We start from the raw sequence: 51,513 nt of genomic DNA on the forward strand, positions 1-51,513 counted from the left end.
GGCTCGCGGAGTCACTGCTGGGCCGTTTTCTGTATACCGTATGCGCGCGTTTGTACATTCTTCGTACTTGCTTCACTCCGGACCGTGCATGGGTGTGGCGACTAGCCTCTTCGTTCAACGCGGCGAAAACAAGCATTCTGCAAGCAACGCGCACTCTACGTCTCCGAGATGCTCTCGCGGCTATACACGACGATGCGCGGTGCACTTGAGTTGTCACCTAGTCAAACACGCAGTGTACGCTCGCTGTCAGTGCATCGACGTTTCTCGGTGCCCGCGCCGCTCAACAACAGAGAGCTACTTTCGTTTCTACAAAGCAACGCGCACTTTAAAGCAGTCTCGCACGACGCGGCGGCGGCGAACTTGCGAACGGCAGCATGGCGCGCTCGTACTGCCGTCAATCCGCAGTGTATGGCGTACGCTACACGTGCAGCCGAGCAGATACCTACAGATGACTGTGATAAGGTTGTCGGCTATAAGTCATAATGGCACGTTCATCGACGGCCACCACCTCGCCTTCGCTCTTTTCTGATGCTTATCCACGAAGGCATCACCGCAATCGCGCGGAAGTCGTAATCACCGATCGACCGGTCTCTGCCGTTACCGAAAAGACGGACGACCTTTCGCGGCACATTGTGACGTCGACGAGTTTAGGGACGCAGTGAACCTTTTTGCGATGTAAAGTTATCGCGGTTATCACTTCTTGCATTTGTGCCTTCTTGCGTTCCAAGGCATTGTTTGGTTCATCGTAGGCAGTCACAGCTGCAGAAAACGGCGTCTGGAAAGGTTACCGTGCGAAAGCTGACCGCAAGGCTTCATGCTGCCTCCCTTTTTTTTTTCCCTCACTGCCATTCTGCCACTGAAGAAAAGGCTTGAAAGTGAGCGACTTCGCTCGCAGCGTCCGAAATCTGCGTGCGGTGCTCGCCGATCTGGGATAGTCGCAAATAACCATGGAGCGGGGCGCGCGCGAGCGCGCGCCCCTGTCACGTTTTCGAAGGCATGTTTCAAGTTTATTTCGCTTCGTATGCGCCATATTTTTACCGCTACCGTGTCTGAAGTGTTCGTTGTAAAAGTAGGAGGCTTTGAAAAATGTTCGCTATATGTGGACGCAGCTTCAATGGTTAGCATAGGAAAATCGTAAGTGCACCCAAATATGGTCGTTATAACCGATAGATCGTTATATATGGGATCGTTATAAGTGGGTTCGACTGTATCAGCATTTCCTAAGTTTGACACTTACTCAGAGAAGTGTCTGTATACAGAAGATTTGCTCGGCGGAGTAAAGTCAGCTTAAAAAATTGGTGTCAGTATCCCTTTAAACTGTGTAATTGTATGTTTATTTTTGTCCACCGGACATACTTTTTCTCTCCCTTTCAGTGAGGAGGTGTTTGACTTCTCGAGCGGCCAAATGACGCAGGCCAAGGCAAAGCATCTCAAGGACACCATGTGCAACGAGTTTTCGCACATATTCCAGCTCTGCCAGTTTGTCATGGTCAGTTCAGTGCACTTCCTAGTTTAGTTTGCACATTGCGTGCTGTGGCCTTATTAATTTTTTTTTATCAATACTTGGTGTACAAAACCCACCAGCATGCTTCTCCATGGGCCCTGCTTGACCGAACCCATAGTGGTGGCTGTCATGTTTGAAGTACAATATTTTCTCACGTATTGCCGACACCTTCAACAACAATACGCGAAAAAATTTTCTAGAAACGAACCCCGTGTACTGCCGAGAAGCTAGCATAGCTGTGAAGCACTGCTGTGAAGCCACCTTTGAGCACTGTAACATTGTGTTTTTAACACAAAAGTGTTTTATGCCGAGGTCCACCAAGACTTCAGTGACGTTTTTTTGTCACGGAAATGACGTAGAAAAAATTTACACGATCAGATGGCGAAGAAAAAAGGTTCCCTCAACGGGCATCGAACCCACGACCGCTCGGTTCACAACATCAGATGCCGGGCACGCTATCCACTGCGCCATGGTCACACACTCTAGATGCTTTACAAACGCGCCTTTTATATCTACCACTCTCCCGGTTGGCGGGGTGGTGTTGCCCTCTGGGAGCGGTAAGGTAAAGTAACTTGTCATTACTGTGGCCTCCGCGATTAGCACCTGCAACGCATTATACGTCCGTCCCATTCGGCGCGTTTTCAATAGAAGTTCAATTTTGTCAATGCCTTAACACACCGCGAGGTGGCGACCTTAGCGCAAGCGTCGTAAAAGCGTCGGTCTTGCTCATAGCACCACACTAATCCAAACCAAAAATAGCTCTGCGGCGCACGCCTGCCTCATCGGGCTGTAACACCGTATTCCCCGCTCATGCGCTCGCCCCGAGAAAAATCTCGGCCGGGCTACCGGTGCGGCATGACACGCTTTGCGTTTCCCTCTAGTCTGGCCGTGGTGTTCAATCACATTTTAACATGCTGCGGGATGGCGACCAAGTTCTGCGTCCAATATGCGACGCTGTTCTGGCTATCACACCTCAATCTCTGATTACGCTTTCACCGTTAACTACTACAGCTACCACAAGGGTTTGTTTAACCATTTAGCATGGACTTTAGTCGTCGGGATGGAGATGTGCTAACAATCATCAATGTAGGTGCACACACATTAAACGGTGCCATTAGCTGCCAGTCATCAATACACATTGTACAAACTCTCATATATCAATGTACAGTAAACATTCAGTTACTTCTGTAAGGGCACGCTTTACTTTTGTGTTATTCCGATTCCTATGACGGAGGGGTCAACCATGCTTTTTTAATTTTGACTTTAGCTCAAAATTTGAACATTTTTTTGTGTGGGTTATATGCGAAAAAATACGGTAAGTTTGATGCAAGCAAGGCCTTTACAGTCAAACCCCGCTACAACGAAATTGACGGTGCTCGGAAAAATGTTTGTTGAAGCGAATATTTCGTTGTAGTGAAATCGAAAAAAATATTGCTGACCTGAGCTAGTAGAACAGTGAAACTTATTTCCAAAATTCAAAAAGTGTCTGCTGCTTCCTTTGTGTCCCCAGCAGCGTCACGACGCGATTTCCATATATGCATAGCGACGCCACGTTGAAAAGCACGCAGAAACGACGGCTTCCGCGAACGAATCAAACAGGCATGGACGCGCAACACGAACTGCACAGTTGCAGTAATACGCTAACACTAGCTATTCGCCAACAACGGCGACATGCAGGCGTGCTATCGCGGAGCGATGACTTACACCTTATTCTATGCTATTCTTATCCACCACTCGCGGCTGGCTGATCCCGTTGATAACGTGAACGAATTGTTGCTCCGACCACCGGTTGCACTGGCCAAGCGCGAAAAGCAGGAAAAGCATTGGCATTGGAAAAGGCATCGTTTCGCGACTGCACCCCAGGGCTGCTCGTGTTGATAACGCGGATGTGGCGGATGTACAGTCGCTCTGACCACTAGCGAAGCGTGAAGAGCACGAAAAGCATTCGAAAGGCATCGGAAAAGGAATCGTTCCGCGATTGCACCCCTGTCGACAACTGAGCTTTGGCTTCGGATTGTCTGCGACTAAGAAGCAACTCGAGCCAGTTGCGAAAGCAGGGCACTCTGATCGCCGTCGCTATCAAGCAATGGCGGCTCCCATGCTCAGTCAACAGCGGCGGTTTCTGGTGGTTCCAACACGCGATTTAGACTTTGAATTCGTATTTTTATGTTCTAAAATGCATCAAAATGTCCGAGATTGTGTTTATTGCACGGTAAATTAAATTTTTGAGCTTGGAATGGCATCGTCAAATTTCGTTGAAGCGGAACGGCAGCAGAAAAAGTGCTCGTTGTGGCGAGCATATTTATGCATCGACTCCTATGGACTGTTGACGGGGAACCGAGAATTTTTCGTTGTACCGGAAATTTCGATGAAGCGGAGTTAGACTGTATTTTCGAACGTCCTGTTTCATTGTTATGTGTTGCATCAAGTGTACAACTCTGTACTGATGGTGATGCAATACTTTACAAGCCACGTCCTTAAAAATAATCGTAAGAATGCCAAATGAAGTGGGTCGTTGGAGAATATGTCACTAGGGGTATGCAAAACTTTTCCTTTGCACTTCATTCCCGAGCTTGCTTTGATGTTTGACCGCTAAGCTTGAGGTGGGTTTGATTCCCGGCACAGAACAGCCGCATTTCTGTGCAGGTGTAGTGCGAAAACAGATTTAGGTGCACGTCGAGATTAATTTGTAGTTGTCTACGACAGCGTGCCTCGTAATCGTTTCGTTCTTTTATTGCGTAAAATTCCAGAATTTAAGGCGTTCTTTTCTTTAAAGCCTTTTTTTCTCACTTACCTCGCAGGAGAACTCTCAAAATGCTCTTCTCGTCCACGCCACGCTTGAAACACTTCTTCGGTTTCTCAACTGGATTCCGCTGGGTTACATCTTTGAAACGAAGCTCATCAGCACACTCATCTACAAGGTGAGTCCGAGCAAGCAACCGTTTTGACAGCGTAGCCAGTCGTCCACGACAAACGCTGAATTTCTCGAGCCTCGTCTCACCTTTGTCCTTCTTCCTTGCAGTTCCTGAATGTCCCGCTGTTCCGCAATGTGACGTTAAAGTGCTTGACGGAAATCAGCGGCGTCAACGCGTCGCACTATGACGAAATGTTTGTCCTGCTGTTCACTCAGACAATGGCACAATTGGAGCAGGTGAGTCCTTCGCGCTCTACATTCCATACCTGGGTGGTGGTCAAGGGTGGTCTCGGCTATTATTACAACATTTACAGGATTCTCACATGCCCCCAATTTTCATGAGCTTAAAAAATATGAAAACAAAGGATCCTTTATGCTTTTTGCCTTCGAGTCCTCCCAGAGGAACAATCAAGGCGATGATGATTATCATTATCATCTTAGCTGATAAGGATAGTTATTATTATAACATTTTTCTTTGATGATATGATGATGCTGATTAGATGATGGCCGCAATGAATGGCTCTTGCCTTCGAGTCCTCCCAGAGGAACAATCAAGATGATGATAATGATGAAAATGATGAAGATTTTTGGTGCCATTCGTGTTGACCACAATGCCAGCTACGCTGATGGTCATTTATACCATTTGACAAGGCTTGTAAGTAGGCTTGTGCGAATATTCGAGCACTTCGAATATTGGAACGAATATTACAGTATTCGAATTCGCTTCGAAACGAATTTAAATTCTAGGAAATATCGAAGTATTTGAAATGAACAAATAGACATATAAACGGCATGTAACCCCTTGTAAAGGTGGTCTCACTGCAGTGGAGGTGTACTATACCGTAAATACACCTTTCCAGGAGAAATCCGCACTGCCACGAAGCCTCACTTCAAGTTTAAATGAACATACAGTAAAACCTCGTTAATTCAGTCACTGGGACTGTAAAAAATCTAATTAAGCGGGTTTTCAAATTAAACAAACATACAAAAAGCGGGATGCAAGGAACTTTGAATTACTGGAAGTAATCAGAGGTGGTCGTTCGCTGTTCCTGCTAGTTTGCGGCTACAAGGGTTATGTTTTCCAGCAATACCTGGCCCTAATTTTGCCGCTAAACCGGGGAAATGGTGGGCCTCGCTGCTGCCAGCGAAAAAAAAAGAAAGAGGGGAAAAAAACGGTCTCGTGGTCTGCTGCAAAGACTTGCTTCGCTGCAACACAGTGGTGAAACACGGCAGCATGTCACCTGCTTCTCGCAGCGTCAGCGCGTCATGATGCGACCATTCGCCCATTCTTTCCGGTAAAATAAAGAATTTAATAATGACCAGTGTGACGGAATTCGCAATGTTTTCTGGGTGGAAAAGATAATCATTGAAGTTTTCGAACTGAGTTTTCGAAGTAGGCGTTGCAGGCAAGTACTCCGCCAGCAGTGCAAGTGCACAAATTGCCAGAACAACCGCCATTCGGAGGTTTCCCATACATTGCAAATTCAGTCAGACCGCCCTTTATTACTTTCTCTATTTTCCCAGAAAGCATGGGTAAATCATGACACGCCGTTGAGAGAAGCATGCGTCATACTGCCCGCTTGTCACTACTGTGTTGCAGTGAAGCTCGTCTTTTCCGCAGGCGCACATTTCAGCTGACCATGAGACCGCCTTTTGTTTAGTTTTTTTCTTGCGCTGGCAGCAGCGAGGCTGGGATGCTTCACTTGTCACTCATTAGTATCGCTACATTGCATTGCCTTGTGGCTCCTAAGGGCCATCGTTTCTGCAGATTCGCGGCTAAATCGGGATCGGGGAGTTGGCACATGGCACCCAAAGTTTTTTAATTAACCGGGCTGGTACTGACCACCACTTCAAATTATCCACTCAAATTTACATTGCAAAATACGGGGCCAAGGAAATTCTTCTAATTAAAATCCTTCTAATTATGCAGGATCTTGAATTACTGAGGTTTTACTGTATTGCCCTCACATCGATTCATCATTTTTTAAATTTAAAAGCTTGTTATGTCGGCTTATATGCTCCAAGTATAGTAAATCTTAAAACGTAACATGTTTTACAGGTTATCACTTGCATTCTACCAAAAGTCAAATACTGCTATTACTCAAAGTTGCTTCCACTTCCCTTTGAACCAAAAAGAATGACATATGCATATGCCTTGTTTCAACTTTAAAAATATCGCGCTGGTTAGTTGGGTCATGGCAAATACCGTATTTACTCGCATAATTTGCGCACTTTTTTTCGCGAATTTGGAGCTCCGAAAAGGGGGTGCGCAAATTACGCGGAGATTTCGCGAGCACATCTGAAATAACGCACAATATATAGTCCTAACACGCGCGATATAATACATTGAAGAAGAAAATAAATTATAGTGCAAACGAACGGTTTTTAACAGAATTAGCACGTACTTTAACCAGCCAGATTCGGTCATGCACGGTCTAGTCAGAATCGCTGTTTGAGAAGTCCGACTGAGAATCATCGCCGCGGCCGCTGTCGCCGCTTTTCCAAAGCGCGTCGTCCTTGGTTCCGTCGAGTGCGTTGAGGCGTCTTCTTGAAGCTCTTCGCGACAATGCTGGGAGTAACGAGGTGCCACGGCACGGCGATACCGGTGGGCCTAAGCTCTCGCACATATTTGAAAAGGTACTCTTCAACGGCAGGAAACTTTCCATGCTTCGGTCCTCGGAACGGTCTCCTTCTCGGTCTTGTATTAAAAAGCGAACTCTTCTGCGGCACGGTTCCCGTTTCCGTAGGCAAATTCTATAACAGTTAGCTTGAATTTTGCAGAGTAGTTATTGTAGCCCAGCGCAAGAGAACAGTGAAAACGCAACTGGCTGATCGCGAAACCTAAACTGCCTAAACTTCCGAAATCAACGAAGGCCGCGTCGCAGTGCGGACGCAGAGGAGGAGGGTCAGCGCGGGAAAATGTTGGCGCGACTGGCCCTCGCACGCCTCCGATGCAGAAAGTAGTCCGTGCCGTGTCGCGTGCATGCATTCTCACGGCGGGAGAACGTTCGAATAGTTCCGACAACCGGTGAACAGATTTAGGTGTTCGGGTACGGTTGGTACGGTCTCGGCGGTTTCCGGAGAATAGAACGAAGTAATCAGAAGAAGGGACTTCGCACTCGCAGCCTGTCTTGTGTATGACTGCGCTCGCCTGCTCGGTGAGGGCCGCGGCCGTCCAAAGTTTCCCTGTGCGCGCGCGCCGGCGAGCTGGCTCGAGCGGGGCGGGGAGCGCAAAATATGCGAGTAAATATTTTTTTTTTAGCAAAGCTGGTTAAATATTAGGGGTGCGCAAATTATGCGAGGGCGCAAATTATGCGGGTAAATACGGTATACCCATTTTTCTTTATAATATATAATATAAACTATTCGAATTCGCTTCGAAATTCGCTTCGGACCTAAAATTTACTATTCGCACTAGCCTACTCGTAAGGCTTTTGCCTTAAGAAAAGTGCACGGGAATGTAATACTTACGTATTAAAGCATGGGGAAGATCAAGTCTTGAATAAGTCTAAGACCGCAAAAGGTTAACATACCTACCACATGCGTTGGCACCTTACGAAGACCATGTGCTCAGGGGGAGCTTCTACAAAAACTGCGTGCGATTTCACACTACCCCTTTTGGCATATTCGCTTTAAAATTGTTGCTGATAATAATGTCCACAGATTGGCGAGTATGCACACCTGACTTGCATTGCATAGCCGTTGAGAGTGCAGCAACTCTTGTCCTTGGCAGATGTTGCCCCCGACGACGGTCATCAAGGAGGCCTACTCCAACGGCCAGGATGACGAGCAGAAGTTCATCCAGAACTTGAGCTTGTTCCTGTGCACCTATCTCAAGGAACACGGTGCGCTCATCGAGAAGCGGGCCGACCTTCTTGAAGTTCTACACGCTGTATGTTGGCATTTTCTTTTCGCAAGCATTGAAATTTAGGCAAGTTAAACTTCTTTAGGGGTCGACCAGAGCAACAGGTACACAGTGACAAGAAGTCTCAAACACAGCACCCATGTTAACTGTGGCTGTTGTTTTGCTTAAACATAGAAGTGTCTCGGCATTGCATTGAGAATGATGAACTTATTGACTTGTTTTTAGGTGACTACATATTCTTAACCAGTTGTCATGTGCTAACCCTTATCTGGTACGTGTGCTTGTCTATTTTTGCTTGACCTGGTATCCTGGTCAAATATTCATACAGTCGAATCCCGCTATAACGAATGCCGCTACAACGAAATTTTCGCCACAACGAATAATTTTCGATTCCCCATCAGCCGCCCATAAAAAACAATGCGAAAAATGTTTCGTCACAAGGAATACTTTTTCTCTGGGTATTTCTACTTGAACGAAGTTTTCGTCAGTGTCGCCACGTAAGGAAAAGGAGCTTGCCTAGGATTGCCGCGAAATTCCGCTAGAAACTCGACCATTTCTCGTTGCCAGAGCCGTGCGGCCGCATTGCAAGACCTGTGTCTTCTTCGGAGACATGCTTTCTGCCACCACACGCACATCGCGGTAAATTTTTCACCATTTAGATGCTCCGCGACAGACTGTCTATCAGCCATGATGCTGCCGGCGGGTTTGATGCGCGTGTGGGCCGCGGAAGAATTGTTCAAGAACTCCCGCCATGTTTTTGAAGGAGCACTCAAAACAAAACTACTGCTCCTCGTCACAAGCCCTGCAATCGTGAATGACATCCACGCCGTTTTGAAGGCACACAAGCGGCCACCTAGTCCAAGCGTAACTACATTCTGCTGCAACCGCTGCGAACACAAATGCAGCCGTGTCGCCGCGATGATGGGCGACCACTAAAGTACGTGCGCCTCCAACGTACGCGCACCGACTCAAAGCAGTGCTGCGTTCAAAACCGCGATAGACGTGATCACAGATAGCAACGGCACAGTTCTGAAGGCACGCGCACGATCAGCCACACAGATTGAAAACGGAACTACCGTTTGCCGCAACCGCTGCGCAGAAAACCGTGGTCGCTATCGTCGCGATCATCGATAGCGAATACGCTCAAGTACGCAGCTAACACATTGGAAGAAAGATTAAAGGCAATCAAGTCTTAAAACGGCACGAAGCATTTCGGTTTTCCTTTCTCTCGCTTATGACTGTAGTAGTGCGGAGCTTCGGCACTTCGTTTTCAGTTAGCGAATTAGCCTCTAGCGAACATTGGCACGCTCCTTCGTGGCGCTATGTGCTCGGCACGCTTCAAGGGTAGCCTGCATATTGTATTTGCTTGTGTATAACTCACGTGTATAACTCGCGTATTGACGCAAAGTCGCCTTCCTTGCATTGCCGTAAAGCCAACTTGCGCACCGAAATATGCGTATAACCCGCACCCCGAGTTTAGCACTAAATTTTCTGTATATTTTCTGCGTGTTATACGCGAGAAAATACATTCACACGACGTGCGGCCAAGTACGTGCGAATTAGCGAGAATTCAATGCAAAAGACAATGCATGCGCTTGCCGGGACCAAAGGACGAGTCATAATCATCAGATCTTCCTAACTTTTGTGGTCTATAGATGAAATTTCACTGCAACGAAATTCCGCGACTACGAACTTTTTCGCGCGTCCTGCCAATTTCGTTGTAGTGGGATTTGACTGTATACTCAAACCTCAATATAATGAACACAGATATAACGAATTATTCATTGTAATGAAAGTAAGTGAAGAATAGTCTTGTCATAGATATAGTGTTACAAATATACATTTATAACGGATTTTTGGATATTAACGAAGTTATTTTTGTGTCAGATGAGACTTTGTTACCATGAGGTTTGAGTGTAGGTGCCAGATGTGTGCCATTCTCTGTTGATCAGATATGCCGACCCTGCAAAGTAATTAATCATAAGAGAATAGGTGACTTGTGAAGCTGCAGCTAATGGAACATTAGCAGTCAATCATTGCTGCCTGTGGCTCATCCTCAGCAGCAGCTAGGCGTGCCTGCGATTCAGTCTGCGCGTTGCATGCACTGCAGGCGTTACATTACCTGCTGCTCATCTCCGAAGTGGAGGAAGTGGAAATCTTCAAAATCTGCCTGGAGTATTGGAATGCGTTGGCCTCGGACCTCTACCGGGAGATCCCTTACGGCCTCGGGACGGGTGCCCCGCTGTACGTGGGTGGGGAGCCAGCCCGGAGGAGCCCCGGCTCTCCGCAGTCTGCGAGGCGCCTTCTCTACGGACCCGTCCTCACCAAGGTACGTAAGCAATAACTTGTCCGAATCTTGCGTTAAAGGGATAACTGAACGAAACCTATGCCGGCGAGATTTTCAGCCAGGGAAGAGCAGGATGTAGAGGACAACTGAAGAAAGGGAACTCGGAACAGTGTGGGCGTAGGCCAGTTGGTGATTCGTGATTGGCAGAGGTAACCGCAGAAGCACGCGGTTCGCAGAAAGAGACAACACGAAGCGGTACTGACAACTAATCATGGACTTTTGCAATTACCTTTGCCAATCAAGAAAGGGAAGTAGCTGGACAGGAAAGCACGCTTGACATCACGGCTGCCACGCACTCACTCTCCAAAAAGTACAGCCAACTGTTGAAAAATATGTGAAATAAACTCCGTTCAGTGGAACAGTCGTGTTTTTCGAGTGAAGTTTCGATGCTTTTGTCATTTTTTAACATTTTTGCTCAGTATCACGTTTAGGAATTCAGGCTCATTCTTGCAATACTTCTTGGAAGTTCTTCAAAACAGAAATCCTGCAGCTGAAAAAGTTGCACTCCTTTGTATCTGCACGTACTATTGCAAATCTGGCGTGAAAAGGTGTTTTTTGTTTTCTCTTTTTGCAGAGTTTGTAAAAAAAAAAGTCCTTAATTGGTAAAACTGCCATATTCAAGTCTCGTAAAGCCCCTGAGTGTCGTAGAGTGCACTTAACTTGAGCTTTGCTTTGAGTTACTCTTAGTAGATTTGAGTTGCACATTCTATAATGAGGTTTGTGCCAGCCAAGAGTTGAGCCAGTCCATTTCACTTAGCATCTTTGTGGTAGGGAACCATCTTGTTGAGTCTAATATATAGTTGCGCTAAGCGAAGGCACGAAGGACTAATGACAAGGAGAACAAGACAGCTAAATTAGAATGTCGTACCAACTAGCCCAAGTTGAAGCTTTGCTGTGCGTCTTGTTTATGCTGACTGGTGGTGGTTTATTTCATGTTTCATGTGCGGTCAACAATACGTTTGCTTGGTTTGGCAGCATTTTATTTTCAAGTTGTTAGGCTTCATGGTTCCGTAATCTTGAAAGATTATTGGTAGCCCTTGGATATATTTTTTTCCCAACAAAAGCTGCTGTCGGTACTGTTCGAGTCGGGGGCTTTCAAGTTTCGCTCTGATGCCGATAATGAAGTTTCTTTTTTTTTAATTCCTCTTACCCCTTTCTTCAGTTGCGGTACATAATGATTGGCCGTATGGCAAAGCCCGAAGAGGTGATCGTCGTCGAGAACGAGCAGGGTGAAGTGGTGCGGGAATTCATGAAGGACACGGATGCCATCCAGTTGTACAAAAACATGCGGGAAACACTTGGTGAGCACTACTTTAGCCTCTCTTATATACTGCATGCTTATTTCGTGTTTGTGTGAAAGTTTCGTGAAAGTATTTTTGACCATTCTAAAGTGCTTTAGCATTGTGCTTGAGACACTGCAGCTAACCATCAGATCGCTTGATAGTCGGTGCATTGTCTTGTCTGTTTCAACAATCTGCACAGTTTTTGTCATAGTGAACATAAACCAATTATGCCCATTGTTAGTTAGTTAACCCTTTCAATGCTAGCTATGAAGAACTGTCTGTAAATGCGTAAAATTTACACATTATTTCGAGGTGCTCAATTATCTATTGCAACAAAAATAGGTCATAATATGTTGATTAATGTGTTTTGTGGTGGTTAACCTTAATTAAATTGTAATTATCTATTTATCCTGATGACATTCATGTGTAACTGTACACTGCAAAATTAGGTTAAATGAAGACACGGTTATTACACAGAAGGTTCAATTCATGCAAACCTCAGTGTATCTTGCTCTTTCTTAGCCACTAGTCGACACATCTAGCAAAAAGAAATTTTGTACACAAATCTGTACAAAGCTTCTCAGAGGGTTAACGAGGTTCCACTGTAAGCATCTTTGTTTTGGTGACGTGTTAATACCTCTGCTTGGGCAAGTTTGTGGAACTTATCACGTGTTAAGCAACATGAGAAGACAAATGCTGTGCTAAGAAAATGACTGGGGTCATCGTAACATCGAGTTCCAAGGTGACACTGGAGGAAACAACTGAAAATATTCTGCCGTGCATGTTCTTTAAAAACACTAACATGGATACAATGAGCAGACTTATGATATGGAACTGCACACTGAAGCGAATGCTTCGAACTTGTATTAAGTACCGTATTTACTTGAATCTAAGCTGCCTTTGATTGCAGGCCGACGCCTGCAATTCGCAAGGCCAGAAAAAAAAAAACTGAACTTACCTTGAATGCAGGCCAAATTAAATAAACACCGTTTTATCGGCAGAAAACCCAGCATTTTTACTGCACAAGCGCACGCTCTATAGGCGCGTACTACGTAGAACGTTTTATTCGTCGTCGTCCGCAACGTTGCTGTTGTCTTTGTCGCTAACTTCATCCCAGAGGGCATTGTCCTCGCTTCCGTCCATCGCATTGAATATAATTCAGGCGAAGGCCAGGGAAGTTGCCTTCGTGAAGGGTGTCACACGAGCCAATTTTAAAGCAAGCAGGGGGTGGGCAACGCGCTTCACGAAACGGTTCGGGTTCAGCCTGAGACGACGGACCTCTGTGTGTCAGAAGCTGCCCACTGACTTCGAGGAGAAGCTTGTCAAGTTTCAGCGATACATGATGGACAAATGGCGGGAAAAGCACTACCAACTGGGGCAAATTTCAAATGCCGACCAGACCCCGAAGTGCGACATGCCAATGGCATACATCGTGAACAAAAAGGGTGCGAAGGAAGGCAAGCTTAGGACGGCGGGCTAAGTAAAGCATTGAACAACAGTAATGTTGTGCTGCAGTGCCGATAGACGAAAGCTTTCCTCATCCATAATTTTTCAAGCACAGGACTGTACCTGATCATGTAGCGCAAAATTTGACACTGGACAAATAAAGCTTCCAAAGCCTTAATTTTATGCAGAAGGTCACTGGAAAGAATGACCTCCGGTACACATCTATTGTGTATGATGGAGACCGTGATACCTTCCTCACTCTTTCTGAAGAAAAAACATATGGATTTACACTCAAACCTCGTTATAACGAAGTTGAAGGGGAGCCGCAATTATTTCGTTATATCCATTATTTCGTTATATCAATTATAACAGTTTATGGCAATGTATGCTCAGATGGGCGCACACCTATAGACCGTTTTCACGGAGAGGAGGAGCGTAGCCTCGAACCGGTATATTTTCACCGCTTTCTCTCTCTCCACCTCGGCCGACCGCTGCCGCTGGTGTGTGCGGATTCCGAGTTTTGCACTGCGTGGTGCGTGAGAGGTCAGCGTGTTTCCATTTTTCGACGCGCTGAAGCAATTGTGCTGCCGCAAATCGAAAAGATGGACGAGGACAGGTTACCCAGCTACCATTGCGCTGTGTTTGGCTGCGGCAACAGCAACGGAAGTCTGAAGGACTGGCAGCCAAGGCATGCGAAGTGCACAATGCTTTTAAATGACTTCGCTTCTCTCAGCTCGCACGCCTTCTCCCGCAAATGGTATATTATATGTGGTGTCTTCACTTATGGCCACATTTTCAAGTCATCAAACCAGCTTGTGATTGTGCTTGGGTGCTGGTACACTTTATCATCTGCACCAAAGAGAACCAATGTCAAGGCTGACGATTAATACACAAAATGTTTGGCCAAGAGTTGTTCTCTCATAACATCAACCTCTCTGATTTCTATGCTACGGCACGTGATTTACAATGCCTGCGGCTAGAAAATGTTCCATCTTTCTGCGTGCAATTTCGAGGTTATCGAATTAGCACTTTCCAATCTACATGACAGAAAGGCCTGCATGACATGTGTGCTTTGGCGCAGGTACGCGTCTCGAACGTTTTGTCGAGAGCATGTTCTTTCCCGACTTGACAATTTGTGACGATAACTAAGGTAGCGTTATGACAACCGCACCTTTTTTTTTTTTTTTTCGCGCGACAACCTGGGTATCGTGAATAATCGGCCCAGGTTCGTTAAAGCCAGGTCGTTACTTGGACACGTGCGCTTGTCGTAATGCTTCTCAAATACTCGCCAGAAAACAAATTGACAATAATGTTACCAAAAGCAGGCGCCCTTTCGGCCTATCGCTAGTGGCGGCGGCTCGCGCCGAAGCGAACTTACGCCATGTCATGCTTCCAGATGTGCAACAGGCTTATTTTCATTTTATCATCGTGTTGTTTCTACGCCGAATTTTGAGCTCACCCGTCGTACATTTGTTTCTTATCTTGTGCAACGATCAGAGGCCACAAGCTTTTAACTACGACGGCGACACGAATGAACACAGGGATCGGTGTTTGTGCTCCTGTCGTTCCATGAACATTGTATTACGACGTGCTAAGCGGAACCAAATGGTCTGTTAGGGATTATAGTTACTTTTAACTTGCATAATCACGGCTCGGAAACCCGAGAGTCATCTTAAACATTAATGCGCGCACCTAGCGCGCAGCCGGACAATGGCCTACATGTTCGCTCGTCTCCATTTACGTTTCTCCGATTACTTCGAGAGTTGTCCTAAATTTAACGCTCTCTTATAGCGCATATTCCAAGAACCACACCGAGGTCAGCTATAACAAAACATACAAAGCAATTGCCAGTTTACAGATGCTGCTTAAGAACTGCATTGGCATTCTACTCATCGTGGGCACTGCTGCGGGTACGTCGCGTGGGCCGCCGCTGCTTGCTGTTTCAGCCATTTGAAGCTGACAGCTTAGCGATTATTTACCAGCGCCTTTACACCCGCGAAGCATTGCTCTGTTTTGCCCGTGTACCGCGAAGAACAGCGATACCTTGTGAACCGAGCGTATACGCTGCATACACCGCCGCGGAACCCCACACACCGGAAGGGCGGCGAAACATCGCAGACGCTAGACGGCGCTGCGGCGGTGGCGAGCTTTAAAAATGGCAGCCTCCTTGTGAAATTGGTGTATAAGCATGCAAAGATGGAAACCGCCTCGCGGCCCGATGTACCGCTACGCGACCACGCATGCGACGGAAAATAAACAGAAGACAAATATTTTGCTTTCTCAAAACGCACACTGGCTATTTTATTGTACGCTAGACCTAACCGAAAAAAAGTCCGTGATGCTTCTTTGTTTCAGACATCACAAGCGATGGATTTCCTTTTCAGCGGTGGCCACCGCGTTCATGCCATTCTCGCCGTCGTCATGGGCGCCGAAGAAACTACGTAGGAGGTCGACTGCATCGAGCGCCTGCGATGACGTTGGCACATCGAACGTGTGTGCATGGGAAACCACGGCGTCTTCGTCGTCGCTTGCGTCGGTTCGTCCGGTGACATCTGCGACGATAGCATCGTCGGTCGGCTCCTCCGTAGTGACCGCGTCGGCATCAGCGTTAACATAATCGTAGAAAGAGTCATCTGCCGCAACAACACCGGCGTCACTGAGTGCCTTCCACGACGCTTCAACCATATTTTCACCCACAGCAGTCCCGTCACCTTCGGCACTACTGGAGTCGCACGTGGCCACTTCGCGCAAGGCATGCCTGAAACAGTTGCCTATTGTGCTAGCGGAAACGCTTGTCCACGCGGCTTGCAGCATTTCGATAGCCATGTACAAGTCCACTTTTGTTTCTCGCCGCAAACTCATGTTGAGGAGCACGCGATCAACCAAACGTTTGCGGTAGCCTGCCTTAAAAGACATAATTATCCCTTGATCAAGCGGCTGGATGAGGGAAGTACAGTTGGGCGGCAAAAACAAAAGTTCAATATTGCGAAGTGCAACAGTTGTGTGGTGGGCTGTGCAATTGTCCAGTATTAAGCACACCTTGCGGTTCTGCTTACGCAGTTCCTCGTCCCAATTCTGCAGCCATTCCACAAAGATGTCTCGTGTCATCCACGCTTTGCGATTTGAGACATATCGGACCTTCAGATTTTGCTTCCCTTTGAAGCATCGAGGTGATGCGCTTTTGCCGATCACGAACGCCGGCATCTTCTCCGATCCATCCATGTTCGCGCAAAGCAGCACAGTAATTCTTTGCTTGCTGTGCTTGCCGCCGTGGCATAGCTCACCTCTGAGTGATGGAGTTTTGTTCGGGAGCATTTGAAAAAAGAGCCCAGTCTCATCGGCATTAAAAATGTCCTTACAGGCGTATTTTTCTTCCAAAGGTTGAAAACTTTCTTTCACCCACGCCGCTGCAGACTCGGCATCAACAGAACGAGACTCGCCCACTACTGTTCTGCCAACGATGTCATGTCTTTCCTTAAAGCGCTGTAGCCAGCCAGCACTGGCAACGAAATTATCGTGGCCCATTATGCAGGCAAAATCCCTTGCCTTCCTCTGCAAAATTTCGCCACTTACTGTCACATTCGCAGCTCTAGCATTTAAGAACCATTTGTAGACAGCATCTTCGACAGGCTTGCACGCCGCAGTTCGCAGCTTCTTGCGGCTGCCTTTCACACCGTGGGTAACGGCATTTGTAATTGCCTCACGGCTGGCGAGAATGGTAGACAAGGTGCTCACCGCAATGCCGAAGGCTTGGGCCACCCGAGATTTCTTCGTCCCCGACTCGACAGCCTTTACAATGGCTACCTTTTGCTCTAACGATATAGTTTTTCGTTTGCGCTTTCCAGAGCCTTCATCCATGGCGACGTGACCGTACACAGGCGACCGCACTTAGCAGAGGTCCGTCGTCGAAAAGCATGTGTACTGTGGCACTGTACAAACACGCTGACAACACTCGAGCGACAAACCACGACTGCGCAGGAGGGAGCCAGGCCTGGCGCGAACCGGTTCTTGAAAGAGAGGGAAACTGGGGAAACCACCTTGCCCCGCTTCTCTCAGTCACGTGGCCCGCCCGAGTGCTCGCTCCCGCTGGCTGGGCGAGGAGGATAGCGTTCACAGCCGCGCATGGCGTGGCTGGTCGACGCGGGAGTTTTGAAAGAGCCGCGCTGAACGAGTGTCAAACTCCGCAGAAAACGATATACTTAACGCATTGTGGTCGGGTTTTTTTCATTTTGATAGATTAATATAGTTCGTTATATCCATTTACCGGTCAATTTTACTTCGTTACAACGAGGTTTAATATGCATGGTTCTCAATGGAGTTTTCAAGGGGAATTTCATTTACTTCGTTATATCCATTATTTCGTTATATCCCGTTACGTTATAACGAGGTTTGAGTGTATTCCATTGGCTAAAGAAGACTGTATAAATCATGTCAAAAAGAGGATGGGTAAACACTCTGCCAACACCTGTATCAAGAAGCAAAGAAGATCAACCACTTGGAGGATGGGGTGGCCTGACTCAAGACCTTATTAATAGACTGACTAATTATTATGGTATGGCTATACGTGACAACATTGACGTTGATGACACGCAAAAGACCATAATGGCAACATTCTATCATGTCGCCTCGAGAGATGAAGAGCTGCACCACGAATTCTGCCCAGTTGGGTCCCTGAGCCGGTGCAAGTACCATGCTGCAGAAGCTGAAGGCAAGGCTCCACCACCACACTAGTATAAATTGGCAGCACTGCACTGCTGCCAGTCTACCAAAACCTGACCACCCTCAGCTGCTTGGCTGTTGCCAAAACAAAAAAAACTCGAAATGCAGCCGAGAGTTTTCATTCAATAGTTTGGTCAATTCTACCAGAAGAGCTAAACGCTTCACTGATTGCCGCCGGAACAGCTGTCAATGAGGCAGTCTGCAAGTATAATACTGGCACTCTCCATGCTTATAGAGAGTTTTGTGCATCACTTGGCTCGACGCCTGGAAAGCACTCCATTCAAAGAGCTGCAGAGAAGGATGCAATACGGGAAAAAATGGCATCAAAAGTGCACCAAAGCAAGCACCAAATGCTGAAGAGACCTCGCATCATAAGGACACTAAAAACTGTGGTCCTGGTGCATTCTAGGTCATTGGACGCAAGGTGAAACTTCGAGAGCCGTTTGTAGTGTGCACGTACCTCACAGGAGTACGGCCACTAGCGTGGGTTCGGACTTAGCGAGCCACAGGGCCGCGTCTGCCGTCGCCTCGCGTGAACTAGCGCACCGCTGCACACGCACGTTCGAGCGCAAACAAGGCGCCGAGCGTAACGCGGCAAGTACACAGTACTGCTCTCGAAATCCGCAACACTTTATTGCCTGCGGCAGCTCCACAAAACGCAGTACAACGCCCGCTCCCAAAGGCGGCGGGAGAAGCAAAACAGGCTTAACCACGCCACGGGCGAAAGTACAACACAATGGGTGCCGCTAGCACGTCTCCGCGGGCAAAAGGGCTCACGGCGACACGCCGCTGAGAGAAACGTTCCCTCGCGACTATGCTGCGTGCTCTCACGATCAGCGACCAAACAGGGCCCGATCGCTCGAGCAAGGGCAAACTCCGCTCGCGTTGGCTTCGATAGATACGGTTTCGGCGTAGTAAGACCACGCGCGAATGCACCGCACCGCTCTTCAGCCTAGCGTTCGGAAAGGACAACGTAAGGTAAGCGCTCGCCGCTGGCGCAAGGCACCGTTGGCGAACTCCGTCCGAGCGAGCCCAAACAAAGGAGCCGACGGACAGGAAAGAAAAGACGTGCTCACCTTACGAGGTCCAGAGAGGGTCTGACTTCCCCGCCGCGCGCAACGTCTCGCGAAACTCGAACGTGGCGCCACCGTCGCGATCCGGCGCCGGGGTGAGGGGGTTAACGTCACCCCCGCTCGCCCAGCGCCGTAGGACGGCGGAGGAGGGGAGCGACATGATCGGACATGAGGATGGCAGAAACAGGCGAAAAACCCGCGCAATGGCGACGGGCAAGCCTCAATCCCCACACGTTTTCTCAAAAGTGCCTTTTCGCCAGCCTGCCGAGTTCGCGCAGCCATTTTCTTCGTAAACGTTTGGCCTATTTTCGCTCAGTTTCTTTCATCATGTTTTTTAGACTACAATGCATGTCATGACATTCTTTCTCATTTTGACGCTTTGTAATTTGATGATGTGACTAGTCGTTCACCCCAAAAGTGTACCTGATTTGAAGGTAGCAAAAAGAATCGCAATGCAAGAATATTGTGTTGCAAAAAAAAATAAAGCAAGAATGTCACGACACTCAGCGTGCATTTAACTATGCAACAAATATTCACCTAGCCTTCTAGTGCATTTTTTAAACTCTCCAGTCATTGCGCAAAGTGCAAAGGAATGCAAGAAATAAAAATTTAATTGAATAAAAAGTGGTGAAGATATCACTCTGAAACTTTTTTGGAAGCATCAGGGAGACATGCTGAATATTTGTGCCAATTTTCATTCAGAAAGTTGGTTTTCCAAAACCACGTCCCCCCTTAAAGGCCGTGCTGTAGTGGCACCGCTTGGTTGGTGCCATCGCTTCTAAAGCACAGTTGGTGCAGGCGTTTCACGAGCACGTGTGTAAGGCACGACTACACTGCACGATCGCTTCCAGAAAACTGACCAACTCCGCGCTCGCGCCTCTGCAACCCCCACGTCACACGACAGGAGGAGAGAGGGTGCCAAAGTGCATGGCATTCGCCGGCGCTGTAATCACGTGACCCGATCCACCTTTGCCGGTGTGAAATCTCCCGGCTCGATGACCCTCGCTGCATGAACGTGGGACTGCGAGATTTCGGAACAATAGACAGTGCGAAGCAGACGGCGCGGTCGGCCCGAGTTGTCATGGAGACCACTACTCGGCCGCTGAGCCTGAGCGACCTCGTCGCCATGTAGCTACCGTAGGATGTCGTGAAAATGAGCCTCGGACGCGCGTGCAGAGCAGTCTGCATACGGTAGCCTGAGATCGGCGCATGGTGAGCCGCCATGCCGCTAGCGCGGCCGAGCCTTTAGGTAGGTGGTGGCTGCGGTCAAATCATGGTACTCGAATCTAAGCCTACCCCCCCACTTTTGCACATTGTTTTTTCGGAAAAAAATCGGCTTAGATTCGAGTAAATACGGTACACAACACCCCTCCCTACAGTTGGATGGAGAAGGGTTGGCAGTTCAATACTGACTGTGTGTGCATTCTCCCTTTCCTTTTGCACTGTCTTGCTGATGTGCTTTGCTTTTGTTCTTTCTTTGCAGTGTATCTGACTCATTTGGACTATCTTGACACGGAGCGAATCATGACGGAGAAGCTACACTTTCAGGTCAACGGCACGGAGTGGTCTTGGAAGAACCTCAACACTGTACGTAGCACTGAGACTTTTACGGGGACATAGGGCACGCCGATGTGTTTTCGAATCTGTAGAAATTCGATTCTACACTGCTTGGGTGTATAGGGCACGCAGTTATCTAATGTGAAAGTGAAACCTATACCAACTTGCCCGATTTTTTTGTCCTTTTAAATTGTCACCACAGAGTTTTCTGCAATGTTTACTAGAGGTAACTGTGGCACTGCAATTGTTCAGCCACCATAGGAATGATGGGTAGCACACGGATCTGCTTAGTATTTGTGCTTGCGGCTTCGAGTGCACTTGTGGCTCTGTTTATTGTTTTGTTTTGGCTTTTGTTTTGGATAAAAGGATGGCTTGTTGTGAAGATCCTGAGCTGGTTTGAGTTGGTGAGCCTAAAAGGGTCAAGGTGGGGAAGTGGGGCTGCGGAACTTTAATAATTACCAGTTTTAAATGTCAAAAAAAGCCACATGGAGCAGAATGAACGTACTGGCTTAGGCAAATCCATGTACTGCCCATCATTCCCATGCTGGCTGAAGCGCCTTGCGTTGCTGCTCCCTTAGACACTAGTGCCAGATTTTCCTCTAGTGTAATATTATGGTATTAATTCCTGACACGCAGTCTTCTACACATTCTGTGACAGAACGTAACACATCACAAGAGACTGAGAGGGAGCAAACGGCCAATAGGCATAGTGGAAGTGCCCCGGAAGAATGCGTTGCGTTTTGATTGTCTGCTGGGGGATCGTATAATGAATTCAGAAACGTTTTCGACGTATCAAGAAATACAGGATTCTTATAACGTAATACCAATATTTGGGGGCATTGTTTTTCAAAGCCTGAAATTTAAGGGCGCGATGACTTTAACAACTTTTTGGGTTAATGTCTTGATTGGGCGTAGGTGGCGTCGCAGTTTCGCGAGACGTTTGGTCGGGGCACTGGTAGCCATTTTTACACACTGTCGGCATGGGATTGGATTAAGCCAGACACAAAGCAAGCTAATACACTTCTCCGGTCCAAGTCATCTAGAGACCGTACTATATCCGTTCTATCAAATGGAACGGTGACTCCGTCCGTTAGGTGCCTGTTCATTGCCCAGCAGACAACACAGTGATAAACGGGACTGCCTCTTACGGTTGCTGTTCTTGCGTTTGACCGTTGGACGAGCCTGAACCAATCCCGTGCGACGCGATAGAACATTTTGTCGCAGAACGTGTGCAAAGATTGGGCCTCAGTCTGTTGCAAGTTGTTGCATGTATCCCAAACCTGACGGCGACCCCTGACCCTCGTGCGCAGCTGTGCTGGGCCATCGGCTCCATCAGTGGGGCAATGCACGAAGAGGACGAGAAGCGGTTCCTGGTGACGGTCATCAAGGACCTGCTCGGGCTGTGCGAGCAGAAGCGCGGCAAGGACAACAAGGCCATCATCGCCTCCAACATCATGTACGTAGTGGGGCAGTACCCACGCTTCCTTCGCGCCCACTGGAAGTTCCTCAAGACTGTCGTCAACAAGCTCTTCGAGTTCATGCACGGTGAGTCGGCACAACGTTTTTCCTCCCCCTCTTGCTGCCGTGCTCGTACCTGCTAACTCTCGCAATTTGCCCGGGAGACCCCCGATTTCGAAAATTTCGAAAAAAAAAAAAAATCTACAGTACTGCTATGCTCGCGAGTAATCACGAGACCACTGCCGCGGCACCCCGTCGCGCCCGCTGTAACTATGCAGCGCACAAGCACTTCTGGCACGATTGCGCCATGGTTGGTACTAAAGTATGGCCAAGCTCTGCGAGTAGCAGGTGCTCACCGGTGTTGTACTGCGTCAGGTTGACTGACGGATAGTAGCGAAACCCAGATAGCGCATTTTGAAGCAGTTTCAATTAGCTAAGCACCAAGCAGTGTCTGCCAAGGCGTCTAGCTTGCGAGGCACCTATTAGAGAAAGTGCGCACTGGCCAGCGTGCCAGTGGATTTGGAACTGACAGTATGAATCGGTAAGTACTGTGGTAGAAAGTTCAGTGCAAGGCAAGCAACCCACTCAGGTCCGTAGATTTCGAAATAGCGCGGGCTTCACCAAACCGTGTGCCGCCTCATATGAACATGGGAAGAAATAAAATATGCAGATGACCACTGATCGAGACAGGAAGTACTAAGAGGGCTTACTTAGGTGTTTCCGAAGTGAGATAAATTTATATCTGTTGTTTATTGAGCTCGAAATTAACAATATAAACATTACCGAGGATGCATTCGGGATCACAAAATCAGCCATTAGCCGTGCCCATTTAAGTTTGCTGAGAGGAGAGCGAACCATTTTCAGCTGTCCGTGAAATGAAAGTGCAAACTCCGTGCACTGTGCACTGCTATATTTGACTCGCATGTTCACAAGAGCCCCGACTACCGATCTGCAGTGAATCCCGAGTATGTTCAAAAAGTGTCGCAGGGCCCCTTTGAAGTGACCATTTGGGATAAAAACGATATCTTTTTGTATGTTCAAAAAGTGTTGCAGGGACCCTTTGAAGTGACCATTTAAGATAAGGACAGTTTTGTTGAGTGATCGCAGGCGTTGGCCGAAACAATTTTTTTCTGACCCCACTAATTATGCTCAAAGATTGCCAAAAGCTTTATTTTCAATCACTTTTAGTCACAGGGCCACTTCCTCATCCCCACATACACTGTCAATTTCAGACACTGCTGTCAGTGCTGCCTTACTTACTAGCATTTCCGTGATGCTACCTTGCACACCGTAATTGACATGTAACTTGCACCCCAACCCTAACTCCGAATTTTCTGTGTTTTTTGTGTCGGTTATACGCGAGGAAATATGGCATAATGAAGAGGCTTATGTGCTAAATGTGGCTTGATATACTGTAGAATCTTGGAACCTCAACGGGCCGGGAAAATTTGGTCTTATTAGGGAGTTCGGTTTACCGAGAACGATGCGTAGAGGTGTAGTGCCATCTGTCACACACCCTGTCAACATTGTGAAGTATGTTAAGCATAAAGAAGTGAATGTATTAACTAGTCTGTTCCTTGGTACAGGATACAAACGATGTCAGTTTGATAGCCTAGGCTTTGTGAGTTTTGGCTTCACTGAGGTACTGGTGTTGTTGTGGGAAAAACATAGCCCCTACTGTCCCTGTTGGTGGCCAAATAACATGCACTTGTGCATCTAGGTTCCTTGTCACTGTTTTTTTTTAGAGATGGCTGTCTGGGTAGGTGTTCCGAGAACATGTATTCCAGGCTTTCCCTATGTTGCTGAAATATCTTTTAAAGCTTAATTGTTTGGTGCCATTTAGAGCGAGTTGCGAAAACTTTGGTTTTCACAGCTTACATGCATATAAAATGCACCGTATCTCGAAGCAGAGCATAGTCGGCAAAAACTCCGCAGCTGCGCAGAGAGGTGTGAGAGGGAGTGCTGGCGCATTGTCTGCACTCCCACCCATGCAATTTCTTATTTGCCACGCATAGTCCATGACTCGACACCAAGCTTTGCAATCCTGTTCATCACCAACGCTTTACAGGATTGCGCAGTGCACTCAACTTTCTCGGTCTGACACAATCACCGGCTCGTCTGAGCACCCCTGGCTAGTGTTATATGTATCAGCACACCTTAATTGCCTTACTCTTCGTAACCAACTTTTACTGCCATCCTTACTAAATACAGCTATGGCCTTTCAGTGGAAAATTTGCGTTTGAAAGATAAGGTTTATTTTTCTAGCAACCTTTCCAATACGTCGCATCTATAGCACACGCACTGCGGTACCCGAGAAAATACTTGAGACGGCAAACTTTTTCAACACAGGTGAGTTTCAGCCGTATTTCATACAGCTCACTGCATTGATGATTTGCGAATATCTCAAAAACAAAGGACGGCAAATGCTGATGACATCAAAAGGGAACATTCGGCTGTGTTCGTAGTGCATTATTCATGCTTAGCTAGATGTCAAGGTAAGTCTTTGGAAATGAGAAAAAAAAAATTTGCGAGACCATTTGCTGTGCATGTGTCCTGCAATTTCTGGGGCGTGCAGTACAAAGAATTACTTCGTGTTGCTGGTCACAAAACATTTTTTTTCAAAAAGTTATTGTTCAGTTTTCTGACAGTACCAGTTTGGATCAAAATAGCCATACATTGAGCGAGTTTGGTATGCACAGCGATGAAAGTTCAGTTAGCCCTTAAATTGTGGCATTTCAATCTATGGGCACTCCACCACTCACTTAGGTGCTCAATTTGGCCTTCCTGTGTTGACCTTTGCGATGTAACCAACAGTACGTACAATGCATGTTTTCTATCGTTGGTGTGGCCTTTGCGATGCACACGTACAAGATGTGCCTTCTGCTGTTGAACACAGGGACGGTGTTCGTGAATATGATACCTGTCTTAGATTGCAATGTTTTTTTAGCATGTTTCTTGTAGGTGGAGAACTTGTGTTCGTTTCCCTTGATATGTCACTGTGCGACGTGTTCATTGCCATCTTTAATTCACGTTTAGAAACTTATCTAAGTTCAACTAGAGGCAGCTTTTGCACAGCCAACTGACCTATCTGTGTTGCTGTGGAAGGCTGCAAAACTTCGCTGAGTCTTTCTTCATTTTGGGAGCACATAGGTATCACTGGGATACCTGGGAGTAGGTATCACTGGGATATCAAGGAGCAGGTATCACTGGGATACCTACTCCAACCATTCTGTTACGTTTGTTCATGCTTGTGAACATTCTTTTTTTTCCTTCCGTTCGCAGGTCTGAGTGAATGTCTTTTGGCCTTGTTTGGATGCGTGAATGTGTGTCTTGAGTTGTGCGATTTGGACAAATGCTAGGCAGTGCGGTCGTATTGGTTGAACAATACTAACTAGCTTGCTATAATGATTTAGGGTCATGTAATGGGTGTAAACGCTGTATCTGTTGGTAGCATTTCTAAGCTCTACTACGGACCACCTCTGTGACATTGGCCTCGTTGGTAAGACTTCAAAAATTGATGCATAGCCACGGCATAATGGCAGTTAAAACAGATATAGGTAATGCACTTACATGTGTTCTTTGCACTGGTGTGCACTTAATACAAGTTACAATTGTGCAATAACTTTTTATATGCGAAGCATCTTATGGCGGAGTTCAATCCAGTGGTGGTGGTGTGCGGCGTGACCACCCTTTCTGCACATGCGCAAGCCCTCTCCACACACCTCTTCTCCACTCCCCCTCTCTGTTTTCCCCCCTCTCCTCTCCTCCTTTCTACTTTCCCTCTCCCTTCCTCCTCTCCTCCCCTTCCCACTTTCCCCTCTCAACTTCGCTTCTGAAAGGCGGGCTCGACATGCCGAAACGCTGCTTCGCATCGCCTCAGTGGTCCCCTTGAGCGGCAGATGGTGTGAGTTTTAAAAGCCTTCCAGTGACAAGTGACCTCTGACCTTCCCCAATACTTAATGTTGTTTTTTTTTTTTTTTAAGTTTGGCATAGTTCACGTGAATGTGGCTTTCTTTCCTTTTGTTTTCAACGCAATTTTGCCGGTCATTGGCTGCTCTCTTTGATGGCTGTGTTCTGGTCCGTGTGTACATTGATAGTGCGTGCTGGTTGTGGTGAATGTGCGTGTGTGCTCAGGTGTGAATGATCGGTGGTGATGTTCTCAGGAGATCGTTTGTGTGATCAACTGTGATGTTGCAATAAAGACTGTGACTTTGCATGGGATAAGTTGACCTGTCACTGCTACTGTTATAAATGGATACCTGCTTATTGCTGCATTTAAAGTTGCCTGAGTTATCGAAACGTTTTTACAATCATTAGCAAGCTCATAGTGGCAGGCTGTGCAGTACTGCTTCTGAATTGCTGTACGTAAGCAGAAGCCATTATTTCAGGCGTACAGTTCATAAACAGTGTCACTTGCTGAAATGAAAGTGCTTAAAATTAATATACTCACGTATTTTGCGTGGTAAAGGATGTTGCATTAAAACAGGTGCTTGCTGGAGCTTCTTTTTCCTTTTTTTATAGGTTTTAAGTTGTTTACAGGTGTCTTCATATTCATGGGCTCGAAGCAGTGTGCCTTTGTAGCTGCAATTGCTTCTAAACTTTGTAATTTGTAACATCGCTTGTATTCCAGTACTCCATTTCATTTTCCATTCAAGCTTTTGTGTGATGTCTTGAACTTTCTGAATGTGTGCGTGTGTGAAGGAGTGCCTGGAAGCATTGTGAATGGACTTTTGTCACTACTGAAAAAAAAGCTTCGGCTTTGTAGCTACCCTGAATTTTCACTTTTGTTTCCTCTTCAAGATGTGTCGCAGATGTGTGATTGTGTTGTGTGAATGTTCTGGATGCCTGGACTTGGAATGTATGAGCTGCAATAAAAAATGAGACGATACCTTCATCTCAGTTTTTGTCTTTGTCTTAAGGGTGCTTTGCACACTATTGCATTTACTCTCAGAAATTGAGCAGAATGCTTGCAAAGCATCCTAGAGCTATAAAATCAATATCTGCAGAAAATCATAGTGTGTCAGTTCGTTAGTATGCACAACAAATCCAGCATTAATTTTTGCGAATGGTTGCTTTAGTTTATTGTTAATTGCCTTCTTTTACTTTCTTGTGTGTTTTTCTTTTCTGAGTGAACCTCATTTTGTAAATTCAGCAATCTTTATGTTGTTTTGCAAATCGTTATATCTTCATAATTGATATAACACTGTTTTTGGAAGCGTCATGCAAGTAAGTGCTTTTGCGTGAAGCAACCAACGAATGAATCGGCAAGATTGAAGTAAGCTGTTTGTGTGAAAGGACCACACGAAACGAAGGAAGCCAAAAAAATTTTAAATGACGAGTTGGCATAAGTCTTGAAATAGGCTTCATATATAGAATAAGGGTCAAAGCCACGACGTTTGCGATACATGTTCCACGCTTGACTGCTATTCGGTACGATAGTAGCTGCCTACATTCTTGGACACACACACACACACACACACACACACAAACACACGCACGCACGCACGCACACACACACACACACACACACACACACACACACACACACTAATTGTTGTCTTGGGAATGTTGGGCAATACCACCCATGACAAAGATGTGTGGAACAACCTTTCAACAACAGGCATCTACATCCAGCAGCATCCTTCTTAGTGCAGTAGTGGTGGATGTGACACATATCTTCATCTAAGCAGGCGTACTCATCATCTCCAGTTCTTTTTTTGCATAATTGTCTAAAGCCACAGTGTAGCCAAGAAGGCTCTAGCCTTGTTGTGTTAAGCTAGCATGTTAAACATCTCATAATTTGCCTTCTCAGCAGCTTCCTGAACATTCGTCACATAAATAAGCCTTTCATCGAGTGTAAACAAGATAACTTGTTGGCAAAATTGTAGTGAAAAAACCATGGCGTAAAACAGAAAAAAATTAGGTGTCAAGATAAGATAACTCTCTAAGCATGGATGTGTCCCCCTGTTCCTTTCGGAACAATAATTACAGCAATGCATGCTCTGCAACTGCGTTTTGGTTATACATGAGCACTGCTTCACATTTTTTCAGTCTGCACTCCTTGCACTTACCATACCTTTTTTTTTTTCCGAATTATCTGGTTACATACATGTTTGCAGGAACCACATGAAGAAGCTCGAATCGCGGGTCTTGAATAGCAAGCTTTCACTGCGAAACTCTCTCGCTCGATTCAGTTATGTGTCAGTGGGTAACACATTAGTGGGGGAAGTATTTTCAGTGCTGCTGGTCGTGAGCGATTTCATCTGCCCGCTGAAATCAAGTAAGACATATCCGTGACAATGCATTAAAAGGGGCCCTGCAACACATTTACCAAGTTTTCTTGCAATGACCTTATTACTGGACTCTGTTGCCCTATGAATCTCCTGCTGTAAAAATTATTTCGTCACTTCGAGTTGCTTGAAAGCTAAGCAGAAGGGTATGGCATGGGGGTGTCATGCAGCCACAATGTTGTTGCAGCAAAGCTGTATGCAGCTAGGTTCTGGTGGATCACATCCACAGACAAAATGATGCGTAGAACAACAATTTTCGGTGGCGGATACACATCGGTGCCTTGGCAAAGGTGCTTCTCGCCACCTTGCTCTCGCTCCTGTCGGCGGCATCCGCAGTTTACTGAGAAGTCGGCCAGTGACTTTTGTTCGTCTTTGACACAATGAAAACTCCCTACTGCTTGCGGTGTGATAATATTTGGCTCACATGTTCCCAGGAGCCTTGACAACAGATTGGCAGCGTTTTTGGATTATGTTTTGAAAAAGTGTTGCAGGGCCCCTTTATGCAATTTTTGTGAAGTTCATTTCCTTGTGCTTGGTTTGAGATCCTGAATGAATCAATACTTGACGACTTCACTCTCTAGTTTTTGAAAGTTTATTCTTCACCCTGCTTTCTTTTCAGTCATTAGTGAGTATTATGAGAGCCGATTGCTCATTTTCACTTTCTCTTGATAGAATTAAAACTTGACTCCTTACCGCTGCATTTTTGGAAAGACATTCAATGCGATTTTGCACTTCAGCCCTGTATGACATTTTGCCGCTAGTAAAGACAACACACACAAGAAAGACTTGAACGCGACGACTTTCTTGTGTGTGTGGTCTTTACTAGTGGCAAAATGTCATACAGAAAGCAATACCAACTAGGCCAAGAAGAAGTTCTCCTCAAGTATACTTCAGCCCTGCATTTACTTGGATACGCTGGTCTCAAGTTTCTGGCACGTTATACGTTTTTTATTTACCACTTCAGGTTGTACATCTTTAGGAAGCAGTTGCTTCCAAATTTGTACAGCTGCCGTGGTGTTTATGTCCAAATGATGCAATCGGGGTGAGCGCACACTCGGAAATAGGAGCCTTCATTGTAATATCCTTGCTATTTGATTTATACTTGATTCATAAATTTGCTACTCATTTTCTGTTAAAATGTGAAGTTACACAATGCTTAATGTGGTCTTGAGGGAGAATGATTGACAAGCAGAGAAAGATTTCAAATGATTTGCCGAGAAGAAAGCACCGACATGGCACCTCTTTGAACAAATAGGGCAGCCAAGCTCGGTACAGTCAACTTCCCAGCATTCAATAAGAACCCTTTGCCCTTAGACGGCCTTACAGTTTGTGGTCTCTGTTAGCCAAAGCAGCGTTTCCGAACCTTTTAAATCTCTAGTATCGTTCCGGTAGAATCTCTCAAAAGTGGTGTGCAGCGCTTCAGTATTACACTTGGCTTATCCAACGATGCAAATATTTCATAAGCATGCCGAGACATGCTCTTGTTTTGTTACTGTTCTGTTGTCTGTTTTGTTATGGGGCCCAAGGTAATCAAACGAGATGTCTGTACCATATAGAAAATTGTCAGTTAACGGAATGTCAAATTTGGATGGCATTACATGCACGCGTCCTAATGTAATTAACAACACTTTCTTCTTTTTTTAGGCCAGGTTCTATTCAAACTGTATCCTTTATCATGTTTAGAAATTAGAAAACGTATGTAGTACGAAACTCCTTATTTTTTTTTTTTCTCTAGTACATTAGAATCTTGTTAAAATGGAACTTGTAGGGACCAGAAAAATATGTTCCATTTAACAGGACTTCCATTGACTGGGAGATGAACAGGGAGAAACAGTCACGTTAGAGGCAGTTGTTTCATTTAAGCTACAATTCCGTTTACTGAAGAGTCTACTGCATTTGTATTCTGTTAAGCGTGGAAATATTGCTCTTTTAACACTCTTTGAACGCCACAGGAAAGAAGGATTGGCGGCTGCTGCCCTTAGCGACATAGGCCTCGCACGTTTTTTCTTTTTTTTTCCCCTCGTTTGATCTCTGTCCTCTTGGGTTTGTCTTTCAGAGACGCACGAGGGCGTGCAGGACATGGCGTGCGACACGTTCATCAAGATAGCGCAGAAGTGCCGGCGCCACTTTGTCCAGGTGCAGGTGGGCGAGGCGGTGCCCTTCATCGAGGAGATCCTGGCCAACATGAGCTCCATCATCTACGACCTGCAGCCCCAGCAGGTGCACACCTTCTGCGAGGCTGTCGGATACATGATCTCCGCGCAAGCCGACCAGGCCCAACAGGAACGCCTCGTCGACCGGTACATGCTCCTCCCCAACCAGGTCTGGGACGACATCATCAAGCAGGCCAGCAAGGTGTGTGCGTCCACCACTCTGTGTCATAGCTGCCAGATGCCGCGGTGATAATGAGCAAATAATCATCCCAAAAGAAGCGCAAGCTTAAAGGGACACTAAAGAGAACAACGCATTTTTCTCATACATTTGGATGCAACTTTAACCGTGAAAGGCCCTGCCTAGACGACCGCAGCACGGCAGTCGATCACCTCCACGACTAAAGGAATAGTCCCGCTCATGCACTCCGCAATGTTCAATGTTCGCTGGCAATCCGGCTCACGATTTCATTCTGGAGTGCGTGCCTATTGGTGCAGTCTTTGGTGCATCCGCCTTTGCGGAGGAAATGCCGCGGACTTCTAAAGTTGTATCCGACTATAGTAAACTACTCTTTCACAGTACCACAATCGCCACGTTTTGCCGCAAGAAAACGTTTGGTAAGCGAGAAAACGTGCAAAAAGAAAATGTTGGTGGCGACGCCACCTGGAGATTCATGCACCAACCGCCATGACATCATCCACTAGGGCCTACGTAGTCCCTAATCGGTGAAAATTAAGTATACCGTCCTCTGATGGGCCCAGAGACTTTACATACTAAGTTTCAGGAAATTTCATTGAGCCAGTACAAAAAATACGAAAAACATAATTTGAAATCCTTGATGTCACGTGCGGAGATTTCGACGCGGCTTTTAAAAGTGAAACATTGACCTTGATTTTCTCTTCTATTAATAAACATATGATGCTGAAATTAACGATATTGGAGTTCTCAGAATGCAATTTATCAATCCAAACTGGTTCATTATTTCACTTTAGTGTCCCTTTAAAGGCTTGTTACTTAGATGTAGCCTACCAGGTCGTACTGAGTGACAACGCCTTGCCTCCGCACAGAACGTCGATGTCCTGAAGGACCCCGACGCCGTACGGCAGCTGGGCAACATCCTCAAGACCAACGTGAGGGCGTGCAAGGCCCTGGGCCATCCGTACGTGACGCAGCTGGGCCGCATCTACCTGGACATGCTGAACGTGTACAAAGTGATGAGCGAGAACATCAGCGCGGCAGTGGCCCTGAACGGCGAGGGAGTCACCAAGCAGCCGCTTATCCGCTCCATGCGCACCGTCAAGAAAGAGACCCTGAAGCTCATCGCCGGTTGGGTGTCGCGCACCACCGACCCCAAGATGGTGCTCGAGAACTTCATCCCACCGTTGCTGGATGCAGTGCTGCTGGACTACCAGCGGTGCACGGTGCCGGCAGCGCGAGAACCCGAGGTGCTGTCTGCGATGTCGATGATCGTCCACCGGTTAGAGGTGAGCGTGGCTTCTGTGCAGTATTTTGAGAACTGAAACTGCACTTAGGACGAAACACCAGAGTAGAACGCAGGATGAACGCAGACTAACAACTGATTTATTAAATTTTGTTTAGGAGTGCTTTGGTTTGGGCAGGTTGGTGCGACATCTGCAAAGTTAAACAGCACGAAGGACAGTAATGCAAGAAACACGTCCTGTGTCCTGGTCCTGTGTGTTCATATTTCTTGTGTCCTAGTCCTTCGTACTGTTTAACTTTGCTGATTTATTAAAACAACATAAACTTGCCTCCCTGGACAATGCATGCGCACAATAAGTCATGACCGCGTGACGATAGTACACTCCCACGAAGGCCCCTATCTATCCAAGAACATCTATGCCGGAGTTCTGTTATTGATTAGACGGTATCTCTGATAGTTGGGTAGATATGTAAAACCGTGAGTGCGCGTAGCGCACTCACGGTTTTACTTGCCGCCGGCAGGGACCGGCAGGGTCCCTACCGGCGGCAAGTCATCTTTTCATCCACTTTACTTTCTTCGCATTTATATTCCAAATACTACAGATAACACCCCCTGTACTTTCCTTGGCGTTATTGTCTGTTAGTTCTCATTAATAAAGGCAATGTGTGCGTCTTTTTCATTTTTTTTTTTTCGTGGATTGCAGCGAGATGCGGGGCTAATGTGCCTCCCTTTCCCATGCGTTCGTGTCCCCTCTGTTAGTGCATCAAGCAGATGCCAGCCCTGGAAACGAAAGTAATGTTCTGGCGCCTTCAAGCACTCATTATGCTCATCTATTCTACTGCGTCCAAGTAAACGTTAATGCGGCACTGGCTCATGATACCGCCACTCTCGTGCCCGTACAAATGTGTCAGCTTTCATGCCCGTCCTGCAGAAACAGGCAGTAGACCACAGAGAACGCCGACAAAACTCCCACGGCCGCTACATAAAAAAAAAAGGTAGCGGCTGTGCTACCATAGCCGTGCAACGCCGCTCACGTGCTCGGGCTGGCTCGGGCACGTCATGAGCACGTGACCATGCATGCGCATGACGTGTTCATGCGTATGTGTCAAGTGAAGAGGGCAGGGAAGGGATTTGTCTTGCTAAGGCTACACGGGGTGAGTGGCAAGGGTTTGAAACTCGCCTCCTCGCATCATGGTTTCGCGCCGCTACAAATTATTGTTTTTCTCAGCTCGTAATGAGCCGATCTGAAAAATTCTTGCAGCATACTGCTCTTCATTCGGCACACAACAACTTCCAGTGTCTAACTAAAATTTGCTATGTGGCCTGGTGAGGGGCCCTTTAAAGGAAAATGTATTACATGAACCTGCTAAATGCCCTGCTAGAGTCGTGTAGCCCAAGCTTCAGCTGCTCTATAACCAGGAAAACGTACTACCAAGGTTGAATAGTGTTTCGATCTCATTAAAGTGGGAAAGCCTTTTTGATTATCTACTTCGTTAGAGTTTTGTATCGTAGAACAATATCCAAAGCTCATTGCATGCATGCATGCACCTTGTTGCTTGTTTGGGTGACCCGATTCCACCAGGTAACTGGCTGGGCCTACGTACCGCATTTTCTCGCATATAACCCGCACAAGGAATGCAGAAAATTAGGAGCTAAAGTCGGGGTATGGGTTGTACGCGAATTTTGGTGTGCAAGATGACTTCATGGCAATGGTTTACGACAGTGAAAGGAAGGTGGCCTCACAACAATATGTGGGGATCTTTCTTTGTAAAAAAAAATTTTTTTTGCAAGTTGTACTTCTATGTGTAAGTTCTATGTGGGGGCATGTTATATGCGAGAAAATACGCCACTTGTGATCATTGTTCACTAACTTCAGTATACTTGTTGCAGGGCTTCATCACATGCGAGATTCCAAAGATCTTCGACGCGGTGTTTGAGTGCACGTTGAGTATGATCAACAAGGTAAGGTCACCGTTTATAACTGCCATAATTTGTGCCCACTCCATCTACTTAACCGTTTTGACATTGTGAACATTCACTGTGTGACCACAATGCTGGTGTAACATGCACAGCAAACTGGCTCATTTAACAGAACACTTGCGAGACTTGAGTGCTTCATGTCGGCACCAATTTTGCACCACTTCGCTAGCAAAGTCTGGGAGCACTTTGTGTGCACGCTCGAGTGACTTGTCCGTACCTATTTGCAGGATTTTGAAGAATTTCCCGAGCACAGGACAAACTTCTTCCTCCTCCTTCAAGCCGTAGTTACTCACTGCTTCCCCGGTAAGTGCATGTTCGTTACAGACAAAAAAATGTTTTGCTTATCTACAGTCAGTGTCAAAAATTTATGGACCACGAGACATGGCCTGTGCTAAAACGCGCTAACATGCACTGTGCAGTTCGACTGAAAACAATCGTAATATGCTGGGAAATCCAAAGTTTTCTCCGACCTAGTGGCCTTTAAACTTATAACGCCCACTGTGCTTTCATGTACTTATGTGGTTAAATAAATTCATTAATTCACATTCAGAGAACAGTTAGCAGTACTAATGACAAAGACAGTGACTCCTTCACCCAGCAATTGTTTTCTATTGCACACTGCTTTTCTTGTCTTATTCTTTAGTGCCTTTGTTGTGAGCTCTGTTAACTTTCCTTAGGACATTCTTCACAGTTTGCGAGAGAGATGGGCTGTTGTGTTCACATTTGCAGGAAGACTTATTTCTGGTCCAATGATTCCTGTAGTAAGAACAGTGATGATGTGCAGGATATTTTCGGCAGTGAGGGGGGAAAAATGTGGGTAGCTTGCACTAGTAGTGCAAGGCTGAACTAACAGCGCAGCTTGTGTTCGACCTAGATTAAGAGGATCTTAATTAGCAAGGTCTTAATTAGCACACACATGATTATTATGGTCTTAATTAGCACTGCCTTAATTAGCATGACCTTAAAGGCCAACTCCGGCGATTTTTTTACCGTGTTAAAAGTAATGGTGCTTCTGTGTACCTGGGATGCTCATGTCACCGGCCGTATAGTAGCATATAGTAGCGTTAATTCGAAGGCCTCGGGACCGAGAAAAATATCCCAATTAAGCGGGATTCCCAATTATCCGAAACAACGCGAAATCAAAGAAATCAGCCAGAAAACGTGATGTACGGAAGTCACACCTTTATTGTGGCAAGTCAGCCTACTTGGAGAAAAAATTCTCCATGCGTGACTGACGCGTTCGGTAGTTCCCAGCACTGAAAGTCATATTTTCCAGCCTCTCAATGAGGCGCAGCATCTCGGCCTCGCCGCCGTTGCACTCGACAAAGCTGCGCACAACACTCAAGGCATCGATGACATCCGCCAGGGCTCGTCATCGCTGTCAACATTAGAGGCCGAATCGGTCGATCTCGCAGCTATCTCGCTGTCGATGTCGGCGTAACACGTCTGCACTGTGCACTCGACATTTGCGTACTCGGAGAATCCGATTGGAGTGCACTCCTCGTCCGCGTGCAAAGCCTCATATCGAGCGCAGAGAGTCTCCCCTTCTTCATCAAACGGGCAAGTGACAGCGGTTGCAGCAAACTCAGCGGAGGTTGCCTCTTCTCGTTTTCGACGCCGTCGACTTGCTGGCCTCTTCAATTAAGCACACCTTTTCGTGCAGGGACAAGCTCTTGTACTTCGGCATCTTCCTTCCAAGCACACCTCAATCAACTAATTCACAGGGAAGACACTCAAGCGGAGACAGGAGACAAATGGAGCAGTCGCACCGAATCGCACAATGCTCGCCAGCCGACATCCAAATGGCACAAAGACTCCACAAAACATTCACTTCGCTAGAGTGGCTAACATCGCTGTTGAGATGATGATGATCATGATCGCAACCGCACGCATCGCCGCCTGGCAATTGCTAAAACATGGCGTCTACGACGTATTTCCGGTAAAAAAAACATGGCCTTCGAGATCCGTACATCAAAAAAAAATGCGTTTTAGTTACAGCCTCCGAGATTCGCAACACCCTTTGCATATCTTGGAAGTCGCGGCCAAGTGTGCCAATTAACCGGGAAGTCGCAGACTGGCCGCACCAATTGTCCGGTTAAATTTACATGTAAAAATTTGGGACCGCGCAAATAATACAAATTATCCGGGATTCCCAATTAACCGAGTACAAATTACCGAGGTTTTACTGTACTCTACAAATTGGACAATTATTTTAAATAAGCAAAAAAAACGCAACACCGAAACCCAACCGAGCAGTACCATCTTCGCGTGATGTAAAAGCTGTCAAAAACTGGAAATCGTGCAAGGCATGCTGGCCCTGCCAGTGCGGAGTTTGGAAGCTGTGAAAGCGGCGAAGAGCAGATCTTCAGTGGAAAGGTGGCCTTGCCGCAACAGCCGTACCATGTCTGTGACTGACCAAGCCACATGCACAAGTGCCTCGGAGCTGTCGGACAATGACAGCTGCTATTAAGACACATTTGGAGGCCAACTAGAATCACCATTCCTCTTTGATTAAAGGGGCCCTCTAACACTCTTCAACCCCCCATTTTTTACTCGTGGATTGCGTAGACTGAAGTACGGACGAACTAGTGCAGCAAGAACGGCAGCGATAGCGGCACGCAGTACGAAGTTATTCAATTTAGAAAATTCAAAATACAAGAAAAAAAAATGCCTGCCCTCAACTCTATTTTCGCGGGGTCACGTGACCACATTTCACTCTCTGCTGTGACGTCGGATGGCGCTCCAATGAAATGGGCTGAAAGCTCTTACGTAGGGGAAGCTCGCACACCATTGTTGCTTCTCCTTTCCAACGTATTGTTGACGTCGTTGCCATAGTAACAAACGTGGTTCCTCCTGACTTGTCAGAACTTGAGCGGGTGCTACTGCTTCGTAGCGAGGCTGGGGAGGCTTTGTCTGCTGTTCCTTACAACGACATTCCATGTCATTCCCTCTTCTCATTCTGAGAAGGGAATTTGTGGAACGGCATGGGCGGTTAAACACGGTCGCCCCTACGCGGGTTGTTGTTGTTCGGTGAGCAGCCCGACGAGTTACAAGTGTGCAGCGACAACAATTCAACGAAGAGGATTACTTGCACCGTTTCAACAACAATCATGAGCCTACCGCACATGCGGAAAGAGGCAGCTCGCAAACGTACAGACGCAAAAAGAAGGAAGAGGGGCAAGCGTTTCATATGGACATCCGACCGGCGCAGGCAAAAAAAAAAAAAAAAAGAAAGCCAGAGCAACCAGAGGCGAAATGGCAACCGGCGCCTCTGTCGTACTTTGTGGTTGTAGTGATATTTTCTGTTGCGACGGCGGCTATTTGGAGTTCATTGAAAAAGCACAGAAAAGAAAAACGAAACACAATAGTAATCTCAACTTTGATGCAACGCCGTTATTACTTCTAACGTTACATTTATCCAATCATAGGCCAGCGCCCATCTTCGTCATTTCCGCCCGCAATAGTTCTGGCAAGCGCCACTACGCGCTGATGCGGTCAGCAGCGATGTAGCGACTTCAACGCGTGATTAAAATACTAAATAATTTGATATCGGTGCTTAAACTTATGCTAAAATTATCCCCAGCCATCAGTCTACGCAACCCGCAAGTAAAAAATGGAGGGTTGAATAGTGTTGGAGGGCCCCTTTAAGTAGAACACACTTGCTTAGTTATGTGCTTTACTGATTGCGCATTCTACCGCCAGATGACGCCACCTGTCCAGGCGGCTCAAGTTTGGAGTGGCTGCGATCGGGTAAAATGCTAACTCTAAAAAGTTTGTGGACAGACTAAAACTTTTTAATCTTGCTATGGGAAGAGTGCATAAGTCTGTAGATAGCAGCGCTTGAAATCGCTTCGATAGGGCCGATGAAATTTAATATAAGCCAAGGACGAGCCACCTTTCACACGACGCGCAGCTTACCGTATACGGATAGACCCGGTCACAGTGGACCCAGTATCATTACAGAAATTGTTTCAGAACGGTAAAGTTCGCGCATGTGCACCCTTGAACCGGCATGGTATTACCGTACTTTCAGTGCACTAAACTGGCACTGTAATACCGAAACGAAGGGTAATCATTAGCTGCGAGTGTTTCGTGACTGTTAAGGTAATTAGACGGGGAATCGTGTGCAGCCCACAATGCAACACTACTTGCCACTCATTGCACGTTTATACACGTTTATTTGTAACACTGTTTCTATGACAAGACTACTTTTCATTTACTTCGTTATAACGGATAAGTCGTTATAACCGTGTTCGTTATATCGAGGTTTGAGTGTAAATAAATAAATGAATGAGACGCAATAAGGCTTTTGAACCCAGGCCCCCATGTTCGAATGTGAGTGTCTTCGTCACTGTGCTAAGCAACCATGCTTGCAGAATGCGAATATACTTGTCTTGCACTGCATTGTACTTGCAGTGCATCAGGAGGATTCCAACTTTGTGAATATTTATGCCACAGTCGCGTTTCGGTGGCCGTGGAACGCACCTTCTGTTGGGCCACACTGGAAAGATGAAAGGCGCCATGTCAGTGCTGCCTGGAAACAATGTTCTAGGGGATGCCGCAGCCTGCAGTAAAACGCTACACTTGCGCATCACTTAGGCAGCCACCAAAAGAGATTCTGTGTGGATTTTTCTTGCTTTCTTAGGTGATTTGTCGATTTCCTGACCTTGTTCTCCATTTTTGCAGCACTTTTGAGCATACCCCCAGCACAATTCAAGCTCGTCTTAGACTCAATCATCTGGGCCTTCAAGCACACCATGAGGAATGTGGCCGATGTTGGTAAGCATGCACTAGACTCAGCAGTAATTAAGTTGCAGCAATTAAATTACTCTTTGCTGTAATGATTACTTTTGTGGGCTGGTAATTTAATAATATAACAAATTACATCGAGCAAGTAATTTCAGAAATATTACTCATTATTTTTCCACTTACTTCAGACTAAAATATAGCACGTCCGCTCCCCTTATGGCATTAAAATTGACAAAATGAGGAATGAAAAATAACCAAGTTAATCTGAGAGCTAAACCTCAGTCTCTGAGATTTCAATTTATATTTGCAGTTGATAAAGTGTGCATTGACTTTTGAATGCATACTGTATTTTTTTTTTTTTTTTAGTCCGCCGCGGTATAGCGGTTACAGTGCTCGGCTGCTGACCCGAAGGTCGCGGGTTCGATCCCGGCCATTGGTGGTCGCATTTCGATGGAGGCGAAATGCTAGAGGCCTGTGTACTGTGCGATGTCAGTGCACGTTAAAGAACACCAGACGGTCAAAATTTCTGTAATCCCCCACTAAGGCGTCTCTCATAATCACATTGTGGTTTTGGGACATAAAACCCTAGATAAAATAATAATATTATATATTATTATTATTATTATTATTATTATTATTATTATTATTATTATTATTATTATTACTATTGAATTTTTTTTTTTCATGAGACAAATACCGTAATTACTCGAATCTAGGCCGACCCCGATTCTAAGCCGACGCCCTAAAGTCCGAAGCCCGAAAAAAAAAAAAAAACTTACCTCCAATGTAGGCCGGGTAAAATTTACAAAGAGAAGACATTTATTGTGCAGCACAGCATCACAGTCGCGCGCTGCTTTTCATAGCCCGCAGAGCGCACCTTCACTTCCTTGGTCCCTTTTTCTGAGACTGCGTACGTCACCGGCATATCAAAATACACCGGTGTTTGGTCCGCGTTGCCGATTTGGCCTAGCAGATACGCTCTTGATTCTCTCTTCCGAAGCACGAAGCGCTGGAACTCTAGCAACTTCTCTTCATAGTCAGACGGTAACTTTTGGACGATTGAGGTGCGACGACGGAGGCTGAAGCCAAAGCGCTTCATGAATTTCTGCAGCCAGCCTCGGCTGGCTTTGAAGTCTGCCGCTGAAACACCTTGCTCCCTTGAAAGCGCCCTCGCCGTCGCCTGGAGCACTTCCGTTGTCACTGGAAGGGCAGCTGCTCGCTGCGTCCGAACGAAGTCGGCCAATGCCGTCTCCATTTCAGGGTGACAGCCTTTCCGTGGACCGGTAAAAGCCATCCTCGTTGCAGCGCACGAGAAGAGCTTCTCCCGTTGGCCCCTCCAGCGACGAACATTCTTTTCGTCCACTCCAAAGTCCCACCCGGCTTGAACGTTGGAGGACGACTCTGCGGCTAGCACAACTTTCCTTTTATACGCCGCACTATAATGACTACGCTCGTTTGGCGCCATTGAGCTACGCCACACACAGCCCACTCGAAGCGAGACTCGAACTGACGAACGGCTCGCCTCAACACTCGCCGCAAAGATAAAAATGGCGGCCTCGCGTGCGTCCTTAAGCCAGGTGTTGGCTCGGCTACTAACGGCTACAATACTGTCTAGGTGGCGCTAGTTTTGCAACACTTTTCTCGATGAAAAATGGCGCGTTTTTCAAAATCCTCGAATCTAAGCCGACCCTGGAGTTTGATACAAAGAAATTCCGAAAAAACTATCGGCCTAGATTCGAATAAATACGGTAAGGCTTTCACCTTTTAGTTACTGGTGTCAGTGAATCTGTTGGTTTTGATTTTCGCATGATGGTTTGTGCAGGTCTGCAGATCCTGTACCAGCTTCTCCAAAACATTGGCCAAGAGGAAGTGGCGTCACAAAGCTTCTACCAGACGTACTACACTGACATCATGCAGCACCTGTTCTCTGTGGTGACGGACACATCTCACACGGCTGGTACGTACGTTCTTCCAACAGAGGAGTTGCATGTGTGGTGAAAGCGTTCCAGCGTCTTTCTTGTAGACTACCCTAAACATTAGGATAACATTCAGAGCAGGGAAGTTTTGCAAAATCCAAGTAAGGGCTTTGCTGCCTATCGTCACCAGAGTTTGATGGGCCTTAACAATAGGCTGCCCGAACCATATTTGTTACAGGTGTACCTGGTAGCAGCAATTTCATCCATTATCACAGTTCATCACTGTGTCTATGCGTTGCCTGTTCTGGATCAGCTGGCTGGCACTTAATCGACTGCACATAAATTGTGTCCATAGGTTTTGTAGTGCTGTTTTGTAATGCTCTTTGTAATGTTGCTTGACTAGAGATTGGCAGCAGAGTGCTGCACAAGAAATTGGCTGTGCGGCTAAGAGTGCTGTGCAGCCATTGTTTTATGGCATTGTTGTTATCTGCTAGCGTGCTTTCATGCCATAGCCATGCTGACCTTCCTCTGTTGCAGGCCTGTCAATGCAGGCATCCATCCTGGCCTACATGTTCAGCATAGTGGAGGCAAACAAGGTCACTGTGCCACTCAACCCAACGATGCAAGCCAACGGGATCACCAACGTGGTCTACGTGCAGGACTTTGTGGCAAACCTGTTGAAGACGGCGTTCAGCCACCTCTCCGAGTGAGTTGACTCGCTTTTTTGTAGTTGAACGAACAGAGTTTCCATTGTTGCTACGTTGTGCCAAGTTAGTTCTTTATTACAAGTTCCTTTAGTACAGTATGTGAAGGTACACAACACTGGTTAGACCCATATAGGCCAAGACGCAGTCTAAACTAAGATATGTAATTGCGAGAACAAATTGTGTGTAGAAAGCAAACATTGAACTAGGATTCACTTCCAATGAGAAAAGAAACTGGGAATGAGTGTAGAATAACAACGAAAAATAATTCATTCATGATAATGCAATTACCACGACATGCGACATTATGTTACACACATTAGACACTCTGCATCAATGCTGCACCAAAAACATAAACACATTCCTATAGACTCCCATAAGTTATAGAAAGAGCAGTTATAGGTCAAAAAAAAAAACTGGGTTGTAGCTGATGTGCTGGATGCATCATTTTTCTTACTGCAGTGCGCAAGTGAAGATCACTGTTCAGGGTTTCTTCAATCTCAACCAGGACATTCAGGCTTTCAAGGAACACCTGAGGGACTTCCTCGTCCAAATAAGGGTAAGTCATGAGTGTGGAAAACTGCAATATAATGGCCATCCCTCCATTGCTGCATGGGAACTAAAGTTATACCCGTGCCACATGTGCACAAGAAATGACGTTCAGAAGTTAAAGGGGCCCTGCAACACTTTTCGAGCATGCTCAAAAAGCGCTGCCGATCGGTAGTCGAGGCTCTCGAGAACACGCGAGCCAAATATTATAGCGATGCGCACGGCCTGGAATTTACAATAAATTCTCAGTCAGCTGAAAATCGCTCCCTCTTCTCTCGACAAATGATGTATTAGTCGCAAAATATGACGCAATTGTCGGCAGTTCCACCATTGGCTGATGTTATAATCACGATAACACCCTCATTATTACTTTCGTTGTTAATTTTGAGTTCAATAAGTAGATAATATGTACGTTTATATTATGTTATCGCGTTAAAAACACCGAACAAACATTAATATTAGCACTTCCGGTCTCACCGACAGCTCGTCTGCTCGTAGTTGCGTGGTTCCGTTTTCTTTGCCATGCGCAGTGCCGAAAACGTGAATACAGTTGAACCCCTTTATAAGAGACACTGATATAAGAGACACGTGGGGTATAAGAGACACCAGCGTGCTACATGAAAGTAAGGGTTGATAGGAAAATGCATAACTTAGTACCCTGCTTATAAGAGACACCTCATATAACAGGCAAGAATTTCTCCCCCATGCATGCCTCTTATAAAGGGGTTCAACTGTATTTCTGTGCTTTTGACCATCGCCGGTTGCTGTTGAGAGTGGCAGCCGTTCGAGTGTTGCCTCGTCAGCTGAGAACTGCATCGTCGGCACGTTCTCACGACCGACCGAGGCACGGGCGCAGCGTGTCTCCGATAACAATGCTGGCGTCCGGTAATGGCGGCGCTTCGGGGTCGTCTGCCAGTGCCGTCTTATGAGGCGGTGTATCGGAGTATGGGCCGAAACCGATCTCAGCTGTCATTCGTTCCAAACGAGCGCGCACGTTTGCTTCCATGGTTGGCAGAGTGATGAAAACACTACGGCGTTCGAGGTGCACACCCAACATTACCAAACCGACGCGCAGTTTTCAAGCACGCGCGATACACAGCGCGATCGACTCCGCTCGACGAGAACGACGCAAGCCGACCGGAAGTGGCGGCACAGACCACGTGGTTGCGCCGAGACGCCAGAGAGAAAAAAATGAAAAAAATGCCGCCGGCGCTGACGTCGCCTCCTCGCACCTCCGCCCTCCCTCCCTCCCCTCACGCCGCGCGCAGCTTTCCGCGCGCTCGCTGCGTTGAGTTGAGAGAGAAAGCTGCGGAACGTGATCTCTATAATTTGGTAACACCACTTAGACTTGACGGATTCGAAAAATTTTTGCGGCATATGACTCGTGAAGAGTCATACGTCAATAATGAGACTATTCCAATATAATTAAGAAAGGTGTTGCAGGGCCCCTTTAAGTGGGGGACATCGTGCTTTTAAGGGTCTGGCAATCAATTTTTGTGGTGCATGTTTTTCTTTAGTGCTACACAAGCGCTTGTGTTGTTTGTTCCTTCGACTTAGTTCCGTTTTTCGCGCTGTTTCCTCGCAGTAATCATGGAACGGCTTCGTAGAAAATGCCGTGGAGAATTTTTTTGTCAGAATTTTTCAATCTGCAGCACCGATGAAGTCGTATACGCAGCATATGCTGCGAACACTGGTAGTTAAGCGCGATGATGATTATATGCCAGCAAACAAGTGAGGCCTTATGTTTACGAAGTCTCTGTTGCTGTGGTTCGTGTTCACGTGCTGCGATTTGGCACGCATGCATGCGGCACATCCACACGCATGCAAAGGCAGCATTGCTTGTCAGCGTCAACTCCTCTTACCTCGTAATAAGCATGGAATACAGTGAGTATGCCTAGTATAATACACTTGCTGTATTTCTAAGCATGAATTATGGCTTGCCTTACAACAAAATACTTAAATCAGTGCGGATGACTCCTTTGCGCAGTACCAAGGTTTTTCCTCCAGGTGGTTTGACATACCAGCTTGTGTGACCTTCAAACGCAATTTAAAAATACAAATCCTATTCAAATTGCGAAAAGAATGCTGAATTCTGTTACTATAAGTCATGGTCTTACCCCAGTATCTAATTACATGTTCTGGATGGTTGTCAGTCCCTTTCAAACTCGTTTTAAAATTCTTGATCAATTTTGATGAACCTTGCTGAGTTATTATATATATGTGTGTGTTACTTCAAATATGCAGTTATACTTAAGTACAATGTGTAATTTTTAAAATATCAAACATTTTATGTGCCTTTTTCGTGTAAAAATTTTTCCTAAACTGATGACAAAGTAAAAGGGATACATATTAGCGCAAACTAGGAAACAAAGACTTGAGAAAGATGTAAGAGGAAGCAGAAATGTCGATCGTTAAACTTCAACTTTCTGCTTCTTCCTGCTTCTTTCTCAAGTCTTTGTTTCCTAGCTTGCGCTAATGTATTCCTTTGACGTCAACCAACTAGCCCAGCAACAAGCCTTACTCAATAACAAAGTAAACCAGCATATCAGAATAATCTGGGATGAGCACTTGAGCAATAAAACAAAAACGGATGTTCTAAACCCATCTAAAAAAAAAAAAAGCTGCGGTACGTTGAATAATTCGTGAGTGAGTTATTGCCAAGCTGGGATTTCGCTCACGAATGGTCATCGTACCCACAGTAGACTCCTACAGGCTGTGCTGACGCGATTGCAGTAGCCGCAAAAGCGGGTTAATTCGGTGTCTCCTTCCGCAGGAGTACACCGGCGAGGACGACAGCGACCTGTTCCTCGAAGAGCGGGAAGCGGCGCTGCGGCAGGCGGAAGAAGAGAAGCGCAAGATCCGCATGCTCGTCCCCGGAATCCTTAACCCGCACGAGATTCCCGAAGAGATGCAGGACTGAGCCTCAGCCCTTGTATTTATGTAGAGCTCTCGTCCTTTTTCCTTCCTTCCCCCCGCTCCTCTTCTACACACCATCCCTTCCTCGGCTCACAAGTTCCTGTTTCCGCTTGCCTTCCTTATTACCCCACGCATCGGCCTCTGGAGGGGCAGCACCTCCCTCCTTCCTCTTCATCCTCCCATGTGTCCTTATTTTTTCGCCACAAAAGCTCGTCGCACCCGCCGAACATCATTGTTTCGCTTTTTTTTCTTCTTCCCTTTGCACACACACACTCTTCTGGCGCAGTACTCACTTTGGTTGAGGCTATCTGTGGTTTCACTAGGCACTTTTGCTTCCTAAATTATACGTGCCCTCTCCCCCTGTGTGTTGGGACACCCGTGCGTCTTTCCTCCCCATCATACCATTTTTGCAGGCACGCACACAGACAAAAGAAGGCGCGTCGTATGAACTGCCGTGTGCTATGCGTGCCACACAACGTCGTGGCCGCTGCGGAGCGTCGCTGGCGGAACGTACCGTGGATTTGGGAGCGAGCCCAATGTCTGCGATCTGGCAGTCGATCTCGCAGATGATTTTTATTGACCAGCGGGGCAACTGCAGCTGTTTGCGTTTGCCCGTACAAAATCAGGGCAACCCTCTCACTTTTCTCGGTACGTTCTGCCGGCACGCGTGTGTGCGAGGCTTTTTTTGAGCCCAGCCTTTTTAGAAGCTTGATGCAAAGAACAGTTGGAACATTGCGTATGTTTATAGTGTCGCGACTGCGGGACTTTGGAACAGTAGTAGGGGGCAGTTCTAGAGAATGGCGTCGTAGGAACAGAGTGGGGAACACGGCGGTCTCTCGCCCTTTCGTAGTGGCCGTTGTGGGCGAAAGACAATGCTGGCTTTTTAAGATTTTGTTCTTTGTAATCGTCTGAAGTCCAGCAGGGAAGCCCGGCTTCGGTGTGTGGCTGTGTGTGTGCGAGTGGTGGCGGTGTTTGGTTTGTGTGAGTGGTGCCTCGGCGGCGAAGACTTCGCGGATTCGTCGTCGTCACCGACACCACCGACGGCACTTGCAAGCCATCGAAGCGCTCGCGACCACGTCTACTTGGGAGGAGGATGAGGAGGAGAAAGAGGAACGCATCGTCAACAGTGGGGCGTGATACAAGCCTGAAGCTTGCTTCTTTGTAATTCCTTTCTCTCGTCTGTGTCTCTCTCGCTATATTTTTTTTTTACGAGTACCGGTATCGCCACCTATCCAACGTTGCCGGTACTGACGTGCATTTTTACAATATTGCCCTTGTGGGGCAGCGTTCTACTGTATGCTGACGTCTCTTTCATCGTTTTCCCCTCCTCTCGTCCTGAAAGTGCTAGGTCTTTTCGAGTCCTTTCGCCGTGGTTTGTGCATCTCCCCTCCCCCACTTGTCGGGCATTTCAGAAGGTTTATCGTGTGTCTCGTTTTCTTTCTTCTCTCCGTCTCTTCTGTTTGTGCAGGTTTTACCTATTTATTTTGGAACAACTCTTCGTTTAAGTCTGTCGTTAGAGTCAGCTGAAGTCAGTCACACAGCTCCGATATCCTTATTTTTTTTTCTTTTTGTGATCGCATATTTGTAAAAAAAACGGTTTCTTTTCTCTTGCATCCTTCAAGCGCATTGCAGGTTGCGTCTGAAAATTATTATAATTTTTTTTTTGGTTTCTCAGAAGTTTTCGTACAGTGACGCCCATGGTTGTGCTGCAGTTTTATTTAGTTACGACTTCAGTGTTTTCTCTGGTGGGAAGAACTTTGCGAAGATCGAGGGAAACCTCGCGAGACGTGGAGAAGTCTTCGCTTTTGCCGTTGCGATCCCTTTTTTTCGTTTGCTGAAAGAGTGGCAGCAAAGCGGCGTCATCGCGAGGAGCCCTGAAGACTCTTCGGTTAACGCAGAAGACTCCTCGGCAGATGCGAAGACTCTTCAGCAGGCGCCGCTTCGACAAGACGGACTTGAGAGGCAACGGAGCGAGCATTTTTTTACACGTCGGTCACCCTTCATGCGAAGCGGATGAGAACAGAACGCCCGTGTGAATGTGCGTGTTGACGAGAGGCGGCATTGGGCGGATTTTTTGCACATGCCAGTGTGTGTGTGCGTGTGCGTGCTTCACATTTTTTTCTTCCCATTTTTCTCTCCCCTTCCAACGATGACGGAACCTGTTTCGAAAAAAAAAGCTAAATGGAGAAAAAGAAAAAACTGCTGATGTGTGCGTGTTTCAAATCCTCGAAGAAGCGTGGTTGGTGTTTGTGCATTTGGTGTGCTTGATTGGACAGATATAAAACGATCATTTGTGAGATTAAAGCGTGTGGATGTATGTGTTCGAAGCAGTTTGTATCTTATGTTCTGTCGAAGGATGCATTTTTGTTTTTCATTTCGCTATTGTAGATGATTGGAGAGCAAAGATAAAAAGGAAACAGTTGTTTTCTGAAGGAATAAATGAGCGTTTTTACATAGTTCGTACGGTGTGATGCCTGCTGTTCATGCGTATGCCAGTAAATGCGTTGACCGGAAAATTCGCGAAGACGTCCACATCGTTCTGCTTAGTGTTCTGTGGTTGAGAACCATTGAGCAGATGTAATGCTTTGTTGAACGAACAGAACTTGCAATTGGTGCCCCTTGCCAAAGGCTTCTCTTCTGCCAAGGCAGCGTGACTTCACAGAAGGTTACTGTCACACGTTAATTTGATTGGACAGCAAGATGAGAGATGACATGTGGTAACATTCAAGTCAGACGTGCAAGTTTAGCATCACCGGACAAGCGCATTTGAATGTGTTGTCATTTGGGAAGTGTGCTTGTACCAGGGAAAGGAAATCGATGGCAATTAAAATGGGTAAATAAGTAATTATACCTTTATTTATTATTTCCACAACATTGTGTTATACGTAAATACGGTGTTCACTTGGATATGGCAGCTCTTCCCAACCACATTAACTTGAACGAAGACTGCAAGCCAAGACAAACAGCAGTGTATTTAACCAAAGAACAGAGTTTTCATAGCACACGGCATGGAGACGTTTACAATTACACGAGAAGTGTCTAAAATAGGCTCCAACCTTTCTAGCGAGTGTTGTTTAGTATCGAAGCACTTCTATCCAACCCACGTGTTTTGATGCTGAGAAGAGTCTTTCAGATATTTTTTATAGTGAATGTTGCTAAGCCTTCTCGTGTGACTTCAACAAATGGCGCTAATGGCTGAGCGTGCACTTGCAAAGTCACTAAGTTTGCCTGCGCATTGTAACGGTAGTTCAACGAGCTAATGTTAACGAAAACAGTGTTTAAGGGACCCTGCAACACTTTTTCAGCATGGTCCGGAAAGGCTGCCGATTGGTAGTCGAGGTTCCCGAGAACATGCGAGCCATACATTATAGCGCAGCACGCGGCTTGGAATGTACAATTAATTCTCAAAGTCAGCTAGAAATCGTTCCCTCTTTTATCTACAAATGATGCCACATACCCAAATGACCACACCATATACCCAAATTTCACGCTATTGGCTAATTTGAGCATTGTGAGCTGCATAGTTTGGGAGGCTGCCACGTGCCGACATGCGCGCTCGCGATCACACTGAACGTAAGCTGTGTGTGCGAAGAAAAAAATGCCAGGCCTGCGCGGAAAGCGCAGCACAGTCACAGCGAAAGCTGGAAGAGCGGCATTTCTAGAGCCCGTTGTAAACTCTCTTGGGGCTACTAATACAAGTACACTAGCAAGGTCCCCACTACGCCATGAATCACAATATTTGTGAAATTGGGAAGCACCTACAACGCCATTATTCGTCATTGTGCGCAGAAGCGAGGTTCCAGCTACACATATGTAAGGCATTATGTGCACTTTGTTTACGTGACGACTGATGACGATGAAGAATTGTGGCTCAGCCCTTTGTAATGGGTTGGAAGCTTTAAACGGCTCACCAGTTACGTAATTCGCATTGTGTGACGCCCGGTCACTATTTAACTCTCCCACCATGCAATATAACATGCATTGACGTGAGAAAGAGAGACCGAGAGAGGGGGGAAGAACTTTGTTGAGACCCTGAGGAAATGGATGATGAGCTCATGGGCTTCCTTGGCAACCGATGCAAGTGCACTTGCGAGGAACCCACTACGCTATAAATCATAATTTCTGTGAAGTAGGGCAGCAGCCACTATGCTATTTTTCGTCATTCAACGGAGAGCCGTGGTACCCGCTAAAAACATGTAAGGCATCATGCGCACTTTGTTGGTGTTGTGCCTGATGACGATGAAGAATTATTGCAGAGCCCCTTGTAGTGGGTTGGAAGCATCCAACAGCCCACTCGTTGCGCAATTCGCATTGTGTGACGCCTGGTTACAGAATTCGCGTTGTGTGGTGCGCGGTTGTTATTTCACTCTTCTACCACACTAAATTACATATGTTAATGTGGTTCCTTCTGGCCATGAGGCCTGCATAGCGTCGTTTTGCAAGGAAGTTCCAAGCACCGGCATGGCTCTGAGGTACAACACTGGGCTCCCACGCAGAGGACCCAGGTTCGAGCCCCGTTCCATCCTGGAAATTTTTTCTTATTTCGAGCGATAGTGGTTATGGACACCGGCGGCGGCGGCGGCGGACAACTACGCCACCAAAAACGGCCGTTGAAATGATCTCATAACAGCTTTCGCTGTAAGAAAAGTGCTCAATGTCGCGACGCGTGCATGATGTAACTTCTTTCCCCCGTGCCATCCCTCCCTGCTTAGCTTCCAGCATGCTCGTCTGGACAAGAAGTCAATTGCAGTGTGAAAGAAATCGCCAACTCCGCTCGTACGTGGCAGATTCAAAAAATTTTTGCAGCAGTCGGTTCGTGGGACAATAAACTTTAATGAAGCCATTCGATGGTTACTTGGAAAAATGTTGCAGGGCCTCTTTGAAATGCATTGAATGTCTTTAACGGTGCTTCCGATCACTACTGTTAACTTTGGTTAATTTGTGCAAACTATGCAGCAAATAATGTGCTGGTAGCTCCTGTTGGTCACATGTGCTGCCTTGTAGTAGGTTTTCACTGTTAACGTAAAGTTTATTGGGGAAATGATTTCCAAACTGGCTGCATGATTTGTAATAACACTGCACAGGACAACGGTAACGTTGACTAAGGTCATATTTCCTAGAGCCTGCCATGAAGTCTACGGCTGTACACATCGTAACAACGAAATTTCAAAAAAAAATTTTGGCTTTTATCTGTAACGATGCCTGTGGATGCAAGAAATTCGTGAAGTTTATTGAGCAGTAAATGTACATTTGTGCTCGATACAAGTGGCAAGTAAATAGGAGGTTCCACAATTTAAACAACCATATCACTGAAATTTTCTCACATTCAGGTTTCCGGTATAAATTAAATTGTGTATGAATGGGGTCACAGAAATGCTTATTCCACAGTACCCTTCGTGTGTGTTTTGTTCTTTTGAAAGGCCATTGCGAGAAAGCTTGGATTTCAGGCAACTGTGATTTTCCATTTCAAGTTCATACACAATGGTGAAATGCATTCATTAGACATGAAGTGAACCAAATTGAATAAAATGTTGTGTTTCGGAACATGCCGACCATAAACAATTCTGAGAATTATGGAGAAATAATGTATGCATATATCATATACTAATTGCCAACTGGCATCTCTCATAATCGTATCGTGGTTTTGGGACGTTGAACCCCAAAAATTACTAATAGCCCTCCGTTAGAGGTTATTATGTAGGGGTAAAGTGCCGCACGTTCAAGTAACGTACAAAGCATTAAAGAAAAAAAAGCGTAATCCGCATACACAGCAATAAAACATATCAAGAAACAACATATTGCGAGATGTCGCATAAGTTGAACAAGTATTAAAATTTTAAAAAATAATAAAATAAAGAACACCACTGCTATACGATGCCAAACAAAAATTTTGTACTTTGAAAAACCGCATTTGTAATTTTGTAACATAAAAAGTAGGAAACATGCACAGATCCTTTGGACCCATGAAGTGAGGCACATGCAAACAACTTCTTGAAATTCGTTGCAATGTCTGATTGTAGGTTACTCCACTCTGTTGTACACTCAAAGCTCGATATCACGAACACGGATATAATGAATTATCGGGTATAACGAAGTAAATGAAAAGTCCCGTCATAGTGTTATGAATGCAACGAATTTTGGATATAACGAAGTTATTTTCGTGTCAGATGTGACTGTTATAGTGAGGTTATAGTGTATTTCAAATAAGGCATAAGTTAGGGAGTTTCACTGAAGCTTCAGTGATAGGAATTATAGTAGTTTAAGTAAAAAAAATGGCGTGAAGGAATGGGTGGTGAACGCTAGGATGAAACGCGCAAACTTACCGACGAATCAGGCTTTCGAGTCCAGCATGTTGCTTTAAAGGGACACTAAAGAGCAAAACGATTTTTCGCGCATTAGTAAAGTAGTCTTCCACGATACCAAAAATGCCACGCTTTCTGCTCGAAGACTCTTAATAAGCAAGAAAACGCGCAAAAAGAAAATACAGGTGGCGACGCCACCTTGGAATTCCCGCACCATTTGCCGTGACGTCACATATTTTTGACGGCGCCTGCTTGGGCCTACGTAGTTCCTAATCGGTTAAATCGAAGTACATTGTCCTCTGAGGGGGCCACAGACTTGACGTAACGAGTTTGTGGAAATTTCGTAGAG

At 46.3% G+C, this 51,513-nt stretch overlaps 1 protein-coding gene across 1 annotated transcript; it reads left to right on the forward strand.

The window, feature by feature from the left end:
• Positions 1-1,374: 1,374 nt before the first annotated feature.
• LOC119402011 (exportin-1) lies at positions 1,375-47,321 on the forward strand (the record flags this gene model as incomplete). Its single annotated transcript, XM_037669044.1, is given in 17 exon segments — positions 1,375-1,489; positions 4,306-4,425; positions 4,527-4,655; positions 8,152-8,310; positions 10,394-10,612; positions 11,793-11,931; positions 20,635-20,738; positions 22,019-22,253; positions 30,513-30,811; positions 31,675-32,091; positions 33,939-34,010; positions 34,256-34,331; positions 38,715-38,807; positions 40,600-40,734; positions 41,231-41,399; positions 41,860-41,956; positions 44,720-47,321. Coding segments are annotated over 17 exon segments (2,725 nt in total), but the record flags the coding sequence as incomplete, so codon positions are not given.
• Positions 47,322-51,513: the final 4,192 nt, after the last annotated feature.

Source organism: Rhipicephalus sanguineus, chromosome 8 (assembly GCF_013339695.2).
Source record: "Rhipicephalus sanguineus isolate Rsan-2018 chromosome 8, BIME_Rsan_1.4, whole genome shotgun sequence".
NCBI classification, from domain to species: Eukaryota; Metazoa; Arthropoda; class Arachnida; order Ixodida; family Ixodidae; genus Rhipicephalus; species Rhipicephalus sanguineus.